Here is a 72,089-nt window from a genome sequence, read left to right on the forward strand (position 1 = left end):
AATAGACATCCTACTTATAACCATCTATGTGTTTTTGGCTCGCTATGCTACCCCTTGCACCCGTCTGCCCTTATCATAAACTTGCACACCGCTCATCACCTTGCATTGTTTTTAGGTTACCCACAAAACCACCGTGGATACAAGTGTATGAACTTACACGCCAACCAAATCATCATCTCTAGACACGTCGTCTTTGACGAAACGATCTTTCCTTTTGCCCAAAAACATTTGATTTCACAATTCTACCGCTCCACCCTCTTATGAATTTCTCTCTACCCCACCTCATCCTCACCTTTGGACACACATTAATCCATCCCCCACTTCCCCTACTCCATCGCAAACTGATCCAAATAATCGGCCTTTGGCAGATAATATCTCGAAAACATCAACTCCACCCAGTTCATTAAACCTCTCTCCTAGCACACCTACTTAACCCAACCCACCTATGATTCATCCTCTCAATCTCCTGGCCCATCAACTCATCCCACCTCCCAAGCCCAACCATTCCCTTCTCCAGCCCAAACCACAATCTTATCCACACAACCACTCTCCAGCCCAAGCCGAACTGAAGCCACAACTTCCTCATTAAATCCCGGCCCCTCCAATGCCCCACCTATTCCTGTAGGTCCCAACGTGGGTGGATCTAACAACGTTCTTGGATCAACCTAACTTAGTGCTAGCGGAAATCACACTAAGCAACCTAAGAGGTCTCTGATTTTGAGTTTTATGTTCGGGTTAGGGAAGAAAGGGAGACGAGAGAGAGAGAGAGAGAGAGAGAGAGAGAGAGAGAGAGAAAGATAATATGTGTGTGTTAGGAAATTTTGGCAAAAGGTTATTTCTCTCATGGCATGCTCCCTATTTATAGAGGAGCATGCATGAGAAATAGATTTATTTCCAAATGCCTAATGGGCTTGATTACATTTCCCTTAGGCCATTTCCCTTGGGCTTCATACATACAAAAATAAACACTTAAAACCCAAATACATATATTCAATACAAAAGACTTAGTTATACAAAAAGGGACCTAACAATCTCCCTCTAGTCTTTAGTATTGAAAACCGTCGGTGTCGTATTCCAGCCGGTCGTCCTCGGGTAGTAGAAGTTCAACAAGTCTTCGGATGAACTTGTTGAAGGCTTCAACTATCAAGTGTGTTCTGATGACCAATGTCCTCGACGATTCCCAGGGGCGAGTTGTATAGCTTCTTGACGTCTTCTAAATGTAGCCCCATCAACTCGTGCTCGTTAAAAATACGAATTTCTGGTAGATCTTTGCAGCGTATGACGGCCTCCCCTGTGGTGTTATCGAACTCCCAGCTAATGAAGTCTCGGAGGATGTTAGGAACATAAGGCTAACCATGGTAGATGATATGACAATCCTTAGGTGCCTTGTATCTCCACATTGTTCGTGGCTCTCCGGTGGCTGGATCGATTTCTTTCGGATTCTTGTACGTTCGACCCTTATTGAACTCGAAGTCTTTGTAATCCAACTTTGATTGACGATACTAGTGAGTGGTGACCCATCCTTTGAGTGTATCATCATACTCACCACGTCCCAAAGCTTTTGATATATAGTGGAGGTCTAGCTCTGGCAACGACTTCAGCTCCTGGTGGTTGAGATAAACGAGATCGCCGTTGTATCTTCGAATGGCCCAACAACTATTCCCTTTATTGAATTTTGCATATACAATCAAAGAGTCATCATGATAGGGGTAGTTGAGGGAACGGATGCTCATACTGCTTGTCACGATATGTGTCTTTCTTTTCTTCTTTGGAGGTTCGTGTGTCAAGTCAACAGCTGGATTGGGCACGGGATCCATTGCAGGAGTTTCTGAAGCATGAACTTAAGCTGGAGGTGTATCTGGATTTGGCGAGTAGTTGTACCGCTTTCTCGGTATTTTGTTCAATGAACTGCTCCAAGTTCTTTCCTGCTTCAATAAAGTCATCCATAATACCTGTAAAATCCTCAGGGAACAACTCGCTATACATACTGGCAATCTCCAAGTCGTGCTCCATGACCTTTCCAGCGGAGTCGCGAGCAGCAGGGTTTTGATCATCATGTTGAGTGTGTGGTGGTGATTGAGTGTTAACTCCACCTCCACCTCCTGCTGCCCCGGCCCCTCCGTCTCCACCGTGTCCACCATCACCATCACCATCGTCATCATCATTCTCATCAAAACTGTCATGCACATTCTCGTCCTCGTCATCTTCTTCATCATCATCACTTTCTTCTTCTTCACCTTCCTTTTCACCTTCATCACCACCTTCTTGGGCTATAGGTTGAGAGCCCAAGGTCGTATGAACTCCACCTTCAGCCTGGCCACCCTGTTGTACCACACAACCAACAGTCGCCTCGCCTCCGGATTCCAGACCCTGAACTCCTCGCAAGGACACGCTCAGTCCTGCGGTTGGTTATGATCTCCCAATCCTCAAGGTCTCACCGAACCCCCTCCAACTCCTTAATACAGCATCAAGCCAACCTTCCAACCCATGAAATTCATCAGAAGTGGCTTGATGTTTGTTGATGAACTCCTCATTGAGTTTTGACTGTGTGCATTTATACTTTCCTGTTCAGCCAGTTTAGCTTGAAGATCTTCAATCTTTGTTCTCAGCCTTGAGTTCTTAGCAACGAGTGCATCAGATGAGCTTGATTGATTCTCAAGAACTGAAATTCTGGAGTGGGTGGCCTCCTTCTCCACATCCCACTTGGTCACCGTATCATCAATTTTCTTGAAGAGATTTGCTTCAAGCACAGTGGCAGAGGGCAGGTTTCTTTCAAGTGTGGCCACTCTATCGACAAGTCGGAGTGGTATGCCCTCATGTTGGCATTCTGAGAAGCTTCATGATTCAACAGCAGCTGATGATTTCGAATTCGGGTATGCAGTGTGTTGATTAGCAGCCTTTGATTTTCTGTAAGCGTATCGTTCAGCTACTTCTGCTCCTCCAACACCTGTACCCTCTCCTTTAACTCTGCCTTCTCTCATCCTCAATCTCCTTCTTTTTCATATCCTTGATAAAGCGAAGAAGCATAATCTCTCGTTCTGCCCTTTTCGCGTTTGATTCCTCCAGTGCGATGATCCTATCAAGGATAGGATCAGCGTATACTGGAGGTGTTGAAAACTTCCCTCTGGTAATGGGTTTTGGTGAGAAGATTGTGGAAGGTGGGGTCATGGACATAGTGGGTGATGAGGTGATTTGGAAAGGTATGATGATTGATTGGGTAGGTACCGGTGAGGTTGTGGAGGTGGGTGGTGATTGGGTTGGTATGGGTTACAAGTTTATTGCTGGTGGAGGTTTTGTAGGTGGGGAGGTGATAGCGGTTTGGCTCCAAAGGCTAGTGGTTTGTATAGGTGAGCTGAATATAGATGATGTGAATATTGAGGAGGTTGTGGGTTCAGTGGAACGTTGTGTGGGTGGTGTTGTGGCTTGGGATGGCTCGGGTTTGGTTTGGGTTGTTTGTTGTTGTGGAGTTAGTGGGTTGAGGTTGTGACGGTGAGGTTTGAGGTTGGTCTTGAGGTGGTGAGGGTGGTATTTGAGGTAGGAAGGTTGAGATAGGTTGGTCTATTGCTGAAGGTTCGGGTGAGGAATCGGGTGAATCGTGAAGCATGGTTTTTGTTTTCTTGACTTTGGCTTTCTTTCTAGATTTGGGTTTCCTATAGGCTGGAATTTGGATTTTTGCTACATCTAAGTCCTTAAGTACTTGGGCTATAGTCTCTTTGGTAACTTATGTGTTGTAAAACACATGTATTTTCCGCACGTTTTATCTACGTATTATATTATATTTTATGTGCTTTTACTTAATTTATATAGGTTTTACATATATTTAATAATCATGTAGGTTTTGGGTTACAAGGAAGAGAAATCGGGACTTTTCGAGGAGCTTACAAGCCTTTTACGCATACAAGTTCAAGACAAAGCTCAAAGCCCGACCCATATGCATCATGGAGGCCCATTACTTACAATATTATAACATAAAAAGAAAAAAATAAAAACCCTAACATCAACACAAGTTCCGATCAGAACTTTCAGCAGCCAACAAAGGAAGAAAAGCTTGATCTTGGAGTTGGTGACGGCTAGGGAAGGAAGAAGGAAGCAAGTGCAAGCCTCGGATTGATTCACCACCGTTTTTGACAGCAAAGAGCAGCCCGGAATTCATCAATATCCTTTCTTTCATAACATTGTTCAACAACTTTAATTCTCTTGTTTGTTTTGCACTTGAGTGAGAGATTGGATTGTTTATGATTAGTATTGATCATTGGATGATTATTATGATGATTGGAATGGTTTATATGATGTTTTCATTGATCAATAGCTGCTGTCCAAAAATTATGCTAGGCTAATCTTGTTAGTTCTACCTAGGAATGATGTTAATTGTTAGGTTTTGATAGGTTTTATGAATTGTTTGATTAATAGACTTTAATTGCTATTGTAAAGTTTAGTTTAGACATGAATAGGTTGTGTTTAATGGCTGGAAATTTTGGTAATTCATTGCATAAACCCCCGTGTGTTGATTGATTAGTTTTGTATTGATTAATCGGTGCATTGTTTGATTCTAGACTTAGTGTTTAGGGTTTGATTGCGGTAGGTACCACCGTAGGGTTTTGTTGCATGATTATTTGGATTAAGTACAGTGATTAAAAACCTTCTTTGAGACTGAGAGGTGATAGGAAGTTAGGGTCGTCTTATTACCTTTGCATGCTAGAATAAGGATTGCGCGAGAGCGAGTTCGTTTCTTGTCAGGTTTAGGTGTTTTGAGCGATTAGTTGATCTATTTTGGTTTAAGTTGAATTTTTCCTCTATCCTTGGTCGTGTAGTATTCATTTCCATTAGGGTCGAGTGTTGGTGAGACCGAGAGGTGATCTAGCATTAGAATACGTTAACAATTGTTTCCCGGTTTGATCGTTTTAGCCGATTTTGAGTAGTTAGGGTTAATTGAGTGAGACCGAGAGGTAATCCAGTGAGCCCAAGCGATCCTTAGTCGTGTCATCTTTAGGGACCTGTGTCTAGATATCATCCAATCCATTAGCTTGTCAGGCCTATAATTTGATTCAGACCTAGGTAGACGTTTTTCTCCATCCGAGTCAACTCAGTTAGTTTGTCGTTAAGTTTTCTATTTTAGGTAACTTTTGTCAGTCAGTCTAGTGTCCAGTTAAGTTAAAAGAAATCAAAAATCAAATAAGTATTATTCTTAGGTAGGTCTTGTCTAGGGTTAGTGATCGTTAGCGTCCTTACGTGTCCACGTGTTCGATACTCGGACTTCCTAGGTCTATACTACTTGCGATCGGTACACTTGCCGGTTGTGTGTGGTTTTAGGATTTTCGTTTTAATATTAAAGCTTAGTTGTGAGAGTCATTATTATAGGGTTATTAGACACACATCAGTAACTATATGGGTAGTTCAGAGGTGGAGGAAGGTTTACCTTGAGAGGGAAGCTTGACAACGAGCTCAGGAGGCTTCTTTGAGTCCCCAAGTCTCCTAATATGCTTCAAGGGCTGTTTCTCCTCCTCTTCTTCTTCTGCTCCAACCTTTGTTTTGCCCTTTCCAGAAGAACCACCAATAGAAGGCTTGTTAGTAGCCTTCCTCTTCAAATCATGCTTTCCTTTGGTTCTGCCCTCAGCTGGTTCATCTGATGACACTTGTTCAGCTTCAACCTCAACTTCCATCTCTGGAATCTCCCCACTATCAACAGCAGGCTCTGTTTCCTCAAACAACCTGAATTTAGGACCCGGTCTTGGTCCCTCACATTGATATCCCTTCCCTTTGGTGCTCAACAAAACACCAAAAATCGACGTCTTTATCTCATTCACATGATAAGGCTCTAGAAGGGATTTCTTATCTTTGGCTGCCTTGCGGGGAGGCTTGGGTACCTCGGGCATCATATCATCGATCAGCATCTGTACAAACCTTGGATACATGAGCCATCTCGAGTCGTTCTTTGCATTGGCAAACATGCATAAGAATATTCTCCTTGAGTAGTTAAACTTCTCTCGAGTGGTCAACGCAAACATAATACGCACCCAATCTACCCTCATGTTATCATAACCCCCAAGTATATTAGCAAAGCAATGAGTGACGATGTGGAAAAGTAACCTCCAATAGGGTGGGAGGTGTTTCTTCTCCAGGCTCTTCCATTCTGTGTCATATCCCATCCGAGTCACAAAGTCTTCCAACTTCGCCCAATCAACCTTCTCATAAGTATAATTCGGTTCGTCTTTGATCTACAACACCCTTCGAATATCCCCTTCAGTAATGGTGAGTTCTCTTCCGGCAACCTTTGTAGTAAATGACAAAGCATCATCAGCAACTTTGGCAAAGGCCCAGAAGTCCAGTACCCATTTGTAATAAACAGCTGGGTTGGCCGTGATAGCATGTGCAATAGGAGTGTAAGGCCCCGTTACCGGTAACCCTACTTTCGTGTTGGATTTACTCATAAACACAGTTCTAAATATCAGAGTTAATTAAAACATTTACGCGGAATATAAAACTTTCATAAAACATTACAATATTTCATAACTTGTCTCAAAACGTCCTTTGTCTTTCACATGAAGACATTTAAAATTAAAACATCGTAAGTCTTCAGATGCCAGGCTTTTATTCTTCTGCCATGTGTCCCCGCTCAAGCCAGCTGTCTCATCCTACTCACCTGCGTGCATACTAAAAGTCAGCTACGCTGAGTGAGTTCTAGATAATCACATAATCATACCATTCACATAACATTATATTCTTTCATTCATACTTTTATACTTTCATACTTTCATACTTTCTTACATTCATACTTTCTTACTTTCATACTTTCTTACTTTCTTTTGTATTAACTTACTTTCATATCTTATGTTATAAAGAGCATTACGCCCTACATTCCTCGAGTATTATTAGGGCTCGGTACCCTCTTTCCTCGAGTATTATTAGGGCTCGGTACCCTCTTTCCTCGAGTATTATTAGGGCTCGGTACCCTCTTTCCTCGAGTATTATTAGGGCTCGGTACCCTTCTTCCTCGAATATTAGTAGGGTTCGGTTCCCTAGTTCTCGAATATTAGTAGGGTTCGATTCCCTCTTCGTTACCATACAACCATACATCATACCTCGAGTATTATTAGGGCTCGGTACCCTTTTCGTAACCATACAACCATACATTATCATTTCTTTCTTCTATTATCTCTATCATGTTCATACACATAAACATACATAACATACTTACCTTATACATAGCGTTACAACCTGACAGTACGTGCAATATCCGAAGATCGTTCACGTACCATCAAGCAATCATTCATACATTTCACATTATCCACATAAGGCATACACTTATCTCTTAGGATAAGTGTATTAACAAACATGTTGAGTATGCACACAGCCCCGAAAACATAACACATAAATGGGGCTAGAAACTCACCCGAACACGGTTACGTTCACCGTTAATCGTAATCCCTTTCTTCAGTTGTGCACGGCTGACTGTATGACAAGTATACATATCAATTTAACTATCACTACTTAATGTATTTCTATCATTATATGACCCACAACGAACGGGGGTCCGGGGGCAGCGCCCCTGGCAGCGGGGTCTAGGGGCGGCAGCCCCTAGCAGGGTCCAAGGGGCAGAGCCCCTGGCTGGGGTCGAGCTGCCAGGTCAGCTTGGAAAAATTTTATTTCCATTAACCGTCTTAACACATTTTTCATTAGATTTTAAATTTATTTTCTAAACGAACTTGGCTTAAGGCGAAGCTAACCTCAGGCGAACTTGGCTTTAGGCGAAGTTAAACCTCAGGCGAACTTAGCTTTAGGCGAAGTTAAACCTTAGGCGAACTTGGCTTCAGGCGAAGTTATCCTTAGGCGAACTTGGCTTCAGGCGAAGTTATCCTTAGGCGAACTTGGCCGTAGGCGAAGTTATCCTTAGGCGAAGTTACACTTGAAGGCGAAGTTACGCTTGAAGGCGAAGTTCATCAGGCGAACTTAATCTTGCAGGCGAAGTTATCGCGCTGCAGATCTGTTTGCCCATAAATCCTTCGTTTCTTAGCCAAATAACTCGATTTTGGTACCCACGGAATCGTATGATCGGCGCTTACAAATCCCAACCATCAAATCGGCCTAAAATCGACGTTTTAGGGGTCCGATTTGGGCAGTTTGGGTTTCGGGTCCGGTTAACCCATCCAATCCTAACCATTTTCAGTAATATTAGCTTTGTTGGATTTGTTCTTACCTTACCAACTCAGATCTATCAACAAAATCTCGGGTCTCGGCTTCGAATCTTGATCGGTTAGAATGTGTGTGTTTTGAGTGTGTGAAGAAATAGATGTAAACGAAGATATTTTTGGGATTTTGGGGGTATTTATATCCCTGAAATCCCATTCTTATTTAACCCATCTCAATTAATCCACGTCCAAGACCCGCTCCCTACCCGATACTAATTAATTACGCGAAATCACTAAACATAACTTCCTTTATTCAACATTATAAATTTTAGGATGTTACAAGGAGTCTGTCTTAGTCCTTTCACCATAGAAGTGAAAACTTTGTCCTCTTTGGATTTGGGAAGCTCGAGAGCACAAAATTGATTATGACCCTGAAATCCGACATTAAGAACATGAGAATCATCATTAAATAACAACTAATCATCATCATTAAATAACAACTAATCAAGATAGATATATATACACAAAGGTACTTCACATAAATAAATATAAACTAATGTAAATATAAAGATTTACTTATAATGTTCATTTTAGTTTAATAGGTTAATATATGATTTTAGTTTATTTACAAATTCATTAAGTCCAATAGGTCCAAAAAGTATAAATTTTATGTGTCCATAACAGTCCAAAGTCCAAACAGGTCCAAACATTCCAGTAACATCAGTTTCAAAATTCTGAAAAATTTTCTAAGTATGACTTTTTCGCATAAGAATTTCGTATCGGGTCCAGTTTCGCTTTGCATGGGCATGCGAAGCAAAACAGAATGCCTTTTCGCTTCGCATGGGCATGCGAAGCGAACAACCCCTTATGCGAAAAAGTTGACTTAGCCAATTTTGTTTCCTTTTCATTCCTTTGGTGTCGCCTAGACCCGAATTGGGTTTATGGAGAGATTGAACCAAAATCCCATTGGTTTGCTTGGTCAATTGAACCCTTGAACCTATGAACTAACCCTAGATCTACGAACTTTACAAACAAACCAATAAACTAACAATTTAATGGTGATAATCAAGTTCTAGAAGCCTAACAACTGTTAATAATCAAGATTATGACAACATGTATGAAGATCTAATATCAGATCTGGCCGACAGTTCATATGAACCGTCGCCTCGATCTCCATGAATCCAGAAGGTAATAAGATGAAAGATTGATGATGTGATGATGTTATACCGCGAGTGTATGTTCTGGATTCATGATCAAAGGTGATTATAAGTGGCCGGATCTTGAAGATTGTGGTAAGTGTTACGGTTTGAATGATGAAGATGAGAGAGAAGAGAGAGTGAAAGTGAAATGTGATGGTGAATAGTGAATGAGAAGTTAGGTTACCCTCAGCCTATCTCACGATAAGGTCAAGACATCGCGAGTATTCACCAAAAATACACTCTCGGTCCTTGGTCTTTAAAAGTATTTGCATTTTCAAACCTGAAAAACATTTACCCACCGAATCCAAGCACTTGTTTATTTACATGATTTTTTTTTGTCGGTCCTAAACTGTTAACGTTTGCAAGGATGATCTCTTTAGCAACATGAAAGTAAAATAAACGAAGACAATAATAATAAAAATCAAAATACACTTAAAAATAAAATAAGAAAAAAAATATAAGAATAAAAAAATAAAATTAAAACAAAACAAAAAAAAATAAAATTAACAATAAAACTTAAAATATTAAACTATACAAGTACTTAATAGTTTAGTAAATAAAAACAAAATAAAATATAATTAAAACAATTTTGGATGTTAATAATTAATATAGATTTAATTTACCATAAAGAGAACCACAAACCTGTATACCATCACACTCTTAGAGTTGGCTTCTACCATCAAGTCATTTGAAATAATGGAGGATAAGTTCCAAATAAACAATCAGTCCAAAGAAAATAAAGTTGGGTCAAGTAATAAAGTTTCGACAAGTTCTGCAGGTGGAAGCAGTCATGCATGTCCTATCATTCCCGACACATCACCTTGCGATGAGGTAAACGAAAACTTGTGCACACAGGCTTGCATTGATAAGGTTACATATTATAGATATCATCAAAACGAAGTTTTGAAAGAAAATGCAAAACTTCGACAATTAAATGCTGAATATAATATGTAAAGGCTGGCAAGATTTACGTTGAGAAGATTGATACTCATCGTAATGATGTGGCAAATCTTAAACTTAAAATTTTTCAAAAGGAGCATGAAGTTATATATTATAAAAACATAATGAATTAAAAGATGAAATTGAAAAGTTGAAACTTGATGCTTCTGACAGAAAGAAAGAAGAAAAGTTAGTCGAAAGATTTGAATCATCATCTGATAAATTGGATGACGATTCTTTTGGGTTCTTGTACTTTCGACCCTTATTGAACTCGAAGTCTTTGTAATCCAACTTTGATTGACCATACAGGTAAGTGGTGACCCATCCTTTGAGTGTATCATCATACTCACCACGTCCCAGAGCTTAGAGCTTTTGATAGATAGTGGAGGTCTAGCTCTGGCAACGACTTCAGCTCCTGGTGGTTGAGATAAACGAGATTGCCATTGTATCTTCAAATGGCCCAACAACTATTCCCTTTATTGTATTTTTGCATATACAATAAAAGAGTCATCATGATAGGGGTAGTTGAGGGAACGGATGCTCACGCTGCTTGTCACGATATGTGTCTTTCGTTTCTTCTTGTGAGGTTTGTGAGTCAAGTCAGTAGCTGGATTGGGCACGGGATCCATTGCAGGAGTTTCTGAAGCATGAACTTGAGCTTGGAGGAAATCTGGATATGGGAGAAAGCCGAAAGAAAATGTTAAAAGAAGAATTCGACATGTTTACACATATTAAAAGAGAATCGGTTGCCTCTCTCATCAACAGATTTGAGTCACTCGTCACTAAAATGAGAAGTGTTAGTATTATCAATGGTTTGTATGAGATAAACATGAAGCTTTTGGATTCACTGCCTTATACATGGAATATCAATGTTGTTACCATAAAGAGAACCACAAACCTGTATACCATGACACTCTTAGAGTTGGCTTCTACCATCAAGTCATTTGAAATAATGGAGGATAAGTTCCAAATAAACAATCAGACCAAAGAAAATAAAGTTGGGTCAAGTAATAAAGTTTGGACAAGTTCTGCAGGTGGAAGCAGCCATGCATGTCCTATCATTCCCGACACATCACCTTGTGATGAGGTAAACCACAACTTATGCATGCAGGCTTGCATTGATAAGGTTACATATTACAGATATCATCAAAATGAAGTTTTGAAAGAAAATGCAAAAACTTCGACAATTAAATGTTGAATATGTAAAGGCTGACAAAATTTACGTTGAGAAGATTGATACTCATCGTAGTGATGTGGAAAATCTTAAACTTAAAAATTTTCAAAAGGAGCATGAAGTTATATATTATAAAAACATAGTTAATGAACTAAAAGATGAAATTGAAAAGTTTAAACTTGGTGCTTCTGATAAAAAGAAAGAAGAAAACTTAGTCGAAAGATTTGAATCATCATCTGAGAAATTGGATGATATTATTGGAGCCCAGAGAAGTACTAAGCTAAAAGCAGGGCTGGGGTACGATTATACTGCTGTACCTCCTCCTTTGAATGACAATTACACCAGTTTGCCCCACTTTAGCTATAATACTTCTCCTGAGAAAGAAATGTCATGTGGGGTTGGTAGAATACCAAAACCTGTGAAATTTGTTCCTCCTGTTTCTCCAACTACTTCTCCAGTCCTAGCATCTGATAAATCTAACATCAATGTATCTTTTGAAGCTGGTTGTGTAGAAGAAAGTGGGTCGGTGGAAACGGACACGAGTTGTGATTATGAAATGGTTTGTGATGAAACTTTTGTTGAAAAATGTGTCAATGAGAGTAGATCTGTTGAGGTGAACATATCAAGTTGTTCATCATCAAGTTGTGAGACTGAGGATAATTCAAGTGAAAGTAAAGTTTTTGAAAGTGAAAAGACAAGTACTTCGTGTAAATATGTTCCACCAAATAAACGATCATTTTCTCAAACAACCAATCAATCAAGAAATCCTCACCATACAACATCTATGATAACAACTACTATGGTCATTATCAACAAAATTTTGTTGATTCATATTACACAAATGTGTTTTATAATCATATTCCTTTCCAAGGATCACCTTTCCCACCGCACCAACCACATTATAGTTCAGATGAGTTCTATGGCACTCCTAGGAGAAAGTGTTGTTTTGTGTGTGGCCACTCTTCTCACCTTGCAAGACATTGCAAGCACTGGTTCAAGCAACAGCTTGATATTCAAAGGCGGCTTAGTCAGTCCCTAAAATGAGCTTTTGGTAGCCCTGATTCAAGGACTGATCAAGCCGATACTAAACCCAGTGAAATGGATGTGAGATCCAAAGTTAATAAAGTAAAACACAAAAAGAAACCTTTTGGTAAATCCAAGAAGGATCAAAAAGGATCCTAAGACTGCAACGTCTGAGGATTCACCAAAAATAGTTGTAAAAGCAAGAAAAGAGAAGTCCAAAATTGCCAAAACCAAGGAACAAGTTTTTGCTTGGATTCCTAAGGACTACTCTTCATCAAGTGAGGATGCACCAAGAAATAAATGGTTTTCAGGAAATAAAATCAAGTTTGGTCGATTTACGGTTGACCTTCCCGGGACAAAAGTATCCCGGGAACCAATGTCTATTTAAACGCTTAGTGCATGCAGGGTCAATCAAGGAGGACTATCAATAGAATTAGGTAGTTAGAGAGTGATTGCACCCGGCATATGATGGGAGACGAACCCTTGCTATTTGATGCTAAACCATTCGATGGCGGATTCGAGTCTTTCATAAGTGACATGGGAGGACAAACATCAAGTAAGGGAAGTGTTTCATACGGTACTTTGTTCAAATTGTTCAACAACAACTTATCGGGCGTTTCTCAAACTAACCTCGTCCAACTGCATCTCTCAAGTGATTGATCCAGCATCAGCTGTTGGGTCTCAGTTTGAATCTATTCAACTTTGTCATACAATGTGATAATGTTCGCTTAAGATAGTCCATCTGACAACAAATTTGCTGACCTTTTCACTAAAGCTATCGATCATGCCCAATTTGAATTTTTGGTCGAATCGCTCGGCATGATCAATTTTGATTAAAACAACCTATCTATCATTTTGTATATAAAATTGTAAATATTTTTCAAATATGTCACAATTTTAGAGGGAGAAAATGAGTTAAGTTTAAGTCACCAAAAAGATTTTCAATTCATTTGATTTACCTAAAAAGATTTTATATTACTTTTAAGAAAATCTAAAAGGAATTGTCCCATTTAGAGGGAGCTCCTGCTTAGAGGGAGTCGGATAATTAAAATTTTCAAATTTTGAGAAATTGATCCGACCATTGGAAAATTATAGTACATTGATATGCAATGATCCTAGCGCATGAAAAGAGTAGATCAAAAGTCTACAAAATCACTCAAAGATGTGTAGATAGGTTTGACAAACAAGTAAGTGTCGGATGATATAAACCTAAATTCCTGTCGGTACTAATGGATATATGATTATGAAGTGGTTGCATGATTCCGTGAAGTCATATTCATAAAGGCAGAAATGTAATTATACATGTCATACCCAAGCCTCTCTTTACCTGATCACAGTTCTCTTATGAAATAAGTGTCAATTTTTAATTTTTATTTGAGTCAAGTAAAGCCTCATAGAAAGGCAAGAAAAAGAAAAACAAAAGAGTCAAGAAAAGAAAAAGAAAAACAGAAAAACAAAATGAAAAATCAAGAAAAAGAGTCATTTAGGATTTTAAATTCTGTTTTATTTCTTCATTTATTTTGATTCAAGCGTTGGACTTTCTTTGTTTGTAGTCATACAATATCTGATTGTTAAGGCCCTGAATCTTCTGCTTTATTTTAACTTTTCTAGATCGAGTCAAGTGTGCAAAGCACAAAGTGTCGAGTGTACAAATTACAAAGTGTCAAGTATGTTAATAAGAGTATTGTGATCAACTAAGAAAGGTTTAAGTCAAGTTGAGGTGATATGTTAACACAAAGTAGGCCCGAGATATGATGGAATCTGTAACATGTCTGATTAAGTAGGGACCATATAAGCTTCGTGCCTAATTGAACCTCAAATGTATCACGTTAACTCCAAAACACTTGTCAAGTTAAACAAATGGACGATATCTACAGCCGGTGATGAAATTGTGACATAATAATATCAAAATGGAAACGCGATGTAGGGCTTTGCAAATCAATGTGATTCCATATTGTGATCATTCTCACAAAAATATTAAAATCATTAGAAAATTTTGTAAATATTATTGATATATAATATTAATTTCATCTTTACTCCTATCTTTTATTGTTTATTTTGATTTTGTTTTATTTTAGTTTCAACTTCAAAATGTTATGTATATATTTTCGTTATTTTTAAAATATATGAAAATGCCAAAAAGATTTTAAGTTTATCTTATGTTCATACATATTTTGTTAAACTTTGTTTCATTCAAAATCATGTGTTTTGTTGTCAAGGTCGTTCATGCAAAGTTTGTTGGAAACCTGGGACTTAAACAAATCACTTACAAGTTGAGGGACTGAAATTGGGACGGTCTGTGAACGAATTCTTCTTTGACCCTCGAGAGGGCCTATGAACGAATCTTATCATTCTAAGTTTTGTGCAGTTATACATGGACAGGTAGATCAAGATCAAATCTGCTTGGAGTTGTAGATGCTGAAGCGAAAAGAAAATGAGAACGTGAAAGTTGGTGGTTGAAGCTAAAAATGAACTGATTGCATCCGAAGACAAAGAATGAAACCAGTCGGCTCAAGAAAGTCAACAAAAGAAAATTAGATGTTGAGCCTCCCGCATCTGATGTTTCTAAAATTTGCTGTTGCCGATTCTTCCCAGAAAATAAGATTTAAGTCTACAAGACCGGAAAATAAAGAATTGTCTAAGATCCAATCTCGTTGATCAAGAAAAGTACTAAGTTTAAGAAATAAAGATGAAGCAAAGAACTTGATGAAGGTTCCCCGACATACTCAGGGAGATTGTAGGGCCAATATTATATATTGTTTTTAGGATTGTATATGTCATTTTAGTTTGCTTTTAGTCGGTGTAGTACGTACTCGGTACGTTTATTTTGTAAGTTAAAATGTAAACTTTGGGTAAATGGGGACCCTATAAAAGGGCTACTTAACCCATTTATCCCAAGAACTCTTCCAACCCATTCACAACTCAAGAGAGAAAAACCTCTGGAAATAAATTTCTCTCTCCACCTTCCTCTCATATCCTCTCTTTTAGAATAACAAAACTAAGATCCGAGATCCGAGTGTCGTTGGTGATTTCCGCCTACCAACAACACGGATTGATCCGAGTCAAGTCTTGAGATCCATCTAGAGGACCTACAATTCCACACACCTCTACCAATACCATGCGCACTATAGTTATGGACTTGATTTCAAGCCTAAGAAAATATTCAATCTCTCTGCTACAAACATCATATTGTTACCAAAAAATCTCGCCCCTGCCTTGTCCACACCGAAATGGCGCACTGCCATGACCAATGAGTTTAATGCACTTATTGAAAACAAGACTTGGGAGTTGGTCACGCCTCACCCACAAATGAATGTGATTCGTAGTATGTGGCTATTTAAGCATAAATTTCAGCCATATGGCACTCTTGAACGTTATAAGGATGATTGGTTTGTGATGGTCGTACACAACAGGTTGGAATTGATTATGGGGAGACTTTTAGCCCAGTGATTAAACCTGCGACTTTACGCATGGTGTTATCTTTCACATTATCTAGGTCATGGCCAGTTCATCAGTTAGATGTTACAAATGCTTTCTTACACGGTATATTGAATGAAACAATTTATATGTATCAGCCTGTGGGATTTTGTAACCCTACCTACCCAAATCATGTGTGTCATTTAAAGAAGTCTTTAAATGGGTTAAAGCAAGCGCCTCAGGCTTCGTATCAACAGTTAACGGATTATGTTATGGCCTTGGGTTTTAGACAAAGTGGGTGTGACAACTCATTATTTATATTACCCTCAGGGACCAACTCAGCTTATCTCCTCTTGTATGCAGATGACATTCTCTTGACCACTACCTCGGATAGTCTTCGCACACGGTTACTCTCCGACTTATCCTCTGAGTTCGCTATGAAGGATCTCGGCCATCTAAGTTATTTTCTTGGGATATCGGTAACTCGTACGGCTGACACTATGTTTCTTTCACAAAGTAATTATGCGCGTGATATTATCCAACGGGCCAGAATGAAAACTTGTAAACCCGTTGCCACCCCGGTTGACACTAATGGAAAGTTGAGTGTTGCTTCGGGTACCCGTTTTGGCAATCCAACACACTATCGAAGCATGGCTGGGGCATTACAATATCTTACATTCACCCATACCGACATCAGTTACACGGTTAAGCAAATTTGCATGCATATGCATGCACCCATGACAGGACATTGTGATGCCCTTAAGCGCATCCTTCAGTATGTTCAAGGAACATTGTAGTTTGGCCTTACACGGACACCGATTGGATCCAAACTATATTATCTTCTCATTAATCTCATATAAATATAACCAATACAATATTCTATCTTTGACAAGAATATCAATATTAATTCAAATTACAAGGAAACTGATATAGACTCAATATAAGTCTATTACACCCCGCAGTCGAGGCCAAACTACAATGTTCCTGCGTATACTACGGGTCAAATTTAATTTCTTTGTCTTCTAAACGTCAACCCACTCTTTCTAGATCGAGTGCCGAGGCAGAATATCGAGGTGTAGCAAATGTCGTTGCTGAATTTGTTGGCTTTGAAACCTTTTGTTGGAACTTCATCGACCTTTATCTCATGCAACCTTAGTCTATTGTGACAATGTAAGTGCTATTTGGTATTTACCTATCGGGTAATCCCATACAGCATCACTGGACAAAGCACATCGAACTCAGCATACACTTCATCCATGAAAAAGTACAGCAGGGCCAAGTACGCATTCTACATGTTCCATATCCATACCAGAGATAACTAGATAGATGACATTGTTACTAAAGGTCTCCCGCGCACACTATTTGAAGAATTTCGCTCCAATTTCAGCATTCGTTCTCCTCCTGCTTCGACTGCGGGGTGTAATAGACTTATATTGAGTCTATATCAGTTTCCTTGTAATTTGAATTTATATTGATATTCTTGTCAAAGATAGAATATTGTATTGGTTATATTTATATGAGATTAATGAGAAGAGAATGGTTAAGCAGAAAACTATAATCTCTATCACTTTCAATGAATTAGTTAGGTAGATTAAAGTTAAATATTATACCTATAAAATACTAAATGATTCAAGTTCTCAGAGGTTTGAACAAAACCTATAGGACTAAAACTACCAAATGAGAAAGCTTGTTTAAAACACAGAATCACTTAAAAGAGGATTTGAACCCGGGTACCTAACATACCAAGTTTTAACCAAACCACCCCTAGCCACTCAAGTAAACAATAATTTCTTTGTAAATTATCGGTTTAATATGTATATATGTAAAAGTTGCGGGTGATAATGACACAAACTCTTAAATTGAACTTATAATATAGAACTAGACGCTTAAAAGCCACACATTACAGCGCAGACGCGGTTTGTTGGATATTAGTTCGTGAACAGATTCGTTATGGTAATTGCTATTGAAATTAATTAGGGGACTGAAACTTGATAATCAAAGTTTAGTTTTAAATACTTGAATCAAGTTTGTGAGACTTTTATCCAAATTACCAAGCATAGGAGACTAAAATTATCAAATGAGCAAAGTTGTGAAACAATAAAAATAGGGATGAAACCGAGCCATGATGGAATCGAAACCATGTCCTACGGTTGCTCAATTGTAATTCCACCACCAACCGCTCCATTAAGTTGGATTTTTGCTCAATCTGAACTTGTAGGGCCCGAAGAATGGATCTAACAACTAACTTGGATCAACCAAACGTGGTGCTAGCGGAATATCACACCAAGTCACCTTTGGTCTCGGATCTTGTGAGTTATGTTCGGCTTATGTGAAAGAACAAGAGACAGTGAGAAAGAGATAAAGTTGACAAAAGCTTGTTTATCTCATGACATGCTTCCTATTTATAGTAAAGCATGCATGAGAATGGTTTCATTCATATAAAATGCCCAATGGGCTTATGTACAATAGCCTTGGGCCGAATATTGTTTACAAAAGATAAGTCCAAATCTACTAACAATACAAAAGACTTATAATAAACAAAACAAGCCCAACATAACTTTTAATAGATACTACAATATTCCAATTTCTTTTTGTGTCTAACTTTTTGGATTGACCTTTTCTCGCTAAGAAAAATGTATAGTATATGAATAAAAAGACACCAAGAATAAAAGACTTTAACACGACATCTATAATTTACAACATTTAATTTGAGAAAGTTTTACTTAGAGAACAAGTAATTAAATAAACCAGAGCTACTTGAAGTCAATTATGATCAAAATACGTACTAAAGTTCTAATTTTTAAGGAACAAGTAATTAAATTATATTATCAAAATACGTTCTAAAGTTCTAACTTTTAGACACATTTTACAACATTTAATTTTCATGATTTCGTCACATATCACACATTAATTAATTTGTCATACTCGTATCTCATAATAAAAGTTAAAAAAAATAATTTTCTTTTGAATAATAATAATAATAATAATACTTGGTATTGAAATAGTTTTACTTAAGGAACAAGTAATGTTAATTAAACCAAAAGTTACGTGAAGTCAAATATGATCCGGCCCACCTCCTCTTCTTCATTCCATATATATTCACTTTTGGCATCCGAAACCCTACGCTCTCCAAAACATGGTGTATGCAGGAGGCAAAATCAAGAAGACCTGCTTCTCGCAGTCTTTCGTGAACGATTCTGATCATCAATCGACTGAATCAGGAGCTGCTGTTGGTTCTAACGACGACCTTTTAACCGAAATCCTTCTCCGCCTCCCTGTTGCCTCTGTCCTTCGCTTCAAATCTGTTTCCAAACATTGGCTATTGCTTTTGAGTGATAGCCGTTTCATCAACCGGTATGATAAACTTTCAAAATCTCCAGGATTTTTTGCTAGTGGAATATATGTTCCGTTTGATCCTGAAGACCGAAACGCTCCTTTTTTCAATGGTCACATCGTGCAATCTTGTAATGGATTACTTCTTTGCCGTAATAGAGATCGTTATGAATATTACGTATTGAATCCCACCACCAAGCAAGTTGCAACCATCCCACCGGTCCCTGGAGTTATACTTGCTGCGAGTCTGGTATTTCATCCAACAGATTGTGTTCACTACAAAGTTATTTGTGTTGGTAGGTTAAAACTAGAGAAGTTTCAAATTCTTATCTACTCATCCGATACAGGGAAATGGAAGGTTTCAATAGAATCGTTCCATCCGAACACGTGCTTCTTGGATAATGGAGTCTACTGCAACGGTGTTGTTTATTGGCCTCTCTCTGATAGTGACGGCAAGCTGTTGTACTATAATATCGAGGCTGAACAGTTGCAAACGTCGCCCTTTCCATTAGTGATGATGCCATTGACAACATTCAAAGGTTACTTTGGGGAATCTAGAGGTCATTTGCATTTAATAGTGGGTGCTTATGGCGGTTATAAAGACAGTTTACACATTAATGTGTATGAGATGTTGAGGGATCGTTCAGGATGGTTTGTCAAGTATCATGTACAACTTGATGGGCTACCGGAAGCCTTCCCCGAAACAATTGAATCGCCAGGTTATAATTTTGATGTCGTTGATGTTCTTAGAGGTGAAGATGCATTCATGGTGCTGGCAATTCCTGGGAAATTTTTAAAGTACCATCTTCATCACAAGAGTTTTGAGCAGATATTGAGTTACCCTCACAACAAGTATTATAGACGGTCAAATATTCAGCGTTATATTGCAACCTTGTCTTCTTTCTAGGTTCTTTTGCAACCTTGTTATTATAATATGTACTATGTTAATTAATTGCATTCACGTACCATCAGTTATTGAATCAACAACATTCAATCAACATTGGTTAATTTCTTATGGAATTTTTTACAATTCATTTTTTTTTTTTTTTGGTGCACACAATTTTATTTAGTCATAAGCACATTTAGCTCTTATTATCCTTGTTCTTGATGTCTTTATAAATAAATATTCTTTTGGGAATTAGTCAACTGTCAAGCAAGCATATCGTATGCAATTCTTTATTTAAGACCAAAAGTGTACAAAAGGATTGCAAGCTTCATGACGCGTTAAACCAATGACGAATGTCTTATGAAAAGATGTTCAAAATGAATCCAACAATATTGATGCTTACAAAAATGATGTTGTGAGTTTGATGATATAATATAAATTGCTTATATTATTGTGTTTTAACATTGAATGAAATTACAGCAACTAAAATAACAGCCTTGCTAATCTTATCAAATCCTAGTCAAATTTTTTTCAGTCAACATTAACTAGTTTTATACCCGTCCCAATTCGGGTTTTCCAAATTAATAAAATTAAAACTCAACCAAAATGTGCATCTTAAAAACCTTACTAAATGACGGAAATTAGATAACGTAACTTGACAATTTACTTCGCAGTCTACTACTTAAATTCTAGTCAAATGTGCATTTTTTGGGCCTCTGCAATCCTCCTCGGCCTCAAATGCTGCCCCGATTCATTATGTGGAGCTAGCGCTTGGCATTTGGCTGATGGCCTGTGCGTAACTCATTATTTTTTTATGTGGTTATGCCTATTATATAAATCTTAAACAATACAGACGCTTACAAATATGATGTTTGAGTTTGATGACAACATATATTGTTTATACCATTGTAGGGCTGTGTATGGATCGGTTTGGGATGGTTTTAGACCAAACCCATAACCATAACCAATATATCGGTTAATAGATAGCCATAATCATATGTTATGGTGGTTTCGGTTAATCGCTTTTGAATGTTATATCGAGTCGGTTATAGTTTAACCATGGCCAAAACAATGTAATTGAGCCCTAAATATTAACAAAAAAAATGACATGACATAGTTCGACAAATATATAATACATAAGGGATAGGTTAAAATAAGAAGTTTAATTTTCATAGTAAGGCTAGGAATGGGGGTGGGGGTATTTTAGTCTACTAATTTAATATTAAAAACCCCACTTACTTAAATTTTAAAACCCACTTACATTAATCTCAAAAACCACTTACATCTTCACTAATCTCCTACAACCACCACCACTCCACCGCTCACCGCCACCACAACTGTCACCCACCGCCACCACCTCGCCGGAAAAGTCACCGGAAATTACGCCAGAAATTTTCACTGGAATAGTCACCGAAAAGTCATCGAAAATAGTCCCCGAAGAAGTCATCAAAAATTTCACCGGAAATTTTCACCGGAAAGTCATCGAAAATAGTCCCTATAAATTTCGCCGCAAAAGTCACCGAAAACGGCCAGCAAAAAACACACAATGGAGAACACTATGAAAAACTCTGAAAAAAAAAACAAAACCTAAAAAGCACAATATAAAAAACACAATGGAAAAAATACTGTGAAAAAAAAAAACACAATGGCAAAAATACAATGAAAAACACAATTTCGATAAGACACAATTTGTAAAAAAACCCACCAATATGATTTATATATATATATGGTATTCATATTAAAGATAAAAAATGCTTGTCATTATGGTGATTTTTTATTATTAAAAAATGTTGTATAAAAAAGTTATGGACGTTTTAAAATGATTGAGGAATTGGCATGTGTCTTGCATGTGAAGAGAGAAAGTTAGCAAATGTGTTATTCCTTTTATGTCATTCCCCTTATTTCACACTTGATTTACCATCAATGTTCAAAATCAGCGGATTAGGTTAATTCTTATCCTTCCTAAAAAAATCATACTTCCTATTATAACCTAACCCTAATTATACATAATATTAATAATATATATTCAAACAAACGATAAATGGAATAACTTTTTAGTAAAATTAAATCATATAGTAAAAAAATGTAAGCAATATTAGTTTACTATCTTCTTTAATTTTCTCCAAATTATCACCAAATTATCAACATTGTCTTCTAATTATACCACTACAAGAAAATTGCGTATTAGCGGCAACGTCTGCTATTAGCGGCGACCCGTAATCATGTCGTCGGTAATAGCAGGCGTCGTCGGTAATAGCCCGATCCGTGTGTTCCTTACCATAGCTCCTCCTAAACATTGATTAAATACTGATCCAAGGGCTACAATCACATATGCTCAAACAACGCTCCTTATCTTCTTCTCAAACACATCCAACCACCACACACACCATCAGCCACAACCTCACCATTTTATTCTCAAGCACACCTGTGATCACCGTCATGCAACTACCGGTTCCAAGATCCAGCCACCGTCAAGCTCAAGCTCCACCATCTTTGGACCACCACCGTCACTGTTTTCAAGATCCAGCCACCGTAAAGCTCAAGCTCCGCCACCTTCAAGCTCCACCCCGTCGGACCGCCACCGTGTTTTCAAGCTCCGGCCACCGTCAAGCTCAAGCTCCGCACCGTTGACCACCATCGTGTTTTCAAGATCCGGCGACCGTCGAGCTCAAGCTCCGCCACTGACCCCTACCGTGTTTTAAAGCTCCAGCCTCTCGTTTCTATCTTGTGTAATTTTTGTATAAATCATGTAGTGTTTGTTTGTAGAAATCATGTAACAGTATACTGATATTAATAAAAATTATGTGTTTTGTTTGATTTTCTTGTTAATTTTGTTTCAGTCCATTTTCGAGTTCATTTTGTGGTGTACAACGAAATAGTCTCCATGAACTTTCCGGCCAACTCTCCCGCGAAGAATTAGCGGCGACGGGCTTACTTATCAGTGGCGACAAAAAGGCATTAGCGACGAAGGAATAGCAGCGACATGTCGCAGCTATTAGTATTAGCAGTGATTTACGGGATCATTAGTGGCGACATTTGTCGCCGCTAATGCTCAAAAATTTTGTAGTCTACTCCGTAAAGTAGAGAATCTTGTAAATTGGGCGGTTCCGTTATGACGGGTTTCAAATTATCTTTAACCAAAACCGACCCGTATATGGCGTTTTTCAATAAAAATTTAAACCGACCCGCCGGATATGTCGGTTATCGTTTAAAATCGGTTTGGTTATGTCGGTTATGGTTCGGTTAACGGTTATAGCGGTTATTGCACACCCCTCTTAACCATTGTATATTTTAACTTTGAATGAATCTACAAGAACATCCTTGTGATTCTCATCAAGTCTTGGTCAAACTTATTTAGGTGAACATTAATGTATGTTAGAAATGTTGACTGATTCAAGTCAACAGCAATAAAGTATTGGCCAAAGCTTCCATGACAATCTTGCTTTCATATGCTTCCATGACAATCTTTCCTCAATGAAAACACTACTACTTAAATACACATCTTCTTCAACACAACACAATCCAAATCACTCCAAAAAATGGTGAACACCAGAGCCAAAATCCAAAAAACCAAAACCACCCGTAAAGCCTGCTTCTCGCAAGCTTCCATTGAGGATCCCGATCATCAATCGACTCGGGCAGGAGCATTAATCGGTTCCAACGATGACATTTTAACCGAAATCTTGCAACGGCTCCCTGCTACCTCCATCCTCCAGTTCAAGTCGGTATCAAAACACTGGCTGTGGCTATTGAGTCAAAGGCGTTTCACCCTCCGATATGACAACCTTTCAAAATCTCCGGGCCTTTTTGTTCGCAATACGTATATCCCGTTTGATGCTGAAAACCAAAATCCTCCTTTCCATAGTCTCGATTTCTGCTTCGATCCTTGCGGTATAAGAATCTTACAATCTTGTAACGGACTGCTACTTTGTTGTAGCGATCGAGGAAACCAACGTGCTCGTAAATATTATGTATTCAATCCCACCACTAAGCAATTTGCACTCATCCCTTCAGTTCCGGGAGGTCAGAATGTTCGTAGAACAATTCGTTTCATGGGTCTGGCATATCATCAAACAAACTGTGTTCACTACAAAGTTGTCTGTATTCGTAACGCAGAGGTTAATGGGGAGTTGTTTCAGATTCAAATATACTCATCCGATACCGGGAAATGGAAGATTTCTAGTGAATCTTTCTCTGATAATTATTATACTTTATTATGTTGTGGAGTTTATTGGAATGGAGCTATTCACTGGGCACCCTCTTCTCGCAATCCCTTGTACCTAAAAGTCGAGGATGAACGGTTGCAGAAGTTGCCCTTACCGGTGCAGGTGGAGTCTTCTGGAGGCTATTACGACGGACTAATACCAAAGTACTTTGGGGAATCTAGAGGTCACCTACATTTAGTTGAGACCGCTGATAGTGAGAACCGTTTACACTTAAACGTGTATGAGATGATGAACGATCATTCAGGGTGGTTTGTTAAGTTTCAAGTAGAGCTTGATGAACTTCCGGGTGCTTTCCCGGAAATGACTCATAGTTATTATGAATTCGACGTCTTTGATGTTGTTAGAGGTGAAAAAGATGAAGACACATTCATGGTTGTGAGAATTCCCGGGAAGTTGATAAGGTACAATGTTCATGACAAGAGTTTTAAGCAGATACTCAATCTCGACAACTACTACCGTGGAGGAGACTCACATGTTCATCGCTATACCGAAGCGATAACTTATTTCTAAAAGGCGATTCGATATGCTTCTACTTTTTCCTATATCATTGTGTGTACTTTTTTCTATATCGTTGTAGTGTTTGAAAGTGTGTATTGGAAATATTAGTTGGTATTGAATAATAATATAGTTGTACCAAACTAAGCAATTAATGCAAAAAAAAAAAAATCGGAAAAACACCGATATCGGCAATATCATTGATATATAGGTGAAATAATATTGCCGAAATTATCGGTATCAATATTTCACATGATAACCGAGATACCACCGAGATAGACTGCATAGGTACCAAAAAAAGATGATTAAATGGATTGTTAAACTTTTGTGTTATGTTATTGAAATCCATCTAAAGAAGATATAAAATTCATATGAATTATATAATGTGACAAAATGAAAATCAAGACATGTTATGATCCTTAATGCAATTATACCAATCTCCATTAAAAACAACCATATATCCAAATTCAATAACATGTAATTTCAAAATTAAAGACAAAAATAAGGCAAAAGCCAATGACTCAGACAAACAAATTGGGCCTTGAAGCCTTGTATGTGGTCTTGAGTTTTCTAGTTGGGGGTCTAACCTTCTTGAACACCAATGGGAACTTGATCTTAGAGTTGTGAAACTGCTTTGTAGACTCTCTCTTGCAAAGCTTAGCTGGAATGGTGGCGGTTTTGATGACCTGGATGCAATGGTGTCGGACTCTGTGGCGGGATGCCATCTCGGTGTACATCTGTTCGATTGAGCCGTTTAAGGTGGTGTCCCTGTACTCCTTGTACATGTTATGATATCCAGTTCTTGATTGGTACCTTAGCCAGATTCCATAGTTCTTGATTGTTGTCGGGTTTTTCTCAAATATCTGTACAATCAAAACATATAAATTAAACTAGAAAGAACTCAAGCATGAAAGATTACCATGACAAGAAGACAACTCTCTACAAATCATAGACCATTAATCTATAGTACTAAGAGTGTATACGAGCCGAGCTCAACTAAGTAACTTACACAGAGCTTGAGCTTAAGCTCGTTTACTATTTATTAACACAAATTTTTAGTTGATTTTCTCATAACTGTAAGCATAATACTTACTATTAAAAATATATACATGTATATATAATAATTATTATTATTATTAAAAATATATATATTAAGTAATAATTATATATATACTTGGCTCGTGATCCGGATCGATCTTCATAAGTAATTCTCGGGCTCGTTTACTATTTTATTAAATTATTTTCATATTATAATTAAAAACATAACATTATATATATATATAATATTTAGTTATTTTCCTAACAATTATATATAATTATTATTTAATATATATATATATATATACTAAATAGAAATTATGTATATGATAGCTAGCTCAATAAGTGATGCCCAGGTTCAAGCCCATTTAATAAAAAGCCTGTTTTTAAACTCGGGCACCAGATCGAGTAGCTCAAAAGCAGCTTCGCTTGTTTACACCCCTGATCTATACACGCATAAATCTTATACCATTAAACAAAAATCAACAACATATTATTCATTCTCTAAAACCTAAAAAATTAAATAATAAATCTCTCTTTTAACACATATAAAAATAAATTTGCATAAATTACCTCATTAATGGCAAGCATCTGACCATTGCTTTTCTTCACCTTCTTTAGCTTCCTCAAATAATACCTAATTTTCAACATCATTAAATAACCTAAATAATAATAATAATAATAATATACGTACCAAAACTTGCTTTTAGCACGGACTTCATTGGTGGCCCACAGCTTCATACGGTAGATCTTCGGGTTCTCATCTGTTTCGGTCGGTAAGCCTCTGCCGACAACCTGAAACTGGTGGAACTGCAAACAACGAAAGAATTAATCAATTTAAGGTTAATGGAAAATAAACACGTGATTTAATCAATTGTTGTAACAACCTTGTAACTCATTTTCGGAATCTGTTTGCTGTTGAATCTTGATCACTTTTGAGGCGGTGGTGAATATGAAATAATAATTAGGGTTTTTGTTATGTGGTTAAAAGGCTTTTATTGGGTTAAGTGGATTGGGCCGGCCCATTTAATAGAAATTTATTTATTTATTATTATTATTATTATTATTATTATTATTATTATTATTATAGTTTTTAATTGTTTTGAGTTATAAATTTGGGGGTGACGTTCGCGTTAGAAACATAACATGTGGAAGCTGTCCTTGGTAAGTAGCGAATTCCATGATATAGGCAAGGTTTGTTAGGAGTGAATTCGGTTGTAGCGTGACGTATATAACTTGTCGTGTCGTGAGTAAATCAATGCTTATGAACCAGTGACGGAACTTGAATAATTGCATTGGGAAGCAAAATATTAGTTTAATCATAAGTACATGCATATGAAGCAATCAAATTTTTTCATTAAATAAAGATCATAAATCCTAAAAAAAATATTCGTGCAAATAAACGAATGTTAGGTTTTTGATAGAATGGGTTAAAGATATGAAATATGGCATGATTACAAAAATAAGCTATATACCCTACTTCTGAGCCCAAAAGTAAAGGGCCACAACCCCTCCCGCCTCCACAATGGTCCGTCCATGTTATGAACCCACAAGCCACAACACATCGGCGTTGTATTGAAATATATATATATATACACACACACATACATGTTCTATAAGAGCATAATGAAATTATTACAAGTATACTAGGGATGTATCATGCGTGTCGTTGAAACCAAGCAAGCCGAGTGCACCTAGATCATCTTACTAATTACACCGAGACAACTCATTCTACCTAAATGAAACCAGAAAAACCCAAATTGAATGGAGGTGATGTTACAAAAACACCCAAATTACCATTTTTTTTTCATACAGACAACACCTGTTTAACTTTGGAATCATATTCTAGTAGTACTCGCTGAATTCTTTTGCTAATTCACCTACCCAAGTCATATGTATTTTTGTACTCGAAATACCCAAATGAAGCTGAAAGCATTACTCGAGGATGCACCGAGCATCCTTAATGTTTATAATATCAATTATTGTTTCAGTGAATGACCGAACAAGAAACATTTCCATCGTATGTTTAAAAAACAAACTCTTACCCAGCATAGTATGCTTTAATACGTGAGTGAATTATCCTTGCTGGACTTTTAACTAGCTTCATAGTCATCAATTCATGAAGAAAACCATTTGTATATGTATATAATAAATAAGAGTGTTATTGTGTGTAAAGTGTAAGGTATTGAAATCGAGTTTAATTATATCATTATACATATAAATGATTAATTTGGAATAATACCACCTCATTGCTTCCATACATCCACCACCAAAAAAGCAACCATTTCCCCAAGTATTGTAGCCAAAATTTTCGCATTATAAATTGATTATAATATTCATTTTGAAGATAAAAGAGATGTTTAATTTATAAAATTATTTGAAAAGTTTAAACATCCACATTTTCAAGCATGTGGCCATTGTTTCCCATCAATGAAGCACCCATCATTCACATTAGCTTCTTTGAATCGATATATGAAGATGGGCGTTGTGTTTTCATAGTTTTCTAATTGACAAAATATCTAAAGATCTGAATATAAATATAAATAATTAAGTAATCAGGCATAAAAGTGAAAGCAAAACTATTTTGTTAAAAGGTTGTTTTCTCGTATAATCCCTCAATTATTAGAGAAAAAACTACCCTTAGTTTTGAATATTATCGTAATCTTTTTAAAAATAAGCTTTGTTATCAAGTGCATCATCAATCAAAGGAAAATTGTTATGTAATCGAAAGCTTAAACATAAATAAATAAGCATGATACATTGTTGGTGGTCCACTGGTAAAGACAAAGTTTTTATACAAATTAGGTTAGGAAGGTTTAGAATGCTTGCGTTCAAGTCCCCTAGACAACACGAATTGAGACAAATCTGCCGCCAAAAAGAAGAAAAGGGCAGAGGAATTTACTTGAAGGCAAAAACACAGCATGAGATCATTTAATGATTTCCAACTACATGTTTGACAAAAAGATCACGTCTTACAACAGTTTTCAACATATAGCCGTACTTGTGCCGGTCATTATTTAAAATGCTTATGCCTAGGCCATCTATTTACGCTAGAAAACTATACTAATGTTACTCAAAAACATCTCCCAGTTATAATCTAATGCTAACATTATATCTATTAATTAAATCAAACTGGATAACTCAATTTTTAAACTAAACTTCCACTCAACCCCTTCAAATTTCTTTTAACTCGTTCTAAGATTATTCTTCAACGTCCTCCTTCTAACCCCCCTTATTTCTCGGTTTAACCATTTAGTCATAATGAACTATTAGGATTAACCACAATCTTTATTTAACATAATGTAAAGTCTTGAACCCACAACCTCGTTATAGTGTAGAGAAGTTGTTGCGTGCTCTTGCATCAATACTTAAATCCTAAATATAAAGTAAATAATAAAGGTGCCCAAAGTTTTGGCCCGTATGCAATCGCCCACCCGACATACTAATGATTTTATTAACTAAAAATCAGTCATTATTACATGACAACAACGTCAACATACGTTCAGAATCTAACACATATAAATTTAGTCCTTAATATTTCCTAAACCAGTCGCTATCACGTCTTTTCAGTAACCTTTACATTTTCTTCCGAGACTATAAACTAGTCAAGAATAAAAATCAAATGTTAATTGTGCTTCAATACGTTTCATTAGGTTCACGATTCCATCACTTTAGTCCATAATAAAATGTTTTATATAGTGTGAACTTGTTCCATGTACAAACACTCAAACACCGACCTATTTTGTAAGGATATTTACTTTTATATAAAAAAAATTAAACTAAAAACATACTAAATTTAGACATATCTATAGGCCTGTAAACGAACCGAACGGGAACTTTCGTGAACCGTTCGTTTATGTTCGTTTATTTAATAAACGAACGAACATAAACAAAAAATTTGTGTTCGTTTAATTAAACAAACGAACATGAACACATGTCCCGTTCGTTCATTTATGTTCATGAACGTTCGTTTATGTCTGTTTATTTATGTTTGTTTATGTACTAATAGAAAATAATTAAATATTATATGGATAAGTCATCTGCTTAAAGGTTTTATATTTGTTAATTTGTATTCATTTTAAATGTTTTCATTTAAGTTCGTTTATATTTGTGTTCATTTACATTTGTTCATGCTGCTCGTTTATCTTTGTTCAGTTATGTTCGTTTAGATTTTAAACAAACGAAAACAAATGTCCATTTTCAAATAAACGAACATGAACATAAATATTTGTTTGATTAAGTGTCCATGTTCTTTTAAAGTTAAATGAACGAACATGAACATGCCCTTGTTCATGTTCATTCGATTTGTTTACAGACTTTCATTATTCACATTGATGAATACATCGGTCTCAATCTCTAGGCTCTGCAAATTTTATTTGTGTTCGTTTGTGTTCGTGAACACATTAATTTCGTTAATGAACGAACACGAACATAAAATCTCTTTTGGTACGTGCTCGTAAACCGTTCGTGAACACATTATTTTCTTAACGAACGAACATAAACAAGGCATTGTTCGTGTTCGTTCGGTTCGTTTACAGCCCTACCTACCTTTTTAACTCAAACCAACTTAATAACTTATGTAACATCCAAACTCATATGGGTGTTAAATAGGTCGTGTTTGCATGTTGCCGGACATGGTTCCATCCCGACAGTTAGATCGTGTCAATAATTTGAATCTAAAGATTTGACATGAACTCGAAAATGACCCAAACTTAGATCGTGCCAAAATGTGAACCCGGAAAACGACACGTTTTGACCCGATTTTTTTATTTCTTATTTTTTCTTTTTTATTTTCTCTTTCACATATTAATATTTTTTACAACAAAAAAAATCAATATAACATCATTGCATTTTACTTTTATAAACTTCGTCAATTTCCATTTTACTTAAAAATTGCTTAAAAATCTTAGCGTAAGATACCCTATAACAGGATCAACCTGGGTTCGACTCGAAACTGATCGAGCCTGTTTATATTAAACTCAAACCCGCAAATTTCATATTATGTTCGTGTACATCAAGTAGAAAAATAACTAACAAACTATCAACAAATAGTAAGGACTAAATACATAAACTCCTCGAACAATATAATAAAACTTCACGTAGCACTTCGTTGGCGGTTCAATTTACACTCTGTTTCTCCCCGTGATATCATCGTGTCCCAGCATTCATATTTCATTCGTAGGGCATTCATTATTCCCAATCCCTTCAACATATTCAACAAAGTTTATCTTCATACACAATCAGAGCATCATATTGTACGTACCCTTATTCCATTTGCATGTATTTATTTAACGCTGTGTGATTGATTGATTGATTTCACGTATTTATTTAACCTTTTTATTTAAACCCGTTTCGTAAATCAATAAACATATTATTTTTATTTTTTTCGCATCTGAAAAAAAACTGTCAACAAACTGCGCCCCAAGATGGAGAAGGAACCTCTCCTTCCGTCCCATTCAAAAGCTCCGAGAACGCCCACGTGGGCGTTACCGGAGCAAAACGAGACCGCGATCCCGCCCACGCTAACTCCTATGGAGCTTAAAGACATGCTTATATTCGGGTCACCGCGGGAATCGCCTTCTTCCGCTTCGATAATGGTTGATGCTTTGAATCTAAACGTCGGTATTGATAACGAAATTTACTCACCGAAACTCAACGCGACGTGTTCTGAAGCGATTCAAATACCCGCTGCAAATGTGAATGTGAATCAAGATACTCAAATTCATATTGCCCAGAGTTATAAGATTAGGAAGACATATCTGCATAGGTCGAAAACCGCGCCTGCGATTTGTAATATTAATGATTTGGAGAGGATTTCGAAGCCGAAGCCACCTCAGTTGGGTTCAGCTTCGATTGTTCGACAGTCTGCGTTGTTGTTGGTGATGTATTTGTCACTTGGTGTGGCGATATATTGGTACAATAGAGATAAATTCATGGGGACAGAAACATATGTTGTTGTTGATGCTTTGTATTTTTGCATTGTGACAATGTGTACCATTGGGTATGGGGATATACTACCCGATACACCGGTGAGTAAGCTGTTTTCAATTATGTTTGTGTTAGTCGGTTTCGGGTTTATTGATATTCTGCTTAGTTCAATGGTGAGTTATGTTCTTGACTTACAAGAGAATTACTTGTTGAGTTCGTTAACGAATGGGAAGAAGCGCTATCATCCGGAGTATATTATTGATTTCAAGAAAGGGAGGATGCGGATCAGGACGAAAGTCGGGTTGGCTTTAGGGGTTGTGGTGTTATGTATCGGGTTAGGTGTTGGCGTGCTGCATTATGTCGAGAAGCTCGGTTGGCTTGATAGTTGTTATCTTTCGGTTATGTCGGTTACGACTGTTGGATATGGGGATATAGCCTTTTCATCGGCTGGTGGTCGGGTTTTTGCGTGTGTTTGGTTGTTGGTTTCGACACTTGCAGTCGCTCGGGCCTTTTTGTATTTGGCGGAAGCTCGGGTTGATAAGAGGCATAGGAGGATGGTCAAATGGGTTCTTGGTCAAGATCTTACTGTTGCACAGTTTCTTGCTGCTGATATTGATAACAATGGTTCTGTAAGGTAATATAATCAAATATCAAATTATTAATAAAACTTACAGTTTGTTAGTTACCTGGTTTTAAAAAGCGAGAGGCGAACAAAAGCGATGAGGTTTAAAACCGAAGCGCAAGGCGCATAAGCGAACGCCTTTTGTACACGAGGCGCAAGTTTAATATATATATATTTTTAATATATATCATAGGTTTTTAGCAGTGACAAAACTTAGACAAAGATACCCAGGGGGAACTTAAAATGTATTAAAAAATCATAAACGAGTGGGTTCGGGCTCAAATTTTCGGTCGAAAACGGCTAAATTTACACCACGTATAAAAAATTTCGGGGAAAAAACAAGTAAGTTTACACAACTGCACAAAAAAACTGGGGGGGGTGGGGGTTGGGGGGGGGGGGCTATGCATACTTTGCCATCTGTTTTAGCATCTCGCCCTTAAATTTAACTATAAACAAGCATTATATATATTTTGTACATAAATTACCTACGTGTAAACCTTAAAAAACATGCTGCGCAACATTTACAATGCATAAAAACCACCTATGTACAAAAGGCGCTCGCCTCAGCTTCGCCTTAGGCTGCCTTTTCCCTAAAAAGGGCGCCTCACTCCCGCTTTTTAAACATTGGTCGCCTTGAGTAGGCTAAGGCGATGAGATGAGGGTTTCGCCTTAGGGTCGCCTCTTGCCTCAACTCACCTCAGGTGCGCTTTTTTCAAACCAAGGTTAGTTATGTAATTGATGTTTAACTTTGTATATATTATTGTGATTTCAGTAAAGCTGAGTATGTGATATACAAGTTGAAGGAAATGGGAAAGGTTACAGAAAAGGAAATATTACAAATATGCACAATATTTGATCAGCTCGACACGGGCAACTCAGGAAAGATATCACTTGCTGACCTTATGCAGATCCGAATCGATAGAGAATGTGAACCGCGTGCACATTTACAGTAGTTAAGAAATTCAAGATCAACAAAATATAGAATTTTTAGGGTTAACCCGACAACCCTCCAAACGCTTACGAGAGACCGTTAAGAGGCCCGGTTTCTATGGCAGGATGAAGCTCCCTTGTTTTGGTGGATTAATGACATAAAGATTTTGGGTTGGAATCTTATGAGAGAAATGTAACACTATTAACGCATTTATAATAAACACAAGTGTTTATACGGTTCTCGTAGTTTTTGTATGTTTGTAATTAGGGTGACAAATGTGGCCTATTGGTTGAATGGGTTGTAATAAAATGTATATAATGGGTCAGAATGGATCAAACTAAAATAAATGGTTGAAACCGATCAAAACGGGTTGACATTTCTTGAGGGTTTTTATTTATTTTTTTATTTTTTTATGGAACGAGAAAAATGCTGGAAACTTTTTAGTTTTTAATTTATATTTCGCGTTATACTTTTTTTGAATTTTTAATGAGAAGTTTTTAAAATAGGTCAAAATGGGTTGAGATTTCAAAAGCCCTTCAATAAAAAATTCAAAAAAAAAATTATAACTTGAAATATAAATCAAAAACTAAAAAAGTAAAAAAACTAAAAAGTTTCCTCTTTCTTCTCGTTCTATAAAAAAAGAAACTCAAGAAATGTAACTCATACATTTTATTACAACTCATTCAACCCAATTGATCACATTTACCACCCCTGTAATCTATAATCAATCTAGTCAAGGTAAATAAACAAAAATGCTCAAAATTAAACCATATATTACTAATTAATAATTCACAAACATGTAGGCATCAATCAAGTTTTTCAAATCACACACTCATTACAATCTCTCACTTTCCGGGAACAAAGTTTGTAGCATATGACCAAGCATTGTTGGCAACAGGGTCAGCAAGGTGGTCAGCCAGGTTCTCCAACGGTCCCTTTCCGGTCACAATGGCTTGAACAAAGAACCCGAACATCGAAAACATGGCTAGTCTACCATTCTTAAGCTCCTTCACCTTCAATTCAGCAAAAGCCTCAGGGTCATCAGCCAAGCCCAATGGGTCAAAACTACCACCAGGGTAAAGTGGGTCAACCACCTCACCAAGTGGGCCACCAGCAATTCTGTAACCCTCAACCGCACCCATCAAGATCACTTGGGTGGCCCAGATGGCTAGGATGCTTTGTGCGTGGATCAAACTCGGGTTTCCAAGGTAGTCGAGACCGCCTTCACTGAAGATCTGGGCTCCAGCCTTGAACCAGACTGCTTCACCGAACTTAACCCCGTTACGGGACAAGAGCTCGGGGAACACGCACCCGAGGGCCCCAAGCATGGCCCACCGGGAGTGGATCACCTCGAGCTCACGGTTCTTGGCGAAGGTCTCAGGGTCAGCTGAGAGCCCAGCAGTGTCCCAGCCGTAGTCACCTGGGAATTCTCCAGTGAGATAAGATGGGGCCTCACCAGAGAATGGGCCCAGGTACTTAACACGGTCGGGCCCGTACCATGGGCTCCCCGATGGTGCAACCTTCTTGGGTGCACTGGTTTTCCTCATGGAAACCCGGCCATTTCCAATGATCTCGGAACCGGTTGGTGCGATTTTCACCGCCTGACCGACAAAAGAAGAGGATAGAGCCATTGTGGAAGCTGCCATTGTGGTGTGTTTAGTTACAAGATGTTGTAGAGGAGTGTATGAGTTATGAATATTGGTTGTGGTGGGAGTTGATTTATAATATGGTTTGGGGTTAGATTGGTGATCAAATGCTATCTATGTACAATCTTTTACTCCATTGTGATTGGCTAAGAAGATTGTGGTTTTATCTATGGAACCACAAGAATTTGAAGTTGTGGTCCACCAGAGATATTTGATACTTTGATTGTGGCCATGCATATTAAGTGGCTATTGTTTACTTGAGTGGATGAAAATGATTTAAGCTTTGACGAAATACGTTTCTTTTATTAAAAAGTTATAAAAATATCAATTGTTTTTAAGTATGTTTGTTGAAGATAGTTAAAACTCTCATTTAAAGCTAAAATAAGGTTTAATATAGGTTGAAAGATGAAACATGTGAAGTCTAGCTTTTTATATAAAGTTGAAAATCGAAGGTTTAATTTAGAGCCCTTCCTATGGAGTTGTCTCTATAGCCTATGGCCTTATTTGAGGTCTAAGTGGAGGGAGAGAAAAAAGTATAACTTATCCGAATTTTTAAATAAGATCGATGAGCTTTCATGAGAGGTGATGAAAAGAGAAGGGAGAAATGAAGTGGGAAAAAAAAAGATGCTTTAAGGCGATTAGATTTGGTCGTGGATATAATAGTTTTTGATAAATATATATTATAAGGCTGTGTGAAATATAAGATAATATTGAGGTTAATTGTTACCATATAACACATGTTCATGTTAAAATGCAAAAGGTCATAATATTAAAAAGAGTACGAACAAATCTAATCCATTAATCTTAGATTTAAGTGTAGAGATTAATTTAAGAGGAAAAAAATGATGGTAAATGCATAACGGTAATAACTCATGACATTTATTAACTTTCTCATTCCATATGCAAAACACATGTCAATTTCTCCATCAATTTAAAATGCATGTCCCTTTTTCATAAGGCATTTGTTTTTTTAAAAAAAATTATTACAATAACAAGCGTTTTTCATCCTAAATATAAGTATCATACTATTATATAAATATAAAAAAATTAGTGGTTTTTATGCATTGTGTTATTGACTGGTCATTGTAAAATATATGAGGATAAAGTTAATATTGAAAACTTGAATACAAATATATTGGGAAATTTAAAGGTGTTCAAAAGTATCCGAATTATCCGATAATCCGTATCCGAACTATCCGACATTTCGGATATCCGAAACCTGGATATCCCAAAATTAGGATTCGGGTAGCATTTTTAGGATTTTTCGTATAGTTCGAATATCCAAACTATCCAAAATATTAAATTTAATATATATATTTTTTTAATTTATATATATACCTTATACCATCCTTAATCCTTATCGGAACTATCCGAAATATAAAATTTAATATTTTTTAATTTATATATATAAATATAGGCTAAGTATAAAATGAAAACTCACTTGAGTTGTGAAAACTCTACAAACCCATTCTTAATCACATATTTTTAATTAATATTTAAATCTTATGGTCCACAATTAAAGTGAATTAAAAATGTAAGTATAAATATAACTTTTTCTCTTTCCTGAAAACATATATAAAAATTAGTAAAAAAATGTTAAAAAATAGCAAAACATTTTTTTTTATGTTTCGATGTTTTGTATTAAATGTTACAACATATATTACATGTAACAAAAAAAAAACCGATGTTACATAGGGTTTTCGCGGGTTGTCACAACTCAAGTGGGTTTTTTTTTTTTCATTTTAACCTTACCCTATATATATATATATACACACACCTTATACCATCCTTATCCTTATGCAACCCTAATTTCTAGACGCCACTCACTTTCACAACCGTTCTCTAAGGTGGTGTTTGTTTTTTGCCAGAAGATCTTCCTGGCCTCTTATGTCTACGCCACGCGGCAGACCTTTAGGCTTGAAGACTGTTTGTTTTTCTGAAGACATTTCATTAAAAAATGTCTTCGCGCCCTCTTATCCTAGAAGACATGGACCAGCCTCTTTTCACATCTTCTGCATCTTCTATCTTATTTCAAACCCTAGCCCCTTTCATTCTACATTCTCATTCCCTTCATCTCCTCCCCTTCATCTCCGCCACCCGCGACCTCCACCACCGGCGACCTCCACTGTCGCGCCGCACCGCCGCTGCTCCACTACCGCACCGACAACCCCATACCTCTGCCTCCCTTCGCTTGCCGTAGGTCCGCTGCCCATTGCCACACATCCACAATTCCAGTCCGTGTATTATTATTTTGTTGATTTGTGTACTTTACCTATATTTGTATGATTTGTGATGTAATCGGTTTGAATTTGCGTATTGGATTATACTATTGAAAGTTTATAATATCGGAATTTGTTGAAATCAGGTTTAAATGATGTTCGTAGACTGATTATTAATGTCGTGTTTATCAATTTAGGTTTATTTTGTGTAAACGAGCATGAGCTTGGCTTGTTTTGACTTATGAGATTTTGAGAGTTGTTTTTCAATTATTGTTGAATTTTTATTAGATTTTTTTTAAGGAATTGGTTTGTTGAATTATCATTAGTTTTTGTTTAATTAATTAGTTTGCATAATTGTCCAATTATCATTAGTTTTTTGTTGAAAAAAGTTTATAGAAAGTTTAAGTTTAATGAAGATCTTGTTCCATTAGGTTTGCATAAAGTTTAAGTTTGAAGACCTTTTTTATGTTTAAAAATTCGGTTTATTTAAATTTCTGTTTATTTTAACAGTTTGCAGACGTGTTAAAAAACAAACAGTCTTTTTCTTGCAGACTGCAGAGGTTTGGTCCACCTCTTCTGCTATAGATGTCTGCAGATGTGGTCCGCAGACTGCAGACATTTTACCTCTTAAAAAACAAACAACACCTAAGACTCTAGCCATATCTTCCACTCTCCAATCACCGTCACCAACACACCACCTCCGTCCGTCGCTGCACTGTCCATCACGTCACCACTCACCACATCCGGCACTATCCGTCAGACCGCACCAGTCACCACCTTCATCCTCTGGTGTCGTTGTCCACTTCCATCTGCACCAAATCACCACGTTTCACCTTGATAAGCCGATAAGGTGTGTTAGATTTATATATTAGATTTCTTAAATTAGAAAACCTATTGTGTTTAGGTTGTTGGATTGAACGTTTTGTGACTTTTGTTGGTTGAATGTTTGGTGACTTGTAATTTTAATGTTAAAACAGGTCGTTTGTTTGTTGATTTTTTCCATGTTTTTTTTTCCAGATTTTCTTTCGGATATCCGAATCACTATCCGATCGGATATGCAAAGTTTTGGATATCCGAAATTTTGGATTCGGATTCGGATAGTGGATGTGAAACCCACTATCCGAAAGGACCGGATGTCCAAAGTTCGAATATCGGGTTTTGAACACCCCTATCGGGAATTTACCAAAATAGTCAAGTTCATGGAATTTTTTTTCTTTCAAAATAGACACATAATTTAACCTTTATCAAAGTAGTATGTTCTTATTTCTCACATATTAGTTTCGCTGGCTGAGACAACTAGGACTTTGCCTACATTTTAGCAATCGACCACGGCTTATCCTGCATTCCCGCGGTTTTAGTGACTTAGCCCTTTAGGGTACGGTTTTAACGACTTCGCCTGCACAATGCCGGCCTCACTCGGACTTTTAGAGGCTTAGCCTTCTCTTTCGGTTGCTAGCTAGGCTGCCTAGCTACTTTGGTGAAGACTAAATTTCTTGTATGTTTACAAGAAAAAAAGCCAAAAGAGATTAGATATAATTCTCAAAATATATTACATGTAAACTTTTTAATTACATGCCAAAAAGTTGATTACATGGAGATATAACGTGGACAAAAGAAGCTAATATGGCATGTGCTATTGCAAAAGTAACTATACTATGAATTAGTGACAACTTAATACTTATAAGACAACACGATATGGGTTGTATGAGGGACGAGCTTGCAGGCTTTACCGCCCCAAACACTGCATCAGGGCTTCGTCAGGGGGTGTTTTTGGTTGATGGGGCGGTAAGAAGAAAGTGGTGAGGCCAGACTTTGCTTTTCACACACTCTCTTTCATACACATATACATTTATATATTATAAAATAAAATGGTAAAGAGGGCTTTAAACCATAATGAGGATTTATGAAGAAGGGCTTAGGACCAATTTCCTACATGGCGGTAACGTAGAGGGGTGGACACATAGTCTAATACTAGAATTAACCATTCAAAGAGATGTCATGTTGGTGAGTGATTTATCATTGTCTTGGGTTCAAATTATGCATAGTGTAATAATTAACAATTAGGTGTTATTTGTTTTTTCAGAGGTAAAATGTCTACAGTTTACGGACCACATCTGCAGACATCTATAGAAGAAGAGGTGGACCAACCTCTACAGTATATAAGAAGAAGACTGTTGTTTTTTAATGTCTGTAGACTGATAAAATAAGCTGCTAGTAGTGTACGAACGATGGTAGTAAGTGGTGGTGGTGGACAATGGTGGAGGTGGTGGTGGACAGTGGTGGTAGGTGGTGGACGGTGGTTGTGGCAGACGGTGGGCGGTGGTTGTGATGGACAGTGATGGTAAAGGTGGTCGTGGCGGACTGTGGGGTGGTGGGTTGTGGTGGTGGTGGACGGTGGTGGTAGACGGCGGTGGTGGGTTGTAGCGGACGTTGGGTGGTGGTGGTGGTGGACAGTGGGTGTTGGTAGATGATAGTGTTTAACCCTTTGCGGACCTTAGAAGATTTTAGAAGTGGATGGACAAAGTCTGCATCAAGAAGAGTTCGCGCAGACATTTTTTAATGAAACGTTTCGAAAAACAAACATTCTGCAGATGGCAATGTCTGGGTAGCACAAACAAAAGAACCTGCACAGACATTTTTTAGAAAAACAAACATCACCTTAATAGCAATAATGTAAAAAGCATCACTCCCCCCCCCCCCCCCCTCCTTTCTCTAACAAACAACCTCCTTTTTCTAGAGTGAATTACACTTCGTATGTAATATAATTTCACTGCAACCATCAGCATCATCGCTGTCACCACTACAACATCTATCAACACTCCTTCCACCGTGGTCGTCGATACAACCACCGTAGACAACAGCATCACCACCCCACCCTCATCGCAGACATCACCATTGAAAATGACATCAACACAACCTTTGAACCCGTAGCCACCAATGCACTGGCACAACCTTCCCTTGCACTACCACCGTTGCCGTCGACGACGCCAAGTCCTCCATTAGATTTCCAACACCTTAGTCGAGATACCTGTCACCATGTAGTTTTCAAAAGATTGAGTTTTACAATCTAAACGGGCTTGCGATGCAACTTGTTTCCCCTTTGACTTCTATCTTGATCTAAACACTATATTTTATAATGTAATTTATACTCATGGGTTGTTACTCAAACCCACTTTGATCCTATTCGGGTGTGACAAACATATTCTTTAAAGAATGAACCAAAATATACGTTCTCAAATTGAGAATTATGAATTTATGATGGAGTACTATTTTGATTTTTTTTTCTAATATGTTGACCTAAAGTCATGATGTTGACTGTACAAATGTCTTTAAAGAATGAACCAAAAGGAATTTGGCGGCTTATTGTAGTCTTTAACGGTATTACGCAACTCATCCTATTTATTACTAGATATCTAGTCTAGATTATGTGAATGTCACAATTTTAGGGTCGAATCTTATTAATTCACACTCATTTTTCCATAAAGACTCCATTATTGGAGTATCATTTTACCACTTTTATGAAAAGCCAAAACAACTATGGCCTAGCTAGCAAACATCATGAACCAACATGTTAATTTTGTAGACTGTAATTAATCGTGACAAATCAAATTAATGGATCTAGTGAGAATCAAAACCATATATGTGTATCTTCCAAACTTACATATAAAACAAGACCCGAATTAGTGATCAAGCTAAACCACAGGTCATACAAACCTATTTAAAGTACAATGAAATCACCATAATAGCCATGCTGACTGAAAAAAGAACAAAATAGCCATGAAATTTGTTACATAATCACCGAATCATTTTGGCGAAGGAAGAAGACGAATGGCGCGGGAGAAATGGTGTGCATGAGAGGATAGCGCATAAGTTTAAAGTTGAGGCATGAGATTAATGTTGGCGCAAAAAATTTTCATCGCCGACCAATATTGGCGAAGGAGGTGATGTGTTGCGCCATATGGCGTAGAAGGAAAATGATGATGCAAGAGGTATAGGGTTGGCGCAGGAGATGAAAGGTTGGTGTAGGAGCAAAAAGTCGGGGCTATTTTTGTAATTCAAAAGAGTCGAGAATATTTTCATAAGTTTTTTAATCAATAGGGCTATTTTGATGATTTTCTCGTTAGAAAATATCTGTCAACACTGGTATAGAGAATGGAACGGGAATATTTCATCCAACTGGTCAAACATGTCAGAGCTAAAAACATTATCAAGCAAACTCTCCGAGCCAGTGAATGCCGCTTGTTGTTTAAACTCAACCTCTTTAGAGCTAACACGCTCATCTAGCGAACTATCCGAACCACGTTGTGTGCTAACACTCGTGGGTATGGTCGTCGGAGCCTTGGGGCTGTCAAAGTAGCCAGCATTGTAGCGGCTAATATCCGAGTCACGACCAGTGAGCTCTTGCACAAGTGACCTAAACTTAGAGGCACTAGTCTTGACCTTCATAGGTGAAGATATATAGACAACTTTAAGCTTTTTGTTAATGTTGTCTTTCTTTGTACGACAGTTTTTGGTAGGATTAGGAAGCATGTTCATGTTGATTGTAGGGTACTAGGATTGAGTTTGTTATGGAAGATAGCATGGGGTTTAAATAAGGATTCATGTACGAGAAAAGGGTTGGTTGATTGGTTGAATGTTTGAAAAAAGGTAAGCTAATGAAGACAAGATTTGGAAGGATGGTTAAGAAGGTTCGAGTGACGATAGTAGTTAATATTTAAGATACTTGCATGACCCGTAACTTTAATTGTGTAATTAAGCATGTGCGCAGACATCAATGACTTGCCAAATATTAGTTGTTGTATGGTAGTAACTTCTATGGTCTAATGGTCTAAATTCTAACCATGGGCTGCATGCAGGAACCAGGAATGAGAGCAAGTTGAAGGGAAAAGAATAACAACTATGCAAATTTCATCTCAAACTAACACGTGCATGCTATATATATATATTAATTGAAATAAAGTGAATAAAAGTTTCTTTAAAAATCTCTAGTCATTAAAACACATGGGTATATGCGGTCAAATTCGTTAGTAGAGGTGATTATCGATGGGAATCCGTCATTGACTGACGTTTGGATTATGGTCGTAATCGGATTTGGGAAAGATTAGTAATGAATATTAGTGTGGACCACGGACATGATAGTTAGAGATGAATCAATTAATGGGAACGTTTTGGTCTACATCAGGCAACCTTTGAAAGGATAAGCGGGAATCTTTTAAAGAATCTCATTAGATCACTATTGATGGATTACCAACGGTAACCAAAATTGCCCCCCCCCCCCCCCCCCTCCCAGCCCAAAAATAAATAAATAATAATTAACAGTAATAAATAAATAAACTAAAGTATAAATAACAATTAACAGTAATAAATAAATAAATAAACTAACTAAACTAAAGTAACTAATAAATAAATAAATAATAATCACCGATGGACTACAATAGTACAATATGACATATGTGTTATTAATTATTATGAAAACCAAAACTGAAAGAATCTTACGAAACTAAAAATATTAATCTTTTTGGGACAAAACTATCAAAACATGCTACATGTTAAAGAAAGATTTTCGAAAGTAAAAGACTAACTAGTATCGCATTTCAGTGATTTCATCTAAAACTAACACGTGGGAGGCATTAACTTATCACTGAAAAATGAAAAAAAGTCTCTCAAAAAACCTCAAATTACTAAACCACATAAAAAAAGGTTAAGTTCAAATAATAAGTTTGATTTTTTTAAAAAGCCTAGGAAGGAGAATATTTTTGTTTTAACACTTTTATATCAAAATCCACTTACTTTTATATCAAAACCCACTTACATTAATTTCAAAAACACACTTACATAAAACCTAATTACATCTTCACTCATCTCCTACATCCACCACCACTCCATCGCCCACCACCACCACACCCGTCACCCACCACCACCACCTCGCCGGAAAAGTCCGAAAAAACACAATGGAAAACACTATGAAAAACACAATGGAAAAACACACTATGAAAAAAAAACACAATGATAAAAACACAGTAAAAAAACACAATTGTATGACACAATGAAAAAAACACAATAAAAAAAACACAATGAAAAATACTGTTGTATAACACAATTTTGTAAAACACAATTTGGCAAAACATAATTTGTAAACAAACCTGCTATTTTTTTTAATTTTTATATTACAATATGGTACTCATATTAAAAATAAAAAGGCACTCGTTATTATGGTGAATTTGTTTTGTCAATAAAAACGTAATAAAAAAAAGTTATGGACATTTCAAAATGATGGGGAAATTTGGCATGTGCCTTGCATGTGGAGAGAAAGACAACAAATGTGTTATTCCTTTTATGCCCTCCCCCTTCTTTCACATTTGATTTTCCCCTAAACTAATCTCAACCCTCCATATTCAAAATCAACGGACAAGATTACTTCTTATCCTTCCTACAAAAACTATACTTCCTATTATAACCCAACCCACATAAAGAAAGCATTAGTTAGTAAGTTACTATCAAACGTATAGAATAATAGATACAAAACACATGGGCATATGCGGTCAGATTCGTCGGTGAAAGTGTTTACTGACGGCAATCCATCACTGGCTCACGTACTTACTGAAGTTCGAAATTACAACCCAGAGTATTCTGATTTTCCGAGAATCTTTTAAAGAATATCTTTATGTCTTCATCGATGAATTACCAACAATCAGTAAATCGCCCCCTCTCCCGTAGAATAAACTAAAATAAAATAACTAATAACAATTGTAACATCTATGAAAAACCCATATTTATTTTGTTAACTTTGAAAGTTGAAGGACTAAAAATATTCTCAAGCTAAGTCATGAGAAAAATGAAATAAGAAAAATAAGCATCTTATGTTTAAGGATGTAACACCCACAAAATTTTGGTTTAAATTTGACAAGTTTATAAAGAAAAATAACTAAACATATTTATGAGATAAGTAATGGGAAAAGTAAAGTAAAGAAATAATGACATGTTTATGTTAAGGAAATAAGTATGGAAACTTCATCCCACATGGAAAGTGGGAAAGAAATGAAAACACTTTATAAGGAAGGAGTTATCCATGGTAATGTTCTTGTATGGCTAACCACTCTCACTAGTCCTAGCAGAGGGTGCGAAGCACCCGACGCGCACAGCGCACGGACACGGACTCGGGCAAAGAGCGTAATGTGGCGTTTTGATGGCGCACTTGGCACTTCACACGCTCGCATCGCCGCGAGCCGCATAAGGGTCGCTTTAGTATTTTTGAGTTATGATCAAGATGTAACAAGCTATCAAAGACCAGGGACTGAAAATTAAACTTTAGCATCTTCGCGATACGCGAAGATGACAAGAAAGGCAGCTTCGCGATACGCGAAGATGCATGACACGTCACGGGACACGTGGCAGACCGGAGTGACACGTGGCAAACCTACGCGATGACTCACCTAAGCTAGTGCGCCTTCGCGATACGCGAAGTTGCAGAAATTTTTGTATAAATAGATCGGCCATGGGGTGTTTCTCATGCATCCCTCACACCTCAATTCACACACACTAAGCCTCGAGAAGCGTGCCGACCTCGGGAAGCGAGCCGACCTCGTAAAAGTGCCAAGCTCGAAGCTCTGATGGCTTAAGAAATAGTACGCGTTATAGAGTAGAAGTGCCGCTCGATCAATCTTAGATAACTAACTCCGAATAGCCGTACGAGGTAGGGAATCTGATTAAGTTATTATACTATTATTTTATTTGCTTGGACCATAGTCCGGAGGGTATAGCCCAAACCTTGATTACAATTAAGTATAATATACCTTTTCATAAATAAATGTTATAGTCAAAGTATTATTTCTTTGTGATTATGAAACATAAGAAATAAAATAATATTTCTTTATAATTAAGAAATATATGCAAAGGTTATAGTTAAATTAATATTTCTTCTTGAAAAAGAAACCCAATATGGATGTTTCTTCCTGAATAAGAAACATAGTATATGAATGATGAATAGACAAAGGGACTAAAGGTCCAAATGTTTTATAAAAAACAAATGATCTGTCAAGGTTAAGGCTATACGAAACAGACTATAGGTCTGAAGCTAGATCGTTGATTTAGATATTTATACAAAGGTTATTCTCGTACTATAGGTTCGAGATAAGAAAGGAAGCATAAATCAGTGAGATACATTGATATCACAAAAGGTGAATACGCCTTATCTTTCTATTGTATGAATATATTTTATGACGTGAATACGTCCAACCTTTTGATATGTTTTATGACGTGAAAACGTCTATGTACTGTTTTAAAGATTTACTATGGAGGGTTATCCATAGTTAAAGAGTCAGAAAGGATTTATATGAGGATTGGTTCGAATCCTCTATGTTTATGAAATGTTTACTCTTATAAACTATGGACTGTTATCCATATGTAAAAGAGTTATGCAAATATTTGCATGAGAGTTGGTTCAAATCCTCTAAAACGTTTTGATACAAGGTAGTACTAAACACTCAGGCTAAAATACATGTGTCTGGATCCATACATATATGATTTGTAGTAGGCAACTACAAACATACTGACCATGAGGTAAGTGACTGTCTCTAGGGCGAGTGAAGTCCGATTATGTGGTCTATTGGTATTTTTAGTTCCGATAAGATGGGATTGAGACCCACTGAGTCGTTGAACAATATTGGTGTTGTATCATAACGAAGGTGATTTTGTACATGATTATGTTATGATGAATTATGAAAACATTTTATTGAGTCAGCGTTATTCACCAGCACATAGCTGACGTATTTTCCCCCCCACATTTCAGGGAAACAGTAAAGGTAGAACAGACAAGCAAGACAGATTAGAAGATTGGGGGCATAGTCATTAGAGGTGACCTGATGGCTCATATGTTTTAATTAAAATATTGTGAAGAATCATATTTTAAAATAGCAGGTATATGAAATATCAAAACGGGTATTAAATTCCCGAGATTTCATTATAATAATATTCTATGATTTCCGCTAAAAGAACGTAACTCTGATATATTTGCAAAACAGATACCAACTATTGGTCATATGCCTAGGCCCTTGGCCGAGGTGCGACAAAGGAAGTAGGAAAATCCATCCCACATGGAAAGATAGAAGAAATTGGAAGCATTCCACATGGGTATAAATAAGGAAAAGATACTTTCATCCCACATGGAAACAAACAAAGAAATGGAAGCTCTTTATAAGGAAACAAGATTCCATAGAAATGTTTTAATGTGGCTAACCACTCTCCATAGTCCTAGCGGAGGGTGCGAAGCACCCGACGCGCACGTGCATGGACTCGGAATCGGGCGATGGGCGTAATGTGGCATTTTGATGGCGCACTTGGCACTTCGCACGCTCGCATCGCCGAGGGCCGCTTTAGTATTTTTGGAAGATGGAAGTATGACCAAGAAGTGGCAAGTTATCAAAGACGAAGGACCAGAAGTGAAAAATCTGATTCCATGACCCATCGCACTACGCGATGAGCCCAGGAACAGCATCATCGCGCTACGCGATGCTTTTCCCCAGAAATCAGAAAAGAAAGGGGGCGCCACGCTGCACGATGACCAAGGGATAAAGGGCATCGCGCTACGCAATGACCCCATTAAGCAACCGGTGCCACGTGTTCAGCCACATGTCAATACGTGGCAGTATCTCAACGTTGCGGCGTCGCGCTACGCGATGCCCTGAGCTAAGGGGCCATCGCGCTACGTGATGGTACCCAAATTCAGCTATAAAAGGGGGGTGATCGGCATTTCATTCCACACCACAAACACACACATTTTTCACACACACTAAGCCTCGGTTTGCGTGCCGACCTCATGGAACGTGCCAAGCTCCGAAGCTCTGACGATTTAAGCAGTAGTACGCGATATAAAGTAGAAGTGTTGCTCGATCAGTCATAGGCATATAACTCCAAATACCTGTGTGAGGTAGGGGTTCTGTTTAAATATTATTATATTATTATTATATAGCTTAGACCATAATCGGGGGTATAGCCCAAACCTTGATTACTGATAAGCATTATATAACTTTTCATAAGCAAGGATTATAGTTAAATTATTGTTTCTTCACGATTAAGAAACGTAATCAGTTACATGCAAAGGTTATAGTTAAATAGTATTCCTTAATAATTAAGAAAGATACTATTCATTCACACAGGTTAAAGTAATGTTTCTTCTTGAAGAAGAAACCTAGTATAAATGTTTCTTCCTGAAGAAGAAACCTGATATATATAATTAATAAATAAACAAAGGGACTAAAGGTCCACATATTTTATACAAACAAATAAATTATCAAGGTTATAGCTATACAAGTCTGAAGCTAGATCATTGATCTAGATATTTATACAAATGTTATACTCGTACTATAGGTCCGAGATAACAGCCAATCAATCAATCTGAAAGCTGAAAATAGAAACAGGAAACAGTAACAGAAACTGACTTACAGACAGGGGTCAGTAACCAAAACTGATCAATATACAGGAATCAGTGTCAGAAACTGATTACAATCATAAAAGGTGAATACGCCCTAAAATTTTACAACTCTTTTAGAGTCTGAACTGTTTGCATGGGATTTACGAATCCTTAAAAGTTTGTGTTACAATAATGAGAAACGGGCATACTCAAATTAAGAGTATACATTTGTCTAAATCCATACATACATGGTGACTTGGATTTCCCCGAGGCCATGCATATCATCAAACACGCCTCTGGTAGTCTACGGGACTGATCAGAGAAATGATATTGTGTATATGATTAATTGTACATGTACTTAGGGTAATTTTAACCCAATTGAGTTGGGTGCCTAATGAGTATTGTCACAAAGGTATTGTTATTGTTTACACACTGGTATTATTGAGTCAGCTTCATTCACCGGCTGTGTGCTGATGTATTTTTCCCCACATTTCAGGGAACTGTAAAGAATAGAACTGACAGACAAGACTGATAGAAGATTGGAGACATAGTCATTAGAGATGATCTGATGGCTCAGATATTTTATTCAGAATATAATAAAGAATGATATTTTCAAAAGATATGTATTTAAATTATCAAACGGGTATTCAACTCCCAAGATTCCAATATAATAATATTTTACCTGAAACGACTTCCGCTGATAATTTACAATATCCAAACGGGTATTCTAACCCGACATTTTATAAATGAATAATATATTTTAAAGACTTTCGCTAATAACCCGCAACTCTGATATATATTTTCAAAACAGATACCAACTAACGGCCGTCACACCCAGGCCCTGAGTCGGGGTGTGACAACAATTATGTCTTCATCGATGAATTACCAACAATCAGTAAATCACCCCCTCTTCCATAGAATAAAATAAAATAAAATAACTAATAACAATGAAAGATCAACTTTCTCATGTGTCCGTTAGTTGTTGGTCTGACTTTGGAAATGTATTCCATCGGTAAGTTGTGAGCTATTACTGATGGATAACTTAGTTTTCCATTTCCGCTTTTTTTGTTGGAGTTCGTCGGAACCTATAATTAAGATCTCTCCCCACCGGTAAATTTCCGCCGGTAGTACTAATTTGTTTATTAGCGACTACAATATGGCATATGTGTTAAGAAAACCAACCCGAAAGAATCTTACAAAACTAAATATACCAATCTTTTTAGGACAAAAACTATCAAAGCATGCAACATGCTAAGAAAGATTTTTGAACCACTAACACACCTCTAATCCTACTTTTAAATCTGCATATTTATTTATCAAAGAATCTAACCCTACATAGGGAGATATATCTTTCCTATAAAACTTGCTTTATTTATCATAGAATCTAACCCTCAAAAACATTATAATATATATAAATGTTAGACCTCACGGTTGAAAATGATCGGGCCCTTGACGAAGAAGAGAAGTTGTTCTTGGCCATAATCTTTACCACTATTGGTACTAAAACCGTTAGGGGGTTTACAATTTGGGTGTATGGTCCCATAGTGTGTTCAACTATGTTTGGGATACCAATATATGTCACTTCTGGACCGTCATGTTTATTAAGGGGGTAGTAAAGGACAACACTCCTACTAAGATTTCTAGTTTAGGAAAATTTGGACTTGTATGGTGTCTTATTTTCAGTTCCCTAAGGATGTTTCGGAGACAAACCGAGGGAATGCCCCTTTAAGCACTGACAAATCATGCACTGAAACATCATTTTTATCCTTAACTATCATGTATTACCCTAAGGGCTGACAATGGTGTACCCAAACTACCCTAAAGAAATTTAATTTTTTATAATTTTAAACACAAATAAATAAAAACTTCCACTAAAATTAAAAATTACATATTTCAAACTAAAAAAACAAACATATATAAAGATAACAACACTAATCTAAAAATCACAAGGCAACGCGTATTTTTTCACAATTTGACGTTTGCAATCAAGATTAAATCCAATAACGGGCCGAACAAACCTTCTTGCGGCTTCCTATACGTCTTCATGTCGTTGTCAAATTTTGTCACACCATCATCACCCGTTCTCCGCCATCGCCTCCCGTTGCTTCTCAATTAAGCGAAAAGTTTTTTCTCCTTGTTTCCTTTTCATTTCCATGGCCTCATTATGTTATTCTTGCCTCATTGATGTTTATGAATCAAGTGTGTCAACGGAACTTTGTTTGCTTGACGTCTTGGATTTTTTCTTTGTTTTTCGGGTTGATCTTGAAGGAGCGAGATCATCATTGAGGTCCGGCATATGAGCATTGAAATCTTCGTCGGGTGTGGTTCTTGGGGTGTAGTTGTCGGCTTCCGATGACCGTCTTCTTTTATCCAAGTGACTTTCGAACGATTTACCAACCAATGGGATTTGAAGCCATTTAGGATGTTTTTTCTTAACCTCCCACACTTAGACATGTATCAACCCACCTTTGTGTTTTTTCTTGAATTCCTTCATAGCGTTTTGCATCACCTGAAGATCATTTGCACCAACCTTTTCTCACATGTTCCAATATAGTAAAATATATATAAGAATTAATATAATAGTAATAAACAAATAAATATAACCAGTATACTAAAATAAGAAAAGTTTACCGCTTGTTGCCATAATCCGTTAAAATGTATGACCTTCGTAAGCATTGGAGTTGTCACACCCCGACCAAAAGCGGCGGAACATGCAGGGGCGTGACGGATCATCACGTTCAAGAGAAGTTTTGAAGAGGCAAGAGACCATCTCTAGCATTCCAAGGCATATAGAGATAATTTACATGGCCTACACCTGGTTAATCGAAGATGTTTTCATGTCGATGCTCGGCTAACCGTCCAGAATCATACCCGGGGATGTAAAGTTTGTAAATTTTCAGTTTCTCATGTGTTTAAGAACAACTAATTGTAATGGTCTTTGATTAATCTATGAGTATTGATGCCCAATATTGTTGTGCATTCAGTCAATTTAGGTTTCTTTTGATCAAAACGTTTAGTTTGCCGGTTGTTATGATGATTGCTTATAGGGTTGTTTTGACTAGTTTAATACAATGAAGCATACAATTGCCCTTAGTTGGGTCACACTAGCAAGGACTGCTTGATAACCAATGTCGTTTGTTAGCGATTGTTGGTGCCTACAGTTTGTCTAGTTAGTCAATCTGTAATTGATCATTGATGGTTAATCTGTTATGTTAATATGTGATTACTGTTAATTTGCTTACTTGAACTCTCGGGATGTGATTTATCTTTGATAACCGTTTGAACTTGCTTAAGTTACTTGTTTCGATTGTTTAGTATTAAATCAATTCTTTTGCTAGTGTAATCAGCACTTTGAACATTCACTTCATGATTCTGGAAATTAGTTACACGTGCACTAACCACATACTCCTCGTGATTTAACACCCTACTTACCCTAGCTTGCTTAGGTGATTAGGAACACTTATTTACTTGTTTTTGACTAGATATTGACAGTCTAGCATCACCCCCTTCTCTCTCTCTCTCTCTCTCTCTCTCTCTCTCACACACACACACAACGTGTCCCCTTCAAAGTTATGTACACAACTAAGGGGGCAGTGTGCATGACGTTTTGGGAGAGTTATGAGCCAAAATGCCAGCCAAAACTCCCCCACTACTGATGATCTAATGTTGTAACCCGTTTATTCTTTTGTCATGTTTTCAGGGCAAAACCCTTTACCAAAAAATAAATCTTGCTTTTATGAAAAGCCCGAAACAACAAGGTTTTTAAAAAGACAAGTATTCAAATAAAGAAAATGGTGAATGACATTAAAGTGTGACTGTTTAACTAGATCATGCACAGACCAACTCTCAAAGTATAAACTGGGATCGGTGGGGTGGTTAATGGCGAATGACATTAAATAAAATTTATTAATATACATAATAACATACTTATAGATTCATAAGATATAAATAATAATAAATAAAATTTTATAATTAATAAATATCTAAAAATCTCATTTAATACATTTAAAGTTATATTTATAACTTTGTTAGTAAACTATAAATGATAATAGTATTAGTTGACTACTCTAATTGAATGATACGTAAAAAATTGTTTTATTTTAATAGCGTCACTATGAGATAGAATGTGTGTTCATAAAAGAGAGTGAATTAAATATTTTTATTACAAATTATTTATTTTAAAAGGGATTTGTTTTCATACATCATCTAGGAAAAAGACAAAAAAAAATGTATTGTGAAAGAATCATTTACGTTATATAAACTTCACTTTTAAGCTAAATAAAAAAGGTTAGACAACTATTAAGATTTAGAAGTGGCTAGTATTAAACATAGTTCTGGTAGTTAGTGTTCTTTAAAAACTTTAATCTGTGTCTTTTTAGGACTGTAATTATTTGGTTTTCAAAAACCCATTAAGATTTGAAGGGTACTGATAAATTGGTTTAGTGATAAGAGGTATGTCCTCCTTAGTGAAGGCGTAGGTTTGATTTGTGCTCAGGTCAGTTTGATGGTCATCTGGGTGAAGGGACGAATCAGCACTTTAATCCCAAGTTTGAACCGACATGGGACGAGAGTTTAAGGATTCTATCCGGTTTCCGCGTATCAAGAGGTACGGTCTCACGACGGTAGAGAAGTCGACCTTAAACATAGCCCCGAACATGATAGGTTTACACCTGATATCCTTTTATTCAAAAAAAAAAGTAACTTTAATCGTTCAGCCAATTTAATCCATCTTATCCGAAGTCTTAATGACTTATAACTTAACATGTTTAAAATTTAGTGACCGAAAAATCAACTCAATTAACTATAATTAAAAATAAAAATAAAATTCAATTTTATAATAATAAAACAGAAATATTTGCCGAACTTTTTCACTAAATGTTGAAACTTTTGACTGCTTAATTAATACAAGTTTTGTCTAAGTTCGATTAATGACATTAGCAGCCACCGGATAGGAGAGAGACAAGCAATTAAATATGCACAACCCTCACATGATCGATAAAAACTAAAAAGCCAAACTTTCATATCATATTTTGATTTTTATAAGACGATATCCAATACAATGTTTTCTAAAAATTTGTCACGTCATCTAAATAACGTCTCCTAAATACATTTGTTAGAGATGGTCTAATTCCCGTACATGTTAACATGTATACAAATTTTGATTGTATTTTATGATGTGCATTTAATAATGAGCTGGTCAAAACTTGAGTTGAAAACTCGAGATCGGCTTATTTGTAGCTTTACTATCATAGCCCGTGAGACAAAATTTCAAACACAAACTCAACTCCGTTATTATGTATTAGTGATTGTATTCTTTGTTTATCTATATATATATGAGTTTATAGCTATTTGTAACAGATTTTTTTCTTTTCGGTTTTAAGTAAATCATAACTAAATACCTAATAAGATGATTTGATAACACTAAAATCACAAACGTATATTATGAAAACAACTTGAATTAAATTAGGCCTGCAAAATTAAGTTCATATTGCTACCTTAAGGCTTAAAACTAATTGTAAACCGACGGTCAAAAAAGTAGTGTTCAAACTCCTAACCTAAGAAAGAACAAATTAAAATGGGCCTAGTTATTGGACTGTTATTTCAATTTCTTGAAATTGGGCTTCAAAAAGACATGTTGGAGTAGTATTTAAACTGAACTTGGACTGAGAGAAGAGTACAACAGCCACAGGCCCACAGTAGGCAATCTTTGGGGCTGACTGGCTGAATGGCTTAATAAGTTATAGCACAATGATCGTAGCAGTGTAGCACAAATACAATGTTCATCTGATAGTATTAGAGGTGGCGAACCGGGATTTTATAGGAATCGGTTCTAGGTTTAGTCATTAAAGTCAAGAATCTGATTGGGTAGGAACCGGTTCCGGGTAATGCGTTTTTATAGGGTTTTGGCTGGGTCAGGCCCGGGATTTGACAAGGTAAAGGTGAAACCGGTTCCGAAGGGTCCAATTCGGTTCCGGGTCCATATACGTTTTTTTAGAAACTGAAATCTGGTTTGTACCCTTGGTTCGAGAATACTGGATCCGGCGTTCAGAACCGTATTTTATGCCCACCTGTTGATGGTTCGATCTTGTATTAATGTATTTATTATATAACTGGTTGATTTCATCCTAAAAATGAAAACTAAAATTATTATTAAAAGAATCTCACCCGAACCGTCAAAACGAGTAAAAGTTTATGGTTTTGAATTATGCATGTCTAATTGCAACTAAATTTTTATGTATAATTACTTTATTGAATAATTAAGTAAATACAAATAAAAGATATATAAATCCAAAGGAATAAGGACGTGTAAATATTAGTTTCGTTTTATAATTATAGCTAACAGTGGCGAAGCTTAAGCAAAATTATCGGGGGGAGGGGGGGTGTGAAGTTATGGATCCAAAAATTTTTGGGTCAGCAGTTCAGTTTGAGTCGGTCAAAGTCAAGCAATATAAAAATTTTTGAGTCGGCGGTTCAGGTCGGGTCAAACAATATAAAATCTAAATAACTAATTTTTCTTCGTTCATTCAAAAGACCGTTCTTACAAAAAAACAAATACATAGTTTTTCAACAACAAAAGACCTAAAATATTTAAGACATTCTGAAAATGAGTACCTTATTGAAGAATTACAAAGCAGCCTGACGACCTTTAAGATCTTTGAATTCATTGATTATGGACTCTGAATCAAATGTTTCATACAAATCGAGTTCTGAGTTCATAAAAAAACAACAGTATGATTCGAATCTAATGTAGTAATTTTAACCCAATTTGACTCCGAGTTTATACAAAATCGACCCTATTTTAACCCAATTTAACTCTAATTTCAACCCAAATTAAGTATTACCGGTTACGAATGTCGGACTCCGGTATTCCAGTCGGCGTTGGTGGCAAGAAGAGCCTAAGAGGTGGCGGTTCGACTGGTGCTGGCGGCTGTCGATGATCGTGCAGGCTGCACCTATTGCCATTTCACCTTTTGACGGACGTTTAGATTGCCGATGGAGTTTGGAGACATGTGCATAGGCGTGAAGGCAGAAGTGCAGAACCCTAATTCAAACCGTCACTTGTTATTTGATATATTTTATTGATTTAAAAACTTTAGCATATTTACAACACAAGCCCTTAAAGTTTGGGATTTCTTTAAAAAAAAGTAAATTATAATAACAAACAGACTTTTTATAAAATAAAATTAAATGTTGGGTTTTTATAAAATAAAATCAGTGGGAACCAGTATTATTCTATGAAGAAATTATTTTTGGGGGCTGGGCTCAATACGTATAAAAACAATCTGGGGGGGAGCTCAATTCATATAAAAATTTTCTGCCGAATATTGAAAAATATACACTACCAACAAAGCTGCGCCATTGATAGCTAATATGTTTCACATATTATATATATATATATATATATATATATTTCACATAATAAATGGTTTTTAAAAGATAAACATTTGGTGCATGTATTTGAGGGAAATCGAATATGATATAAAAACATATTTTTTATAGTAATGTTAATACAAGTTTTGTTACACCATAATAAATAAATAAATATATAAATAAACCTCAAATTACCTCAAACTCGATCATCTCTACCATGTAAAAGAATTAAAGAAACAAGCTAAAATTTGGTCTAAACTAGTTGTTTACTTTATTTCTTGAAATAGCCTCCCATGCCTTTTATTTCTTTCATTTCTATCCCAAATCAGTAAATCCTGGCATAAACATGCAAATCGTATTTTAACCTTTTTTTTTAATTTTTTTTGGCAATGCCTAAACATTGACATTTACAAGAACTGTAGAATGAGATATGTTTGAACAAATACAAAAAGGTTTGTGGAATTTTTCTACTTTTTTTAAGAGAGTATCTCATAGAATTGTAACAAACTTTTAAAAGTGTTTCAATTAAGTCACTCATGCATATTTTTCTCAAATCGGGTCACTTAATCTTCAAATCGAGTCTCAATGATTTTTTTGTGCGTCAAGAAAGAAATGAAGGATAAGATGCGGGAGTCGGAATTTGCAATATATGTAGTTAAATTTAAAAAAATTAAAAAGACGTTAAATATATTAAAATTTTTATTAAAAAATAAAGTCAACGTCGCCGCTCAGGGTCAACTTCAAAAATATATATATAAAAAGATTTCCTGCGTGAAACAAAAAAGAAAAAGGCTAAAAAAACATGTTAAAGCATTTAATTTAATAAAATATGAAAGTTGAGTAATTTATTTGAAACATTTTTTAAAGTTAAGTGACCTAAATGGAACACTTATGAAACTTGATTACTATTCTATAAAGTTGTCCCTTTTTTAAAAGCGTTGTCAAGCAAAAATAACTAGTTAAAAAAGTCTGTGTATTCGTCTTAATAAATGCTTTTGTTTGTTTTAAGCTAGTGACTGAATTAAAGCTTAATGATGCTAAATATAGGTCCTTTGACCAGATGAACCAAAATAACAGCTTACTCGTCTTTTTTCTTTTTACAATTTATTTACCGTAACACTCTAATTTACAAAAGTTTGGTGCATATACTTGCTGAGAAGTCTTTTGGGTCAAAATGTTGGTTCTAGGAAAAAAAAACATGTATAACTGTATAAGGACATTATCAAAACCTTTAGATATGTGTAGTGTTTTCTAATTAGTTCTTGAACATTGGCCGGATCTGTGTCGTTTAGTCCTTTCTCATGACCTTCCATGTGAGTGGTTCTTCCTTTATACAAGTAGATAATCTCTTTAGCAAAAGCTTGTATAGTTTTTAAATCTATTTCAATGTATATCCTTTTGGTGTGTAATCCAGAGCTTTTTAGTGGTTAGGGATTTCCCCCAAATATTTTCTTTTATACGGATTTAATGGACAAACAAATTCTAAACAATAAAATCACATTTATTGTATAAGATGGGACGAGAACAAATATTTCCCCTATTTTAGAGAATGGAGGAACCTTTTTCACTAATATTATTTTTTTATCGAAATTGTAACTATTAGATTATGAATGGATGGACTGCTTTCATTAAGACGTGGACTTCAAAACCTTTTATTTGCACAATATAATAATCTACACAATATAAATGACGTTCATGAAAACAAATAAACGATCACACAAAAAGCCAGGACACTAAACCATTTTGAGGGCCCAAAATGAAATTTCGATTTCTATTTAACATGATGTTGTATAACACTTAATCATAGAAAAAATGACAAATTTTGTCCTTTTACATATCTAAAATTATGGATTAGTTCCTTTTTGAAAATGAGTTTCACTCTTTGTCCTTTATTTGAATGTTTGCCTCTGTTTTAGTCCTTTACACTAACAGTCATCCAATTTCTCAGTTAAATTTATGTATCCGCAATGCACGTGAGGGCATAATGGTAATTTCCATCCCTTTTCATTAACTAGTAATAAATAATTTATGTCGACCCCTATAATCGTTGGCAGTGAACGATTATAATGGTGGTGGTAGAGAAGCCATGGAGGTGGCAAGGGCACCAGATTGTTGGAGGCGGGTGACGTTTGTGTTCTAGGGTGAGGATATACATGGTATATGGGGAGGCGATTTGGACATGGTGGTGGCCATACCGTTTTCAAGAGAGAATATCTTGGTGTTATTAGGTGAGGGTCTATGGTGTTTTCAGGCAAAGGGTAGAGAGAGAGAGAGAGAGATGTAGAGATTTTAGAGCAAGATCTGAACAGGTATTTGTTTTTCTTATTTTAATTATTGTTTTATAAAACTACAAAAATAGTCCTTACAGTTTTATAATGTTTACACAAATAGCCCCTCAGTTAATAAAAGACTAAATTACCCTCATGTGCAATGCTCATGGGTGATTTAACTGAAAAACTTAACATCCGTTAGTGTAAAGGACTAAAACCGAGGCAAACATCCAAATAAAGGACAAAGAGTGAAACTCATTTTCAAAAAGGATTCAATCCGTAATTTTAGATATTTAAAAGAACAAAATTTGTAATTTTTTCCTTAATCATATAATAAACTAGTTTTTTTCCCCTAATAAGTTGGTTATCTAACATAGTATTTAAACCGAAGTCGGGTAAGAATAGACCAGGATGACAATAAGACAGGTATGAGTAATCCCAATCCCATTCCTGGTTTAAAAATCATGTTACCCGTTGGGTATTTTATTGAGTTAATACGCACATCTCAAAAGTATAAACCCTAGCTTAATATAATATAATACTAATATATTTGGGCTCCGGCATTGTATTATGTGACAGAATTCGACTACGGTTTGGCTTAAACAAACCAAATTAGTTTGGAGGAAGTTGGGTTCTTCGATCCCTTTTGACAAGATAACTAACACCAATGTGGATATTATGGCTATTGAGAAGCAAGACTACTTGTAAGCGTTATATGGCTTTTTATGTCTTGATGTAAATTGATACCACCTTTTGATGATTATGTATTATAATTGCTTTATAAGATGATAAACATATCAACCATTCACCATTGAACATACCCTTTACTACCAATTCACATGCTTATGACCATTATTATGGTCAGCGAAACGAACAAAAGGTCTAAACATTTTAAGATGAAATGATTTGTGTGAGATCAGATGCAATAAAGAACCAAATTAAATATAATTTCATGCCAAGTTAACTTGTTACGAATCAAATAAGTTAAGTTAAAATGGTCGGAACAATTTAGTGTTTCGTAATAAAGTGACATGTGTTATGAATTTAGCATTTTCTTGAATATATGTTTTTATGTTATTTGTTTATTGCAAACTTGCATGATTTAGGTGTTGTCTCATCACATGTGGGGCTGGTCTAACCATGTGTACACGCAATAAAGTGGCAAATATTAGCAAGCAAGCAAATTTTTTTTGAACGGATCAGACAATTGGGTTTGTACTTTGTAGATGTTCTTTGAACCAACAGATTAACAAAATCAACGAATTCGTTAGAGAAATGTATTTAATCATACGTAATTATTTAACTTAATGTTGAATCTATAATATATATAAAAGAAAACCCTAAAATCCTATGTGTTGCGATATGGTCGTTCCCCTTTTTATGGAAGCCACCATATTTCTTGATTTTTAAATGGAGGCCTCTCATTGATTTAACCCAAATTCATGGGTATGAGTCTTACCAAAACCAGATATCTCTTAAACGGGTTATAACATCTCATTAAATTAAAAATTAATCTTACCAATTATTTGATATGAAAATCCTATAAAATAGGGATATACTAAAATTTAATATTTAATTTAAAAAGAAAAATATATTATATATAATTAATAAACAATTTATGGTAAAAAACATAAGCGGGTCATGGGTCACAAAATCCAGATAGCTTTTAAACGAATTCACGGGTAAAGGTCTCACCAAACCCAGATAGCTCTTAAACGGGTTATAACATTTCATTAAATTAAAAAAATAATCTCATCAAATATTGGATTATAACATATCATTTATTTGTGAAAACAATTTCATCATCAAACCTCATTTATATTAATTATTAACTATTCTTACAATAAATAAAATTAAAATCCAAATATACATATATAAATATTAAAAACGAATAATGTAAAATAACCCCCGTAATACGAGAAATAAAATCTAGTTATATATATCGAAAGGACTTTGTTAAGAAATCTTTTTACTCTCTGTTTATTATTTCTAAAATGTGATTAATTGCTTTTCCTACACCATGTCCATATATTTATGCAATTACCGAATTTCTTTACTTAAAAGTTAATTATTTTATTTAAAGGTGGCAATATGAATGAGTTGGATTGGATATGGATGATGAGTTATAATGGGTTTGGGTCGGGATGAATTTTTAAAATAGAGGGTTAGGATGAGTATGAGTCAAGATGGGTAAAGTTACCTCATCTTGATCCAGGTGAAGGTTAAAATACAAAGGGTTTCAAAAAACCATAAAAAATTCAAAAAAATTAATAAAAATAATAACTCAAAATATAAATAAAAAACGCAAAATGTAAAGTAACTAAAATGTTTCCACGTCGTCCTCGTTCATTAAAAGAGAAAAAACCCCGGTTTGTATCGGTTCAGGTTCAATTTTTTTGGTTTTTTCCGGTTAGGTTTTGCCTTTTTTTTCCCATTTCGATCGGTTTCGGTATCTGCTCGGTTTCAATGAGTTCAGTTTCGATTTCATGGTTTCTATTCGATTTCGTGGGCTTTGTTTGAAATAAAATTGCATGAAGCTTGTTTTAGTCTATTCTAACCCATAAACAAACTTATTATAACCCATAGCCAAAAAGTCACTAGCATTCCATTCGGTTTCGTGGGTTTTGTTTGATCTTCTTGAAAAATTCTTTTGATCCATCCTAATTAATTGTAATTTTAAAAGTAATCTTTATTGACTAAAACAACTCATTTGAGTTGTTTTACTTCCACTGATTTTATTAGTTTAGCATGCCCTCTACATAACTATTAAACTTATTGTAGGTGCCTCTTTATTTGTCTAATACAATAGTTTTTTTTTTTGGTAGAGGATAGAATCATAGAATTACATGTATACTTTGCTTTTATTTATTTTGTAGAAAGGAAATGATAAGGTCTCATGTCATCATTCCCACGTACGTCCCTTATCCGCCCTATAAAACACTACCAAATTCCACTTTTGAGGCCAAATTACATCTTTTCATTTTAAGTCAAACATGTCACGCTCTATCCTTTTTCTTTCTTTCTTTTTTTCCAATTTTATATGCTCTTTTATCATCTCTTGATAAGGGTGGGTCTTCCAGTCAAGCTTCCTTCTGCCTTTGCATTCAAGGGCCAATCTCTGTTCGACTTGAGGAAACCTTTGCACGCCTCCTTTATCTTTTGAGAGGCCTACGCCCATAGAAATTGTCTACTTGAGACTATCCCTTGGCCCGTATAAATCAAACTATGCAAAATAATAACACAAGCCGAAAAGTATAAAAGCCAAATTGATAAATTGATCGGATTATATCGGATTTTTTAAAAGTGTTTGGAACTACCTTCAATATCCAAGTGAGCATTCATAAGAAGGGATATCAACCGTCCATACTTATTTTAACACTCCAAGCCTGACGTACTCAGAAACACCATCAAGAAGAAAACCTACAATTATGGAACACCCCATTGAGTCAAGTTTCCAATATGCAACCATAAATTTAAAACGTTAACTATCACCCCATGCCATTGAATCGGAGTTCAATGGTTGGGTTATATCGGATTAATGCATGATATCTTCTTTAGGAGTGTTTCTAGCATGTCATGAAGATAGTAGGGGTGGGGGGGGGGGGGGTTGGATTTCCTTTTCATCTAATATATCCCTATCCCGATGAGTCGTCTATCGAATCGTTGCAATAATTTTTTGGATTTTTAAAGTGTAATGTCACTATCATGTAGATAAAGAGGTTTTAGCTAACTTACTCTTTCACAAGATTGTAATGGCTAACTAAAAATTAAATAAAGTAAAAAAATTTAAAAAATTAAGAAAGTTTGTAATTGGTGAAAATAGTGGACCTCATCTCATGCTCGTAAAGGGTGGAGACTGGAGAGGCCCTTGGCACCCCTATTTGCCTATAGTATAGTGGTATTTTGGCGTTAATTGGTGGCTTGGCATTGTGGTGTCTCCTCCACCATCCTCCGGTACATATAGTTTTATCCTAAATGCTCAAACTTATTATACAAGTCACATAGACAATGATATTGAAGAAACACTAACCGGACCCCGGGCAGGTTACTGGTAACCTGGGGGTTAGATAGATGTTTCCCACGAGGGGTTAGACCCTGAGAAGATGGTTCTTCTGATAACCTGCAAAACAGACACCGTGAGCTTGTCACTGAGAAGGGGGGGTTCCTCCTTGTGACCACCCTCCGGCGTGAGAATCAGACTAGATTGCTCTTTAAATATAAGTGTATATTAAGAGATTGCTAGAGCAGATATCAGGTATAATATGATGATACAAGATAAGATATGATGGTCATACCATTTGTGGTATTTATAGCCGAAGGTAGGTTTCCAAGGAGGTGTGGCCGGCTGCAACAGTGTTCCTGTTCCACCAACAGTGGCCTACGCACGTGCCCTGCTGGTAGTTGGTGGGTAGGCAGCGGCTGATAGTGACCAGGCCTGCTGTGTACTATTCCTTTTCCACCAACTGCCGGCTACGCACGTGGTATGGCAGTAGTTGGTGAGTAGGCAGCGGCTAATAGTGACACAGTACAGGAGCATGCTGCTCGCCATACTGTTGTCAATAAGCTGTCGTATCTTTAGTCAGATCTTTTTCCCCATACCTCGTCAGGTACAGTACAGAAGATCTTCCTGTATCGTACGGACTGGCTTATTTGGGCGGGAGTATTCCCCCTCCCGCCCTTGTGCGGGATTGTTCCCGGCTTTGCTCATTCCTTCAGGTGACACTGAGTGATTGAGAGCTAAGTGCCTTGTGCGTGTAGCCTTGCTGCGCGGGTGGCCTTCCCTGATGGCTTGTATCCGAGGCTGCGGGGACAGGCGGAGTCCTTCACCATTGGGAGGCATTTCCTGCGGGAACAGCTTGCGTACTGCGCGTAAGGACGTCACGTCTCTGAGCATGGTTGGTCCTGCGGATCCAGTTGGTTTCTGCGCAGACGTCCCTCTTCAAGGTGAGTCTTGTGGGTCCAACTGGGCTCTGCTGGGACCTACCTCTTCAAGTCCCCCCAGTCCAATGTTCTTCTCATGAGTGTTTAATAAAGTGAGGTGAACTTTTGGACTTAAGCAGAGGGTTTTGAAAAGGGTTTTTTAAGGTTTTCCATGGGGATTCTTCCCGCGGAAGTCCTTGTCACTTGCAGAAATTCCCGAGTTTCCTGCTTGGTCTTTGGGTATGATGCGGGTAGGTCTGTAACCTCCTCGCAAGTCAGGAGCGTTGAGTCCCACTTGTGTGGATTCTCCATGAGGTTTTGGTAGTTTTGAACATAGTGATCAATTATGTTAAAACCACCAATTCCATCCTGGAGCTTCAAACAACATAGTTCTCGACGTTCCCGCTATGCGGGGATGTTATTTCCGTTTCCGCAAGCATTGCCCAAAAGATCCTTCTTGGTTTCAATTCCCAGCGGAGCGCTAGGTATGTGAAGGGTTTTGCCTTAACACTGTACCCGCGCTCGTCTTACGGTTACTTTACTTCCAAGGTATTCCTGGCGTCAATTCCCTGCGGGTGCTAGGTATGTGAAGGGTTTTGCCTTTACACTGTACCCGCACCCGTCTTATAGTTACTTGGTTGCCGAGGTATACTTGGCTTCAATTCCCTGCGGGTGCTAGGTATGTGAAGGGTTTTGCCTTAACACTGTACCCGCATCCGTCTTACGGTTACTTGTTTGCCAAGGTTTTCTTGGCTTCAATTCCCTGCGGGTGCTAGGTATGTGAAGGGTTTTGCCTTAACACTGTACCCGCATCCGTCTTACGGTTACTTTTTCGCCAAGGTTTTCTTGGCTTCAATTCCCTGCGGGTGCTAGGTATGTGAAGGGTTTTGCCTTAACACTGTACCCGCATCCGTCTTACGGTTACTTGTTCGCCAAGGTTTTCTTGGCTTCAATTCCCTGCGGGTGCTAGGTATGTGAAGGGTTTTGCCTTAACACTGTACCCGCATCCGTCTTACGGTTACTTGTTTGCCAAGGTTTATTTGGCTTCAATTCCCTGCGGGTGCTAGGTATGTGAAGGGTTTTGCCTTAACACTGTACCCGCATCCGTCTTATGGTTACTTGGTTGCCAAGGTAAGGGGTACTTTCCTGCTTACTTTTTGATTTTGAATTTTGAATTTTGAAATTCGAAGAGTTGGTGGAAAGATAAGAACAATCCAAACCTCTGAAACGTCGTGCGACGGTTTCTTCTGACTGTGTCAGGACGTGCAGGAAGTTATGGTGACGTGACAGTACATGGTCATTCCAGACGCTTTTTCAAGCGCGTGGGCGCGATTTTTCGGGCGCGTGGCCGCGAAATTAATGGTATGCGTCCTGTCAACAGCTGTTGCCAGCTTGCTTTTTGCCACGTGTCATAGTTTCATTGCACCTTCGTTTTCTCTCTCTTCCGCATTAATTTCATCGCATTAATTGCGATTAGTATATAAAGGGGTAGAGGGTTCTTTGTAATCCACACTTTCACTCTTCTCTTCATCTTCTTTGCGATTTCCGGCGAATACTCACCTTTTCAGGCAAGCATTCTCCCGAAATCGTTTTCTTCTTCTTTTACAAGATGTCTCGTGATCTCGAATCTACAGCTGATGACAAGGGTACCGCTGGCGAGTGTCAGTGTGCTCTGCCTGGCGATCTGTATCGGTACGTCGTCAGGAAGTTCATGCTCGAGTCTCTCGAGCCTGAGTTTCCTGAACCCCATCAGACGGTGTACGATGCCCCCAGAGGCAAGATCGGGGTTTATGCTGCATTCTTTGTTTATGGGAATCTTAGGTTCCCATTGACAAAGTTTGTTTACCGTGTCCTTGAGAGGCACGGTGTTCATTTGACCGAGTTGCATCCCATGGCGATCGCCAAGATTCGCCACTTCGAGTGGGTATGCCGGATACTGGGCATTGAGCCCTATGTTGACCGCCTGATGACCTTCTACACTTGGAGGTGCATCCAGGGGTGGTACACATTGACAACCCGGATCAAGGGTTTGAAGATTTGCGCAACCGAGCGTAGTCTTCGTTCGTGGAAGAGGGAGTTCTTCTACCTCTCTGCTCGCGCCATCCCCCTTGCCATGAAATTTAAGAACGGGCAAGTACTTCCCAGCCTTCACGCCTCCAACTACGAGGAGGCGGAATGGTTTTCGAAGATATCCCTAGTCCAATCTCCGGTTTACCGGTTTGCGGAGTCCGGGATGGTGATGCTGGGGATGAGCCGGGTGTGGAAGGTTGCCGATGCGCAAAAGATCCCAATCGTCCTCGAATACGGTTCGAACTCTGTTCCTTACGGTATGCTTTGTTTCTTTTTGTTGATTTTGAATTTCTTCTAACTTTTTTCTTGTTTATTTCAGAGGGGAACGACTTGCAGTCGCTCCTAAACCCGCGGGAGGCTGACGGTCCCGCTCGGATGGGTACTCGCGCTCTAGACGAGAACGAGTTGCCCATCCTAGAAGAAACGGCGGATCGGTTCGTGGAGGTCTATCCGCTAGGCCATTAGATCCTTAGCGCCCGTCGGCCAGGTAAGGCGCTATTCGACCCTCGACCCCTCAATGTTGAAACCTTTGCTGGAATTCCTCTAATCGTATGTTCTGATGAGGAATCCGCAGATGGTCCTCCGTTGGTGCGGAAGAAGAAGGCTGCCGGCGGGAAGGGGAATGAGAAGGTGGCCTCCAATGCCGATCCTGCGCCTCGGTCTGACTCGGAGACCGAGAGCGAAGAGGTGGCGGGGAATCCCGGTGGTGATAAGACCACCGCTCCGGAGGTTGCGACCGTCACCTCCGGAGAGCCAAAGAAGACGACGGTGACCGGCGCAAAGAGGCCGGCTCCATCGGGTTCGTCCCCGCCTCTCCGTACCTTTAGGCTCAAGAAAACCCGTAAGTACAACTTTAGCTTTTATCTTCATAGTTTAATATCGTTATAACACTTATCTTCTTTACGCAGGCGTGGATGTTGACGCATTCCAGGGTGGAGTGCAGAGTAGTACTTCTCCGCCAATGATGGTAGGCTTGGTCAGCCTACCTGAGGCGACGACCCAGGCGCCTGCGCCTGCTTCCGCTGGTTCAGTTGCTCACTCCTTTGAGCCGACTGTTCCAGCTGTGATGACGTCACCCGCCGGCTGTGAGTGCGATTTTTACAGCATCCTTCACCGAGCCGGCGGTTACTATTGCCGCGGATTCCGCGGCGGCGACCGCGGCGGCTGCTACCATGCCCCCGTCATCGGCAACGACGGCCGATCCATCAGGTACGCATGGGGCTTCTCGCCAATCTCTGCCACCTTCCCATCTGCCTGACCTCTTGGATGGATTTCCCTTGGGTTCAGGTGATGGGTTCGGCGGCTATCGGCCTGTTATTGACCCTACAGGTGCGTAGGGTTCTTTTTTGGCCTATTTTATATTTTTCAATCATCTTTTCCTAACTGCTCTTTGTTTTTTGCAGTGTCGGATTCCAATGAAGTGTATGTTCCACGATGGAACATTCGCCGAGGAACAACCCTTCGCACCCCTGTGGAGTGCGTGGAGTGGGCTCGTCACGCTGCTCCTAGTGGTGCGTTGGGGGAAGCCATGGCTAGCTACCAGGAGGGTAGGCTAAGCAATGAGCTTCGGGTTCTCCTGGCCCGGATGCAGCCGCGCGTCGAGCTGCTTTGTAGTGAAAACGACAAGTTAAAAGCAGCTCGCGTTAAAGAAGTAGCTCAGGCGCGGGCTGTCCGGGAGGAGAACCAAAAGCTTTCCGCCGTAGCTGCGGAAAAGGAGAAGGCCTTCAAGGCCCTCGAGGTTGAAGTTCAGGCACGACTCGAGGCCCGTTCCAAGGCTGCCCAAGCTGTTAATGAACAGCTTCGGCTGGCTAAGGAAACTGCCAGGAACGCAACCGAGAGGGCCACCAAGGCTGAAGCTGTTGCTGAGCCTCTTCGCGTGGAGAATGAAGAACTTAAAGCCAAATTAGAGGCTCTCCAGCAGGCTCATGATGCCTTGGCGATGGAAGACGCCAAAAAGCTCCAAGAAATCCTGGACCAGAGGGGGGTGCTTGACCATGCTGAGCGTAAGCTGAAGGGCGTCGAAGAGGCTGCGGCTAAAGAAGTGTTGCTTGCCAACCTCAACAAGAGTGAAGCCGATCGGCCCGTAACGAAGCTCAAGCTGCCCTCCAAGAAGCCCTGGTTGCCAAGGAATGGCTTCTTCGAGAAGCGTTGTCTCAGGTATGTTTTTCATGTCTTTACGCTTTTCTTTGTAAATAGAAAAGGTTTTGACACTTGTATATTTTCTTGTAGGTTGTGCATCGGGTCTTTGCTGAGACCTCTTATGATGATGCTATGAGCGCAGCCCTCAACGCTTCTCACGAGGATGGGGAAAAGGTCGGCTTCCTGCTTGGTCTAGGGTTCGTTGAGAAAGGCATCCCGCCTTCCAACTTCCCTTTGTACAATGTTGATACTGAAGCTGTTTACGACCAAGCAGTGAATCAGTACGCCGCCTTCCCGCATCCGGTGGTGGAGAAGGTGAATCAAGTTGCTGCTGCTGATGATGGGTTAGCTATCCTTAAAGCTTTCCTTGAACTGCCACGATCTACTGATGGTGCTGGTCCAAGTGGAAGTGGCCCTGAAGCCTGATCCTGAAGATCCCTTCCCACTGCTAGGATAGATTTAGCTTGTATAGATTTATTTTCTTGTATGCGGGTAGTTACCCGGCCATTCTTGTAATGAATATTTATGAAATATAAATCTTTGTGCGGGTAAGACCGCTTCTTTTATTGGATTCCTTGCTTTATAAACGTTATATGACTTGCATACTTTAGTTTAAATTAGCAATTTTCCAAGTGTTTAGAATAAGTTAACCTTTGAACGTGGTAGATAGGTGTGAAGTTTTGCTTCCTCTTCCGTGATTGTGCGGGTAGGACCATCACTTGCACGTAGTAGGATGGCTAAACTTTACCATCTGACCTGCGTGTAGGTTTTCCTCATCTTTTGAGGATAAGTTAACCTTTGAACGTGGTAGATAATAGGTGTGAAGTTTTGCTTCCTCTTTCGTGATTGTGCGGGTAGGACCGTCACTTGCACTTAGTAGGATGGCTAAACTTTACCCATATCTGACCTGCGTGTAGGTTTTCCTCATCCTTTCTGAGGATAAGTTAACCTTTGAACGTGGTAGATAATAGGTGTGAAGTTTTGCTTCCTCTTTCGTGATTGTGCAGGTAGGACCGTCACTTGCACTTAGTAGGATGGCTAAACTTTACCTTTATCTGATCTGCGTGTAGGTTTTCCTCATCCTTTTGTTAGAAATTCTGTTTTGAACCGTTCGACGCGCGGTTGTCAATAGGTTAGTGTTCAGTTCCCTTTTTCATGATTCATGCGGATAGACCGGCACTTTCATTTAATGGGAGGACTGAACTTTTCCCCTTCAACTGACCTGCGTGAAGGTTTGTCGTTTTTTGGGTTTATGCGGGTTTTGCCGCCTTCCCCACGCAACGACTTTCCACGTATTTATGCGGTGAAAACCGGCATATCCGTGTTGAATAAATTAACCGTTCAACGCGCGGTTGTCAATAGGTTAGTGTTCAGTTTCCTTTTTCATGATTCATGCGGATAGACCGGCACTTTCATTTAATGGGACTGAACTTTTCCCCTTCAACTGACCTGCGTGAAGGTTTGTCGTTTTTTGGGTTTATGCGGGTTTTGCCGCCTTCCCTACGCAACGACTTTCACACTTATGTATGCGGTGAAAACCGGCATTAGTGTTGATAGTTCATAAAATTATAAATGTAAAATCATCAGCGTCGATGTTTTAAGGAGAATCATTTCCATTAGAAGTGGCTCTTGGCCTTTTCTTTACATATTTGGAATTGATTTACATGCAAACTGTGTAATTGAGCTCCCTTCCATGTTGGGATGGGAGTGCCATCGAGCCGATACGCACCTGGTTCGGGATCTCGTTCTTTACGCAGCATGTAGTCTCCACATTGAAGCTGGAATTTTATTCGTGTTTTCTCCAGCTGGGGTTCTTCACCCATCAGCCTGCTCAGCGTTCATTGCGCCACGAGGTGCGCGAGCGTCCCATCTCTGACGAATGCTTCGACCATGTCCTTTACGTCTATGCATTCTTCGGTGTTGTGGCCTTTTGTCCTGTGAAAGTCACAGTATTTGCTCCGATCAGCATTGTGACGATGTCGGATTATTTGAGGCTTTGGCCATGGGAGCTCCTCGGTGGCGAATATCTCGGTGACGCTTTTGGTGAGCGGCGTCCATCTGGAGTTCTTGTTTGACTGTACGTTATCCCTTCCGCCTAACTGATGCTGCAAGCCGGATGAGGTGTCAAAGTTTACCCTTGACTGCCAAATGCCTAGCTTCCGCTTTTTGTTTAATCGGGCGGTAAGGACGTTGTCTTCCCTTGTTTTCTGGGTGTAGAGGTTTGTGCTCTGTGGGAGATCTCTACCCAGTTGCTTCTCCGTTTCCGCAAAGCGTTTAGCTGCTGTCATGATGGCATCCCATGTGGATGGCATGCCATCTTTACCCGTTAAGGTGCGGATGAGCTCTGGGTCGTTCGCGCCCTGGATAAAGGCAGCGCGAACAAGATCTTCGCTAACGTTACCCAGACTTAGCTTCTTCGAGTTGAAGCGAGTGATGAAGTCTAGCAAAGATTCATCTTTTTCTCGAATGCACTTGAGGATTGTCCATTGCTCCTCGGTATACTTTCGTTGTTGGCTAAAGTGTTGGCTAAACTTCTGTTGGAAGTCAGCCCAGTCGTAGATGTGGTTGACCGATAGACGATCGAACCACGCTCTAGCAGCCCCCACAAGCGTCATTTGGAACATTTAACACCACGTAGGTTCCGTCCAACTACTAACGGTTGCCCCCGCTATGAACCTGTTCAAATGATCGTCTGGATCAGATATACCATCATATGTGCCTATGCTGGACATTTGTTTGGCACTTTTTGGGGCAATTGCTTCTGCAATGTCCCTTGCAAATTTGGACGTTCCCGCATTTGCAACGTTTGGTCTGAATGTTTTGGAGAAGTCTCGTGGACTTCCACCTGTGCTTTTTGGTTTGAAGGCTTGTCCAAAATGCCTTCTCGGTTGGGAATCCGTTTCCTTACGCTTCCCTTTTGCCCTATGGCGAGAGTTCGCGTCGGAGTCGGATTCCTCCGAGTCATCCAAGTAATCTTCGAATTCGTCAGCCTGTTGGACGGAACGCAAGTGTTCGTCCAACTCAGCTTGGAATTCCCTTTGACGTGCCTCCGCCCATGCCTTAACTTCATCGAGTGTTTGGCGGGGGAGTCTTGTTCGTTTCTCTAACTGGGTATCGGTGAATCCCAGTGAGCGATTATTTACTGCACTTGCCCCAGCTTGGGTAGCTGGGGTAGTGTTCGTAAAATTTACTTCACTTGCCCCGGCTTGGGTAGCCGGGGTAGTGTTTGTAAAAACTGTGTTGCCGGTATTCCCCCCAGTAGCTGGGGTTGTGGTTACCGGAATTTCTTTAACCATCTTAGAAGTTTGAAAAAACTGTTGAAAAATGAAGTTCTAGCTTTTATGCACGGATGGCGCCAATGAAGAAACACTAACCGGACCCCGGGCAGGTTACTGGTAACCTGGGGGTTAGATAGATGTTTCCCACGAGGGGTTAGACCCTGAGAAGATGGTTCTTCTGATAACCTGCAAAACAGACACCGTGAGCTTGTCACTGAGAAGGGGGGGTTCCTCCTTGTGACCACCCTCCGGCGTGAGAATCAGACTAGATTGCTCTTTAAATATAAGTGTATATTAAGAGATTGCTAGAGCAGATATCAGGTATAATATGATGATACAAGATAAGATATGATGGTCATACCATTTGTGGTATTTATAGCCGAAGGTAGGTTTCCAAGGAGGTGTGGCCGGCTGCAACAGTGTTCCTGTTCCACCAACAGTGGCCTACGCACGTGCCCTGCTGGTAGTTGGTGGGTAGGCAGCGGCTGATAGTGACCAGGCCTGCTGTGTACTATTCCTTTTCCACCAACTGCCGGCTACGCACGTGGTATGGCAGTAGTTGGTGAGTAGGCAGCGGCTAATAGTGACACAGTACAGGAGCATGCTGCTCGCCATACTGTTGTCAATAAGCTGTCGTATCTTTAGTCAGATCTTTTTCCCATATCTCGTCAGGTACAGTACAGAAGATCTTCCTGTATCGTACGGACTGGCTTATTTGGGCGGGAGTATTCCCCCTCCCGCCCTTGCGCGGGATTGTTCCCGGCTTTGCTCATTCCTTCAGGTGACACTGAGTGATTGAGAGCTAAGTGCCTTGTGCGTGTAGCCTTGCTGCGCGGGTGGCCTTCCCTGATGGCTTGTATCCGAGGCTGCGGGGACAGGCGGAGTCCTTTACCATTGGGAGGCATTTCCTGCGGGAACAGCTTGCGTACTGCGCGTAAGGACGTCACGTCTCTGAGCATGGTTGGTCCTGCGGATCCAGTTGGTTTCTGCGCAGACGTCCCTCTTCAAGGTGAGTCTTGCGGGTCCAACTGGGCTCTGCTGGGACCTACCTCTTCAGATATTTTAACCAACTCATCATTTCACAATATTAATGGTACATTACGGCTTCATTTATACCGTGAGAACCTAATTTTCTTAGAATGATTTGGTTCAATATAATAAGTCACAAAACTTATCACCAAGAGCTAAATAAGAAGCTATATTATCGATTGTAGATCCATCTAAGCCTAAACAACCGAATATTAACAAGGTTAGGTTCTTGTAATATATACTCCTTGGCCCTAGATAGAATGAAATACATCCATCAACATGCTGCTTGAACTTCGAATGAATAACCAATGGAATACACATTTTTTCAAGACCATTCAATTTCTTTTACCAATGGTTCATGTCTATACTTTTTTACTTCTTACGTACAAGGGCATACATCGTGTACATAAAGCACAATCAAACTAACTTTGTTCATATTTTTAATATGTACGTTTATAACTTTATATACACATGTGTAGGCATGACTATCTGAAATATAGAACACATAAATGGGTCGGCAATGCGTAGAAAATACCATTTTTCCGACAAAAGTGAGTTTGTTTTGAAAAATCATTTCGTCCGGAATTTATTGTTGCCAGCATATCGTCGGCAAGTTAAGGTTTTCTGCCGCGTAAGTATGTTTTCGGAAATGTATAGGAATTTCCGACGCTTTTGTTTTCATCCTATATCATGTTTTCTAGGAGTGTAACAAACGCCAACATATCTTATCATGTTGATAAATTTGATCTTAAATATATATAAACAAAACATTTAAAAGCTCTCTAGTTGCTTCTTATATCCTCTCAAGCCACTACATTGTTTTATTTGTAAATAGATGTTTCTCATGCATTTGATCCGAATTCACAGGTATAAGTCTCACCAAACCCAGATAACCCTTAAACGGGTTATAACAACTCATTATATTATAAATTAATTTCATCAAATATTTTATATGAAAATCCTATAAAATAGGGATATACTAAAAATGAGTATCCATTATATATATATATATATATATATATATATATATATATATATATACTAGTTTGAGGCCCGTCTATTATACGGGTAGTTTTTGAAAATACAATATTTAATAATAAATAGATATATAAGAAACAATAAACCTATTAAATACTATTAATACAAAGTCGTTGTACAATAGTCTTTAAAACAACTTTAAAGTAAAGATTATAAATATCAAAATTGTGAAGTTTAATGTGGGAGTGACAAATTACAAAACTTGTAGCTTTTTATTAGAGAGTATATATTATTTATAATTAAGAAACAATTTTATAGTAAAAAAAACAGGTCATGGGTCTCACCAAACTCAATGGCTTTTAAACGGATTATAAATCTCAATCTTATTTATTTGTGAAACTCTATTATCATTAAACCTTAAGTA

At 37.8% G+C, this 72,089-nt stretch overlaps 5 protein-coding genes across 5 annotated transcripts; 3 read left to right on the forward strand and 2 right to left on the reverse strand.

Annotated features, from left to right (window-relative positions):
• The first annotated feature begins 19,014 nt into the window (after window positions 1-19,014).
• On the forward strand, window positions 19,015-20,118 carry LOC143562904 (F-box protein At5g07610-like). Its single transcript, XM_077050583.1, has one exon. It carries the CDS (start codon window positions 19,015-19,017, stop codon window positions 20,116-20,118), a length of 1,104 nt encoding a protein of 367 aa, XP_076906698.1.
• A 3,330-nt stretch (window positions 20,119-23,448) lies between these two features.
• On the forward strand, window positions 23,449-24,833 carry LOC143562884 (F-box protein At5g07610-like). The gene has a single exon (XM_077050566.1). The coding sequence runs from the start codon at window positions 23,637-23,639 to the stop codon at window positions 24,831-24,833; it is 1,197 nt and encodes a 398-aa protein (XP_076906681.1). The 5' UTR covers window positions 23,449-23,636.
• Window positions 24,834-25,310: 477 nt separating this feature from the next.
• On the reverse strand, window positions 25,311-26,815 carry LOC143562885 (large ribosomal subunit protein eL20y-like). The gene is made up of 4 exons (XM_077050567.1): window positions 26,744-26,815; window positions 26,551-26,666; window positions 26,430-26,493; window positions 25,311-25,681 (listed from the first exon to the last, which is right to left on the reverse strand). The coding sequence occupies exons 1-4, from the start codon at window positions 26,753-26,755 to the stop codon at window positions 25,340-25,342; spliced, it is 534 nt and encodes a 177-aa protein (XP_076906682.1). The 5' UTR covers window positions 26,756-26,815; the 3' UTR covers window positions 25,311-25,339.
• Window positions 26,816-31,282: 4,467 nt separating this feature from the next.
• On the forward strand, window positions 31,283-33,359 carry LOC143562887 (two-pore potassium channel 3-like). The gene is made up of 2 exons (XM_077050568.1): window positions 31,283-32,418; window positions 33,179-33,359. Exons 1-2 carry the CDS (start codon window positions 31,283-31,285, stop codon window positions 33,357-33,359), a joined length of 1,317 nt encoding a protein of 438 aa, XP_076906683.1.
• A 731-nt stretch (window positions 33,360-34,090) lies between these two features.
• On the reverse strand, window positions 34,091-35,033 carry LOC143562892 (chlorophyll a-b binding protein 16, chloroplastic-like). The gene has a single exon (XM_077050572.1). The coding sequence runs from the start codon at window positions 34,981-34,983 to the stop codon at window positions 34,183-34,185; it is 801 nt and encodes a 266-aa protein (XP_076906687.1). The 5' UTR covers window positions 34,984-35,033; the 3' UTR covers window positions 34,091-34,182.
• Between the last annotated feature and the right edge of the window lie 37,056 nt (window positions 35,034-72,089).

This window comes from Bidens hawaiensis, unplaced genomic scaffold (genome assembly GCF_021521415.1).
Source record: "Bidens hawaiensis isolate Kalapana, Puna unplaced genomic scaffold, B.hawaiensis_p1.1 tig00021181_1, whole genome shotgun sequence".
NCBI lineage: Eukaryota > Viridiplantae > Streptophyta > Magnoliopsida > Asterales > Asteraceae > Bidens > Bidens hawaiensis.

Coding starts and splice junctions, on each gene's coding strand:
- LOC143562904 (XM_077050583.1), top strand. CDS start 19,015: ATGGTGTATGCAGGAGGCAAAATCAAGAAGACCTGCTTCTCGCAGTCT.
- LOC143562884 (XM_077050566.1), top strand. CDS start 23,637: ATGGTGAACACCAGAGCCAAAATCCAAAAAACCAAAACCACCCGTAAA.
- LOC143562885 (XM_077050567.1), bottom strand. Junction 26,494..26,550: donor CGTGCTAAAAGCAAGTTTTG/GTACGTATATTA, acceptor GTTGAAAATTAG/GTATTATTTGAGGAAGCTAA. Junction 25,682..26,429: donor AGATGCTTGCCATTAATGAG/GTAATTTATGCA, acceptor TTGATTGTACAG/ATATTTGAGAAAAACCCGAC.
- LOC143562887 (XM_077050568.1), top strand. CDS start 31,283: ATGGAGAAGGAACCTCTCCTTCCGTCCCATTCAAAAGCTCCGAGAACG. Junction 32,419..33,178: donor GATAACAATGGTTCTGTAAG/GTAATATAATCA, acceptor TTGTGATTTCAG/TAAAGCTGAGTATGTGATAT.
- LOC143562892 (XM_077050572.1), bottom strand. CDS start 34,983: ATGGCAGCTTCCACAATGGCTCTATCCTCTTCTTTTGTCGGTCAGGCG.